We start from the raw sequence: 60948 nt of genomic DNA on the forward strand, positions 1-60948 counted from the left end.
GGTCCGGGATAGAATATTGATCTTCAGTAACCCATGCTTGTCGTAAGAGGCGACTAACGGGATCGGGTGGTCAGGCTCGCTGGCTTGGTTGGCCCATGCCATCGGTTCCCAATTGCGCAGATCGATGCTCATGCTGTTGATCACTGGATTGTCTGGTCCAGACTCGATTATTTACAGACCGACGCCATATAGCTGGTATATTGCTGAGTGCGGCGTAAAACTAAACTCACTCACTCATTTTAAATGGCATTATGTATTCACAGTTACCTGGGTGCCATGCGCAATTTATGTCAATGTTGATTATTGACTAATTAATGAATATGACATACTATTAGGGTTAACAAAGCCCATTCATCATTGACGGGATGTTAAATTGTGGTCGAATTATCTGATTTGTATTGTGCAGTTTTATGTCCGATACATGTTTCAATCTGTATCGAACAACTGCAAATTTGATCAAATCGACTGCCAGTCAAAGGGACGTAACTCCTCTCGCCTAAGGTCAGCAGTTCATCGTGGAAGTAAATTCTGAGCGCGTAAATGTATATCATATGATCTTCCAGAATTAAAATGGGATGTGAGCACACACACACATGCACGCACACGCACGCACCATGTCTGTCACAAGTCATATGCTTTCACAAGAGATGTTTGCCCATATGAATATTACGAGCTGTACACACAAGCGACCTCCCCAGCCTAAATGATTTCACAAGATAATTAATCATAGATGGATGTAACGAGAGTTCCTATGTAAGCGTCCCAGTAGAGTTCTTATATAAATGGCATGAGAGATTTTCGCTATTTATGCTATCATAACATAATTGAAATGTTGATTTGGTTGTCATGACAAGACTGATCATGTCACGACTCACAGTTGATGAGGTTGTCATGCTATAATTTATAGGGGGCGGTGGGGTAGCCTAATGGTTAAAGCGTTCGCTCGTCACGCCGAACACCCGGGTTCGATTCCCCTCATGGGTACAATGTTCGAAGCCCATTTCTGGTATCCCCCGCAGTAATATTGCTGGAATATTGCTAAAAGCGGCGTAAAACCAAACTCACTCGCTCACTCACACTATGATTTATATACCAGTAAATTCCCCAAATGATAGCATTACAAAATGGAATATCCTCTACTTTTTAAAAATAGAATATATTGATGAGACCTAGCTTGGTATGAGTAAGGCTCTATCGTTTTCACCATGCATGTTCGTGTGCAAGAGAAACCAAAATATATCCAAGTAACGGCTGGTGGATATGAAAACAATGTGTTGAGATACAAAAATGAACATGATGCAAGATGCAGCAATAATTTAGCACCATGCCAAGTAAATAGCACTGGTTCATTATATGTCCTTGAAACTGCATGTTAATATGGAAAGATAAGGAATTCAACGCAACGGAAATGATTGAATCATGCGAGCTCCTATGAATGTATATAACGAGCAAGACATTCGATCTGTTAGATCATTTAAACTGTAGTTCTTTAAAGAACGAATAAACTTTAGTTTTTTGTACTCTTTTAACCATTACATATGAAAGAAGTGTGGTTAGTCTTAAGCGGAACACCAAATTCATTCTTAAAAAAACCTTGTGGAGGGTAAGTGACATCACTGGTCTCAAGGAGAGAGCATCTACCCAGAGGAGTCACGGTTTGTGGTTCGATAACTTGTTGTTACCTTGGTATAAATAGAGATTGGTTAGCTCGGATTCAGCACAACATATGTATGATGTGTCCAGGTGGGGTGTCCATGTTAAACTGTTTCATGGCATCTCTGTGGATGTCCAATTTTAAACAGAGACACACATGCCTGCATATTGCTATTGAAGTAAATATCCTTGAGCATGACATTAAATTTTGCGTCGCCACACCCCGCCCGCCCCTCACCATCCCATCCTATCCCACCCACCCCTCACCTCACCTCACCTCACCTCACCTCTCACCTCACCTCACCTCACTCATTACTGTTGATAATTTGGTAAAACTCATTCACCCAGCCATTTGTGATATAAAATGTATGTCATTTCAGGAGAAGTTATACTGTATGTCATTTCAGGAGAAGTCTGAAAGGATGAACGACCCGAGTGTTGGTCTGTTTACTTACCCTATCCTGCAGACAGCAGACATAATCCTGTACAAGTAGGTTCTCAGATGCATCAATGCCATGCATTCACCAGAGCAGGGGACAGTAGGGTGGCCTTGTTGTTAAAGTGTTCAGTCAACATGTTGAAGGCCCAAGTTTGATTCCCTGCATGGGTACAATGTAAACTGCACATTTGTGACAACCCCACTGTGATATTGCTTAAACATATCGAAGAAAAGTCCCTCAAACATGCTACAATCTGTAATATTTCTATATATGATGTAAATATTTTGGCGAACCCCTGCTGAATCTCAGTGACAAATGATCAGTCCCCCATGTTACCTAGCCTTCCCATCCATTTCACACCTTTCTGTGAATCTTGGGGTGTTGGTGTAGCCTAGTGGTTAAAACACTCGCTTGTCACGCAAAAGACCCAGGCTCGATTCCCCACATGGGTACAACGTGTGAAGCCCATTTGTCGTGGCCCCCGCTGTGATATTGCTGGAACATTGCTAAAGCTGGTTGAAATTAAACTCACTCACTCTAAGAATCCCTGTCATCTTGAAGGAAGCATATCACTCCTCTGTCTGTCACATTTTATTATCTGCTCACTGTTTTTGTTGCCAGGGCGACTGATGTCCCAATATGAGAGGACCAAATACATCACATAGAACTGGCCAGAGATCTCGCTAAGGCTTTCAATCGAACATTCCAGGTCATATTCCCTCGACCTGAAGTTCTCTCATCAAAAGTGGATGCGTTTCATGACTCCACCCAGTATCTAAACGTGTCTAAGATGAACCACAAGAAATCAAGGTTATTGTCAGTGATGAAGAAACGTGATAAGGCAAGCTGCAAAGTGACTTCATTTGACATACCCCGATTGCCCCCAAAAGGGTTAACTTGGAATCTCCATGGGTAGGACCTTCTTGAGAGCTCAAAAATAAAACGGCGACACAATGAGCTTGGTCACAGCCCACCATATATATTCATAAATCCTCTTTTAAAGCAAAACTGGGTAAACCAGAATTCTCATATCAGTAGCTTCTGATAAAACGCTCAGACCTGTACAACCGCATCCTGTACAACCGCACCCTCCTATACAACACAATTGTCAGTTTTCCTTCTGTCTGGGCAGTGGTGTAGCATGATGGTGAATATCTCCACTCATCACAGTGAAGACCCAGGTTTGATTCCCCACATGGGTACAATGTGTGAAGCCCATTTCTGGTGTCCCCCGTCGTGATATTACTTGAATATTGCTAAAAGCAACGTAAAACCATACTCACTCACTCTGCATTATCGTCTATGTTTTCTTCTCTCCAGGTGAAGTACCAAGGATCAAGAGTCTCAGACATCCAGAAAACAAGATGAGCAAATCAGAACCGAATGCCAAAGGTCGCGTTGACCTGACACACAGTCCAGACGAGATCCGTGACATGGCAGTCACAGACTTGGCAGCAGAGTTGACCTATGACCCCAAGGAAAGGCCAGATGTGTCTAATCTGATTGACATGAACTCCTCGCTGACAGGCCTGTTGCAGGAGGAGATATGCGAGGATAACATGTTGTCGACCAAAAGTGATTACAAGGCCAAGTTGGCGGACATTGTCATTGAACAACTGGCCCCAATAAGGAGAATGTGCTGAAACTAAAGGGAGATAAGTCTCACCTTCAACAAGTGCTTAAAATGGGAATGAGAGAGCAAGGGAAATAACAGAGGAAGTGAAGAAGGCTGTAGGGTTGTCATGACAACAGCTAGGTCATATAACCACTGAACGCTATCCATGGACCAGTGATGGTTTTATCAGAGAGTGTGAAAATACGCACTTATATCACACGTATAATTCTGCTTCAGTCCAGATTTGCCAGTCAGAAGTTTTTCAAATGAACACCTCAGACTGAATGACCTCTGAAACCAATATTATTCAGCCATTGTCAGTGTACATATTAAAATAAGTGTAAATACTAGGGGTGACTATTGAGGGGGAAATAACTATTGCGATAACGATAGTCAGTTGCGACCAACTATTGCAATACTATTGCAATAGTTTTCTCTCACCTTGAATTGTCTCTGGTGAAGTAAATTCCCAAATAAATGTGGATTTGTCTGGGGACAACAGAGAGCTTGAAATTTGTTGCTTTTCTATGTACGACTGAGATGTAAAATAGGTTTGAGTGATATGGTGAAGATGTGAGGTGTGGAATAAAACCATGCAGAGCTTGCTTACCGTAGTCTGTTTGACGGTTCTCATCGTGCAAGCTACTGAATGTGCTGTGCTGCATTCATTCAATGACTGCCACATGTCCAAGTGAAGTTTTATAATGACAATGACAGTACTACCTTAAAGTACCTTAAAGAACGAATAAACGTTTGTTTTTTGTACTCTTCTAACCATTACATACGAAAGAAGCGTGGTTATGTACCTGCTTATGTATGTACACGAGTACATGCTTTACAATTTTCTGCGATTCTCCGTTGAGAAAATGTTGCGTATAGGATGTTAACTGTGTTGTAAATCGGAAAAAACGTCTGATGACATTTTGTACGTAAATATTTATGAATCCTTTATTTACAAAAGAGTGGTTTGGTTCATCGTGGCTCGCGTTGTTTGTTTGTGGTTTAACGCCGAACTCCAATATTCCAGCTATATGGCGTCAACCAAGTCGCCGAGCCTGACCACCCGATCCCGTTAGTCGATTCTAACAACAAGCATGGGTTGCTGAAGACCAATTCCAACCCAGATCTTCACGGACTGATTCACATTGTACGTGTAAGTAAATTATGTTCTTTTCAACAGGCAATCTCTAATGACATTAATATAGGGCATTCATCGTAACCCCTTTGACATATAATTGAACTTTCTCATGCCATTTATATAGGAATACTGCTGGAACGTTAACATGCATACATGTAAAGGTCATGCTTTCATGCTGCCACCTCTCGGTCATAGTGGTGTCAAGGTCACTCTGATGAACGCATGTCAAAATCGCTCATAAGCTACATTCCGGTAATAACACAACTGTTAAAAGTCTGCTGAAAAGGTCAAGGTCATCAAGAGGATATAAGCCCTACTGTACTCCGCTACAAAAAGCTAGCCACTAGGGGTAATAGAGATCAGGCGAGAGATTCTAAACAGTTAACCTCAAGCACTTCATATTTAGATCAACCAGTGTAGAACATATCCTGTCTATTTTGATAAACGCAGAAGGCCGATTCACCACTATAGCCTCTTTTTACCCTGTCTTCATCTGGAGTATCAATAACCCGGCATTGCTTGAATACTTGGAATCGCATATTGTTACTTCATAATTTCAAGCTTACTATAGTCTGATGGGCGAAAACGATTGCATTTCACGAGGCGTTTTTATTGCATGGGTGGTGAGATATTGCCTGAAGATTCCTCATTAAATTTTCAATTCCACATTTTCCACTTAGCGTAAATGCTTATGACGTCAAACGAAAATGATACCTTATGTGTTAAGGAGAGATGCAAATTTATTTAATGTGCCTAGTCTTTTATATACGTGTAATAAACAATAAACTTGAGATCAAGAGTCTCCAGCCAATCACCAACTGTGGGCAGGGTGTACATACCCATTATCCATCTAAGTGGCTTCCATGTCACCACTACCCCTCCCCCCCCCCACCACCCCAATAAAAAATAAAAAATAATAATAATAAACAAATAAATAAAAATAAAAATTTAAAGAATTTTATACACACCATTTTGTCACGCAGAAACTGAAATATACATAATCTTGTCTCGGCTTCAGTAGTTGGCAAGTCCAACTGAGTTTGAAGAGGGTCTGCTAGCTCATTTGTATTGAAACTTACTAAGACAAATTGAACAGTTTTGTTCATAAATTATTTTCATTTTAGAGACGAGATGATAGTCTAGTCAGCCTATAGTCACTCTTCCCACAGTCCCGATCACAAGGATTACTATTCTGGAAAGGTCCCGCATTTCTTCCAACTGCAACAGGAGTTCATCATATGGGCGGAGACGCTTTTGCTGAACACATACTCAGCATGTCACACATTTTTCCATGAAACACTCATGGCAATAATTAGTTAATGACATGTAATTTGGCTAATTGACCGTGCATACTGATGCACTACATGGCCACAGTCAACGAACAAAATGTCATAAGTCGCACTGCCGTAATATCGCGCTTGTGTTCATTACTGCGTGATTTCAATCTTTTCCAAAGCTTACAACATTGCATTTCGTAAAAGTGTCCCATAATCGCCTTTGATTATATTTCTTGAAGCATTCTAATGCACTCTAATCCATCCTCGAAATTTTCGAATGCACGATTTTGAGTATACTGATATTTTTAACACATGCATAAGCTCAAGCACATGAACCCACAGACACACACATTCACACGTGCACACACATTCATACATACACACATACGTACACACGTAGACATGTTTACTTGTACACACATGCACACACGCAGGGACACACGGACGCGCTGACGCACACGCACACGCACACGCACACTGCCAGTAACAACGTGAACCTGACGAGTGAAGAAATCACACTAATAAAACGACCCAACAGTTGTTAAGTGATCGCCAAGATCCCATCGTTGGTCGGTACCCACTTCAAGTATGTGTCTATTAACTACAGGAAGAGAACATGACGCCAAGGAATCAGACTAAACCGGTTGAAATATGGGTCACATCGCTGAGAGTCAAAACCACTTAAACAAGCACTTGCATTAATATAACAGAAGAAACTAGAAATAAAAGGAAAGTCGTTTTACATTGTCAATCTGGTGAGTATTGACACAGTATTTTCGCGTTGTATTTATGGATACAATTGTTTACATTTGTAAAGATACCAAACTGTCTCTTTTCTGAGAGCACGCCTCCCTTCTCCGTGGAAACTCTTTGACGGTGTTTATGGTCTTCGTAACATCTGAACGTCAGGCCAGGGGACGGTGGTAGCCTAGTGGTTTAAACGTTCGCTCATCACGCCAAAGACCCGGGTTCGATTCCACAGATTGGTACCATGTGTGAAGCCCATTTCTGGTGTCCCCGTGATATTCCTGGAATACTGCTAAAGGCGGCGAAAAGCTCACGTATCTCTGTGGTGTACATTGTAGAAGCGAGTATATCTGTCTTTGTGTTACCTCCTGTGCTTCAGCTGTCCGCTGATAACAATACGAAGGGTTTCAAGAACCAAACAAGTACACACGAATCCTCTGTGAATAAAAGGAAATCAGACTGATATTGAAATCGTTAACATCATCATCATCATCATCATCATCATCAGTCATGTAGCAATATCTTCTGTCTGATCTGTGAAGGTTCGGGTTAGAATTGGTCTCCAGTAACCCATCCTTGTCGTAAGAGACGACTAACGGGATCGGGTAGTCAGGCTCGCTGACTTGGTTGACACATGCCATCGTATCCAGATTGCGTAGATCGATGCTGGTGCTCGGTGTTGATCACTGAATGGTCTGGTCCAGACTCGAATATTTACAGACCACCTCCATATTGCTGGAGTGTGGCGTAAAACGAACATCAGCGCAGCTTTAAACTCAATGCTTTAAATGAGTGATGCATAGTCTGTATCGTCTATGGAAGAGGTCCACTGTCACATATACTACACAATAGATGCCTCTTTGTTATCATAGAAGACACTCGGGTGGTAGCCTAGTCGTGAAAGCGTTTGCTCGTTACGCCGAAGACCCGGGTTCGATTCTCCACATGGGTGCACTGTGTGAAGCCCATTTCTGGTGTCCCCCGCCGTGATATTGGTGGAATACTGCTAAAGCGGCGTAAAACTAAACTCACTCACTCACTCACTAAAGGAGACACTAAATAAAAACAATGCTGATTTGATATATACCAAACTTGCATATTTCTGTCTCATAGGTTGATTTGTTTGTACTAAATTATCATATATATCGTTAACAGCGACAGCTAATAAAACAAGAAGTGTTATGACCGTTAATCGTTCCTTTCTAAGTGCATTTACTTTAGATGAAGACAAACGTTTTGGATGAACAACTTTACTATTCAGGTGATGCGACGTTTCGATATAGATTCTTCTAGCGTTACCAAGCAGGTACAACGATACAAGTGAGTATGGTTTTACGCCGCTTTTAGCAATATTCCAGCAATATGACACCAGAAATGGGCTTTACACATTGTAATTATGTGGGGAATCAAACCCGGGTCTTCGGCATGACGAGCCACCGCTTTAACCACTAAGCTACCCCACCGCCCTTAAAGAATCTGTATCGAAAAGTCGCATCACTTGAATAAAGAAGTTGTTCACTCGTAAAGTTTGTCCTTCTCTGACTTTCCATGTACTAAAAGTGCCAGTCAAACAAGCATTTGATATACAGGTTACAATCTGCACTGCGGCTCCATGCAACCCAACACCGTGCACGCAACAGCTGTGGTGGTGTGGGTAGACAGCAGGAGTGTTGGAGAAGCTCCACCAACAGCATCTGAAATATCTCACAAACACGCACTTGAAAATAGCGGTAAGTAATCCACCCAAGACAGGCCTAATCCTCAGTGATGTTCCGCGTGTATTTAACCTGCTGCCACGAGTGCTTGGGGGAGCGATGAAGCAAGTTGATGAAGGTATGGCGGAGCTAGGCTGCCATCCAGACCCTGAAACAAATTTATCCAAGAAAGCCCATGCAAGTAGTCGAGAATGTGTGGCAAGTCTAGATTTCCACAGTTTCAGGGTGTCTGAAAATAAAGAAAGTCTCTGGGCTCCATTCTTCAATATTTTATGATTTAAGTTAACTGCTTTTTTCGGTTAAATATGTTCATTTCAGAGACTAGATGTTAGTCTGTGACGGAGCTTGTGATCGTGAATGGCTTGCGAACGTGCTTCAAGCAGGATATGCCGACATTTGTTGACGCTACCTTCTCAAATGGCATCACCTGTTCATAGATGGGGATGATGAGCATTATAAAAGGTTGAACTGTGGAACTGTGACAACAATCTGTCACAGACGGATGTCATCTCGCTGGTGGCCGGGTATCTGCACTTTCCTCGTGCATTGTAACCTGTATAGAGTCCCGTCCTTGCCACCGATATGTTGGAGTTTAACTCAGTTCTCGCTGAATTCTTCAATAAGTTTCTATCAAGGATTAAAGGACCCTATCACCTCCCTCTCTTCTTCGAGCGCTCTAATTTTTCTTAATCTCTGACCCTACATCCTAACCGTCCAAGCATCCCGCCCCCTCCATTTCTCCCCCTCCTTTTCAGCAACCGAAACATGTTTTGACCCTTTGTCCCCAAACTCCGACCCGCAGTTTTTCTCTATCAGTTACGCGTCTCTTTCGGTTTCACTTTTACTACAATTCACTTCCCATCTCCTGGATATCTGGCCAATGTAGTTATAGAATATTGTGACTGTGTCTACATGAAACGTTTGAGCGATAAAATATCTTGTATCTTGTATCTCTATTACACACACACACACAACCCCACCCCCACCGCTGCCTCCCATCCGTCCTCCTCTGGCATCCATCCGTCCCGCAGATGTATCCGATGTTAACATACCTTACGTTCAATAAAAGTGTTGCAGTATTGACTCATCTGTTGCCCAATCATACACATGCCACTGTGTAGCCTGTTTACCATAGAGAGGTTAGCGACCGTATCATGGGACTTATGAATCAAGATGCATACATCCCGAGTGACCACTCTATCAAATGGTCAATAGAGTAACACCGTGTTACCAAACAATACATCAGTCACATCCATACGTTGTCTGCTTGTAATGTAAATTGATCTACTCTACTCGGACTGTTTCAAGTACATTATACATACGTGACAGACAAGAGGTGGAACATTGTATGGCTGCATAATACACATATGTATGGATAACTCCAAGGGAATCATCACCGCACTCTTGATATCTAAAGCTCGTTATCAAAGGTCAGATCGCGGGAATGCGACCAACGACCAGCTATCACCATGCACTTGACAGCAGCATTGCTAGCTCTCATAACGCACTCACGTAATTGACAGTTGGTCGTTATTCTTGCCAGCGCCAACTGAGCCGTGGTGTGTACGCCGTAATGATCTGCATATCGCATTCACTATAGACACATACATACAGGGACCGACGTATGTAAACACTACGGGGATGTTTAGAATATTCGACCAACATTTCCTCATCGACGATCAGATAGAGAATGTTTAGAAAACCCAAGACATAGAGAAATCTCTCAGTGTATCTAATATATACTATGTCTCCACCTGCCTGATATACCGCAATTCAAGACATATTAGCAGTTATGGTTAAGATCATGAATACACTAAATGTCTTTATTTGCTTGCTGATTCGACGAATTCCCCAGTCGGCCTTCTCAGACTGTGACAGATGTTTGTTTATTTGTTTATTATTTAACGCTGCACTCAGCAATATTCCAGCTATATGGCGGCGGTCTGTAAATAATCAAGTCTGGACCAGACAATCCAGTGATCAATACTACAAACATCGATCAATGCAACTAGCATACGATGACATGTGTTAACCAAATCAGCGAGCCTGACCACCCGATCCCGTTAGTCGCCTCTTACGACAAGCATGGGCTACTGAAGACCCAATCTAGCCCGGATCTTCGCGGGTTAGACTGTGACAGAACATCTGTTAGCGCACGCACTGTCTGGACTGAGCTCCTGTCTGAGAGTGTACTTGTTTTTCACCATCCCAAGATGGAATCAAGTTCTGAAATCAACACTTATCTCTGACATGAACCGAGGCCTCCAGTTTGCGGGAGACACACAAAATAAACAAAACTACAAAACGATGTTACCGCTAACACTAACGTGCGTTACAACTTAGTACTAACATCGCTGTGTGGAAATGAATCGTGGTAAATAATGAATATTTGCGCATGACACCTTTATCTTATCAGAGTGATAGGCAGAGCTTGCGGGAAATCCATCCCTGTAGCAAGCTCCCATATCTAAACATGTGCTATCCCCTTACTATAAGTACCTGTTCCTGCCAACGGATTCGTAGTTATGATATGGTAGTCTGTCTCACAGTCCCCTTTCATTCCGCTCAACCCTCTCTCTTCAATGCTGAAGCCCTAACTGAAGCAAGCCTAGATTTCCCTGAGGTTGAATCTCGATTCTCATTGAGGATCATTTTCAATTTAAAAGGAATTATTTGTTTCTGTCAAAATTAAATATATTCAGAGACTAAGCGTTAGTCTTGGATATGAGAGCAATTGCGTCCACAGAGTACGTTTCCAGTTCAACCTCTTGATGATTCACGTTTGGACTGCTCTGTAGCAGTCGAGTACACATGCGTTTAGTGCAGATTGATAAGCGGAGGAACACTTTGCATAAGCTAGGTTTCTGGTTTGGCAAAAGAAAATACCAAACACCTATGGCAACTCGACGACAGTGTGTGTCATTTAAGTATGTGTTAACGGTCTTCCTAACATTGGAACACAGGCGGTGGTAACCTAGTGGTTAAAGCGTGGTTTGTCACGCCGAGGACCTGGGTCTGATTCCCCTACAAAGTTACGATGTGTGAAGCCCATGCCTGGAGTCCCCCGCCGTGATATTGCTCGAATATGGCTGAAAGCGGTGTAAAACTAAACTCACACGTAACACGTGGGCATGAGGCCAACTACAACTGGATGGATGTGAGTAGTCTGTCTCACAGTCCCTGAACCACATTATTTTCCCTACTGCCAAGCTCTCTCTGCAGTGCTAAAGCCCTAAATGAAGCAAGTCTGAATCTCTGGTCTCCCTAGGGCTCCTTTTCAATATAAATGGGCTTGTTTGTTACTATCAAAATTATATATATTCAGAGACTAAGCCTTAGTCTAGGATGTGAGCCGCTAACTGTCACATGACCTTCAGGTCAAGGTCTCAGATCCCAGATTCGTACAAAGTGGTCATGGCTTTACTTGGTATGCAACTAAAAAAGACGTTTGACATGCGATTCTTAACTATTACTAAAGTTAATTTGTTGTGGCAAGGCAGATTCATTGGCATGACAGCCTATGTATCTTTCGTATTACTAATAAAAATAGTGTAGGCTTATTGTAGTAATATGAAACAATAGGGTGTTCTTTAACTCCTGGGGCGGTGGGGTAGCCTAGTGGTTCAAGCGTTGGCTCGTCACGCCAAAGACCCGGGTTCGAATCCCAACATGGGCACAATGTGTTAAGTCCATTTCTGGTGCCCCCAGCCGTGATATTGCTGGAATATTGCTAAAAGCGGCGTAAAACTAAACTCAGTCAGTCAGTCTTTAACTTCTTTAGAAAAATATGTTTTGGCCGAAATTCAGGTGTCATTGCGTGACAAATATCAAATGCAAGTGGGTGGAAATACCCAATCAGGTTGAAGCGTAACGTATTTCGTGTTCTCGCTGAAGCGTAACGATGTGATCCATAGGTATAAGTAGGTGTTTAAGTAAACTGATAAGAGATTTATATGGGAAGATATCGTCCATATACTAGTACCTAGTGTGAATAGATCATTAACAGATTGAGCGTAAAGATGTGAAATCAAACTTCAGTTAAAACTATCATGTATAGGTGTATCGAAAATAAATTGTTTAAAACTTTCGTTAAAATGTATAGCTCATAGGTTTAGTGTAGATATATATTTCATAGTTTAAATCTTAAATGAAAATATGCCATTAACAGGGTTAATGTAAATATGTCATTAATAGCGTTCATGTAAATCTGTCATTAATGGAGTTAATGTAAATGTGTCATTTATAGGGTAAATGAAAATATGTCATTAATAGGGCTAATGTAAATCTGTCATTAATTTTGTTCATGCAAATATGTCACTAATACGTGTAAATATATCATTAATATGGCTAATGTAAATATGTCATTAATAAGGTTTATGTAAATATGTCACTAATACGTGTAAATATATCATTAATATGGCTAATGTAAATATTTCATTAATAGGGTTTATGTAAATATGTCACTAATACGCTAAATGTAAATATATCATTAATATGGCTAATGTAAATATTTCATTAATAGGGTTTATGTAAATATGTCACTAATACGCTAAATGTAAATATATCATTAATGTGGCTAGAGTAAATATGTCATTAATAGGGTTTATGTAAATATGTCACTAATACGTTAAATGTAAATATACCATTAATATAGCTAATGTAAATATGTCAGTAATAGGGTTCATGTAAATATGTCACTAGTAGGTTAAATGTAAATATGGCATTAATAGGGTTCATGTAAATATGTCACTAATACGTTTAATGTAAATATGTCAGTAATACGTTTAATGTAAATATGTCACTGATACGTTTAACTTAAATATGCCATTGGCAGGTTGAATGTAAATTTAACATTTACAGGTTTAATGTCAATATTTTATTTCTAGGTTTACTGTAAATATGTCATTGAATAAAATTCTGTCGCTCACAGGTCATGTGTAGTTTGGTCAAGTACAGCAATTATCACAAATCTCGGGAAGTTTATATGCCTTCCGGTTTGTTCTCAATGGTTCATCTACCACAGTGTACCAAACACTAGGCATAATAAGTCAAGTCCAAAGTCCAACAACTTCTTGAAAGGAAAAGTCACCAATAGCTAACCAGCCCAGTGGTATATCATGGATTCTCTTGGCATGCTGTGCTGGTGAAACGTTGTTGACATCCTTGAACAACAATTGTACTTCCTGCCTTTTAATATGTACTCGATGTTGAAGGGTCAGAGAGACGCGTCAGCAGAGGAAGACAAGAAAGGGGTGTTAGGACGTAAACCAAATACTTGGATTTTTAGGAATAACATGCCTAATCTCTATTAGGCCTAATCCGTATTATCAGTTAAGTCCAAGTAGGGGGTTTTAGTTGTTTCCAATAGAGGATATATTTACCGAATTTCTCATGTATGTGTAATACATGGGTTACAAACAGAAACTACAAATGAAATAATGGACACAACTATTCCATACCAAAATGTTTGTACTATTGTACAATTCCGTCCCTAGAAACAAGTATAAATTGTCACGGTCGGGGATTAAACACTCTCCGTTAGTAGTCAGATTTGACTAGACGTAATGGGAAACTAGCAGTGGTATTACATGAATTTCTTTCTGTAGAACAAGGCCACTAAAAGGTGGATGCGTACGGTCGTGAAAATAATTACCGCTTGTGTTTTCAATGCGGTGGTCAGGCTCGCTGACTTGGTTGATGAATGTCATATTATCCAATTGCTTATATCTCTTTTGGTGATGTATAGTCTAGTTCGGACACCATTATTTATAGACTGCTGTCATACAGCTGGAAAATTGATGAGTGCGGCGTCGAGATCAAACAAATCAAGCGTAATCAAATGCTGTATCATTCTTTGATCATGGAAATAGAAACAAATAATATATACAACGAAACGACGATCATTCTTTCACAACTGATTTAATCAACACAAACTGAAATTGGTTTACTCGATCATCTCAGTACTCCTTTTCGCATCCGATTCAAAGTAAATTTGAGCAATATTTCATACAACACATTTTCATTCTCTCCATTATATTAAAATATCAGCTTCATCAATTCAGTATCCACACAAACTTCACCAATGGCTAATGAATTGTCATTAAGCTCTGGCTCGTTTGTTTGTACTGACATTTCCAGACAAAAGTTTCCCTGAACTGTTTTTAATCATGTGTTATGAAATCGGATGCTAAAAGGTTCCTTGTTGATGTTCAATATTCGAAAGTAATTGTGAAACAAATGGTGATCATTTAGAAATTTCAAAATGTACATGAATATTTAGTCGTCTCCCTCTCATTTTATCTTGTCTCAAATATTTCAGCAGAAAATGTAATATTTGGAACCAACGATCTCAGTATTTGGTTACAAATGAGTCAACTACACAACTCTGAGTGGCTCATTTGCGTTTCATGCCGACAAACGCCATGATCCCTGTTCAGGTGTGTATGTGGGGGAATGGAATAAAGTTCCAGAAAAAAGAGGTATCTTAATAAAATGTATACTTAACTACAAAAAATATAAAATATAAAAAATATAATTCAAACCTGAGGCACACCAAGCTCGTGCTATCATTTTGGACATAAATAAAACTCCATCTTTTAAGTAGTCTTCATGTCTTGGAGACACACTTGTTGGTTATGAACCGACATCAAGAGTTTAAAATCTTAAAATGTCATGAAACAGATGGAGTTTAAGGTCGTACAGTGTTTGAACGTAAACATAACGAACGACCATCACTAGCAACAGGCTCCCCTGTTGTTCTCCATCTCGGTATAATTGTTTATGATGCATTGTCTAGAATGCTTCCTGAACTTCATAGTCTTCGCGACTGGTATACTTACAAATGGCACCGTTTGCCACTGACATTGATTGAGCAGGACACTTGAATTCACTGTTTGAATAATGGCGGTCGTTAACTGCAATCCCGTAATGCATCTACGACGCAGGCAATTTCCGTTTGTAAGATCTCGTTCCTCGCTTTCGGTGAATATGGACATAAAGGCCATTTTCATAGAGTAATTACGTACGTCATTTTACCATCGTAAGTGTCACGAAGTTACTGTACGGTGAAGACATATAAATTTAGTATGTTATGGCAGATAGTTCGTCACCGTGCCTCGATGGCGAGAATTTTGCTGATGTGTGCACCATTAGTTTATCTGCCACAGTTGGGTCGTTTCTGACTCACATTCAACATTCATTCTCTACACTCAGGAAAGAATAGTCTTACACATCCACTCGACAACCGACCGCCTCCGTGGTGTAGTGGTTAGAGCGTCCGCCCGGAGAGCGGAAGGTCGCGGGTTCGATCCCCGACCGCGTCATACCAAAATACGTTAAAATATGGTACTTGTTGGTCCCTGCCTGGCGCTCGGCATTAATGGGTACAACAAGGACTGGTCGGCTCGGAGTCAGTATAATGTGTCTGAGTAGGGTATTCATGCTTCACTGCGGCATGGTATCTCAGTGGGCTAGCACTATAAAACCAGCTTAAGTCTGGGCTACTACAAACAGCCGCACTTACACATACACACGCATGTACGTCGTCATATGAGCGAAATATTCTCCAGCACGAAGTTAAACCCAATTTCACCTCACCTCACTCGACAAACACGAGGATAAATAACATTTGACTACAGAATTTACAAAAATTATTTATGAGACCTACACACATGAACATAACCAAAATATATTTATAGAGAAAAGAAGCTGTCTTGGTATGCCTGCAGATATTTTGGACACTTTAGTGTTAGCGTAGTGGAAAGAAGTGTGAAGAAGCACTGTAAAGGAAAAGAGATACAGCAATGAAGGTGACCTTGAAGAACACAACAAAAGTTGACTAAGACTCCCGGTGGATGTAATTAGCGAGCGAAGAAGGATGCAAGGAGAGTCAGGAGGACACAGGCGACGGAAACTTGAACCATCCCAGCGGAGCCTGCAAGATAGAGGAGAAACATCCAAATGAGTACATACCTGATCATCATTCAAACATGCAAGCTGTAGAGACATACAATCTGCAGTTAAATATTACGAATGATATTTCACTAAGGTAGTTTGTTTTTATCAAATATTGAATACCCATCTAACAAAATTTCAAATATAAGGAAAACATGACACGTACTTTCCCAAAACAAATAGCCTATTTGAATAGATTAAAGGAGTCTTAATCCATCAGTGGATTTGAAAGACTAAGCAAGTCGACAACAAACGTAGCCAAGTCTAGCTTGGTTGATTCCACAGAGGAGGAAAATGACCTTCGAAAATATCAATCTTTACATTTTCTATTATTCAAAAGAAATGTCTTCATAGACATTTGCTATCTCGATTCGCAATAGCTTTGTGTTCCAGTAGTTTGACCATGATATTCTGTCTTGTTCTTTTGGCTGACCATTTTTTTCAAAATATTTTGGTTATTTTACACTGACAAATTCGTCGTATACAACGAGCAATGTAACAGACACAGATACGCCTTTAGATGCATTTTTTATCTAGTATTTATTTGCTTGTCATCAAAATGATATAACTGATAGCATCGTTCCGGATACCTACGAAAGAATATATATATTTACAGAGAGATCTTTACACATGTGACCCGTGAAGATCCGGGGTAGAATTGATCTTTAGTAACCCATGCTTGTCGTAAGAGGCGGCTAACGGGATCGGGTGGTCAGGGTCGCTGACTTGGTTGACACATGTCATCGTATTCCAATTGCGCAGATTGATGCTCATGATGTTGATCACTGGTTTGTCTGGTCCAGAGTCGATCAATTTACGGACCGCCTCCGTATAGCTGGAATATTGCTGAGTGTGGCGTTAAACAACAAACCAACCAACCTACACATGTGCATGTTTCAATAGGTTGACATAGTTACAAGGGACCTTGTTGAGACAGTTTGATACTTACAGGTGCTTAAATCAACTCCAACGTCCTTCACGGTTTCTTCCATACGTTTCAAGAATGTTGCAGTATCACAGTTTTTCTGTTCCGATAGACAACCTTTGTACTGACCGAACACTCTACAAGGAGAATATGAAAGTCAATGAAAGTAGCCTTTAAAGTGAACAATGTCTATTCACTTAATATAGTTCTTTATGCATGGCAAGATATCATATGTAAAATATATTTTCAAAAAGTAAACAATAATATTTTCTCCTCAAGAGACAAATGACAGGTTAATATTAAAGGTGTGTGTGTTCTTTTACTTCGTTTGAGTGGCATACCTATTGTCACCAAAATACATGTACATATGTCACAGAATTGGTTTTCAGCAACCCATGCTTGTCGTAAGACCTGGTCAGGTTCACTGACTTGTGCAAGTAATCATATCCACATATCACTACTCATGTCAATCACTGGACCGCCTGGTCCAGACGTGACTATTTACAGACCGCCGTCATTACAACTGGAAAAGTGCTGAGTGCGGCGTTAAATAACAAACAAAAAGTCAGTTAGGCCATCGTGAAGTCTCTACATAACTGACATCTTGCTACTCTAGCAAGCTTGGGTGTTCACATTGAGGGACAGGTCACGGGATGTTATAAGATGTAAATATCAACAATGGCGATCGGGTGGTTGCTGTACACTATAGGCAGGGCATTTAGTGAAGACTTGTATACAAGGATGCTGATAACAGTATCAGAGGACGTGCAGTGCATTAGTGAGGTCTTGTATACAAGGATGCTGATAACAGTATCAGAGGACGTGCAGTGCATTAGTGAGGTCTTGTATACAAGGATGCTGATAACAGTTTCAGAGGATGGTTAGAGCATTTAGTGAGGTCTTGTAGACAAGGATGCTGATAACAGTTTCAGAGGATGGGTAGAGCATTTAGTGAGGTCTTGTAGACAAGGATGCTGATAACAGTTTCAGAGGATGGACAGAGTATTAGTGAGGTCTTGTAGACAAGGATGCTGTTAACAGTATCAGAGGATGGGCAGAGTATTAGTGAGGTCTTGTAGACAAGGATGCTGTTGTCAGTATCAGAGGATGGGCAGAGTATTAGTGAGGTCTTGTAAATAAAGATGCTGTTAACAGCATCAGAGGACGTGCAGTGCATTAGTGAGCTCTTGTAGACAAGGATGCTGTTAACAGTATCAGAGGATGGGCAGAGAATTAGTGAGGTCTTGTAGACAAGGATGCTGTTAACAGTATCAGAGGATGGGCAGAGTATTAGTGAGGTCTTGTAAATATAGATGATGTTAACAGCATCAGAGGACGTGCAGTGCATTAGTGAGCTCTTGTAGACAAGGATGCTGTTAACAGTATCAGAGGATGGGCAGAGTATTAGTGAACTAATTCTGCCAAACTATATGTATAATCCGTAAGATGTGATGTGGCTGATATAGAGGTAATGGGCAAGAAGATTCTGTTGATTTATGCAAAATGTCTGGATGTTTTACCTGCACAGCGTGCCTTTGTCTTGTGAACTTCCTTCGTTTTTTTGCAGTATCTCAGAGCACTTCATGACACCCGTAAAGTCGCAAGTACTCGTGTCACCTGTAAGAATACATGTAGGCTATTATCCCGTGAATACATTCAACCCTAAGTACTCGTGTCACCTGTAAGAATACATGTAGGCTATTATCCCGTGAATACATTCAACCCTAAGTACTCGTGTCACCTGTAAGAATACATGTAGGCTATTATCCCGTGAATACATTCAACCCTAAGTACTCGTGTCACCTGTAAGAATACATGTAGGCTATTATCCCGTGAATACATTCAACCCTAAGTACTCGTGTCACCTGTACTCGTATCACCTGTAAGAATACATGTAGGCTATTATCCCGTGAATACATTCAACCCTAAGTACTCGTGTCACCTGTAAGAATACATGTAGGCTATTATCCCGTGAATACATTCAAACCTAACGTGAAACCCTGGAATCATACTATGAACCTTCATTAATATGCACACCGGACACCCTCCCACCCAGTTTCGCGTCTCTTTCGGGTTCACCTTAACTGCAAATCCCTTACCATCTCTTTATTTCTCTCCACACGCACGCACGCACACACACACACCCGGGGTGCACCTACTTTTTCCCCCAAAATATAATTAACAGAGGACTATTTTGCCCTAACCTGAGACTTCATGATTTATGTGCTGCCCCCTTCTCCAAAATCCTGGATCCGCCCTTGCACACATGCAGACACACACATACCCTACTACGCAACGGCCTGTGAGACACGTATTTGAAAAAACATAAATCGAAAATATGGCTTATATACCAAATTGATACAAAGCTTAATGCTGCGGAGAGTAGTTTTCATCAACGAAAATGGCGTTGCAACCGAGTGTTGTGATTTCACCAAGCGCTGGTATGAAGGGATGGTGATAGAATTAAATACTCACATGAATTTAGATCCATATTAGCTTGCTTCGCGATATCGTCCAAAGATTTTAGTTGAGCAGAAGTATCACAATTCTTTTGGGCCGATAAACAATCTTTGTAGTCGCTGACGACGCTGTGGGGTAAAGACATGGAGAGTATGTGAATTATACTTCATGCAGGCATGTGACCAACTAGCTTGAGTTTTATATACAGGAGGTGAGCATACATCACACAGTAGATGAGCGGGTACTGACAAGAGGGACAGTGGGTGGGTGTGTAATGACAAGAGGGACAGTGGGTGGGTGTGTAATGACAAGAGGGACAGTGGGTGGGTGTGTAATGACAAGAGGGACAGTGGATGAGTGTGTAATGACAAGAGGGACAGTGGGTGGGTGTGTAATGACAAGATGGACAGTGGATGAGTGTGTAATGACAAGAGGGACAGTGGGTGGATGTGTAATGACAAGATGGACAGTGGATGAGTGTGTAATGACAAGAGAGACAGTGGGTGGATGTGTAATGACAAAGGGATGGACAGTGGATGGGTTGGTGTGTAATGACAAGAGGGACAGTGGGGGTGGGTGTGTAATGACATGACAGTGGGTGGGTGTGTATTGACAAGATGGACAGTGGGTGGGTGTGTAATGACAAAGACAGACAGTGGGTGGGTGTGTAATGACAAGAGATGGACAGTGACAAGAGACATGGACAGTGGGTGTGTAATGACAAGATGGACAGTGGGTGAGTGTGTAATGACAAGAGGACAGTGGGTGGGTGTGTAATGACAAGAGGACAGTGGGTGGGTGTGTAATGACAAGAGAGACAGTGGGTGGATGTGTAATGACAAGAGAGACAGTGGGTGGATGTGTAATGACAAGAGAGACAGTGGGTGGATGTGTACTGACAAGAGAGACAGTGGGTGGATGTGTAATGACAAGATGGACAGTGGGTGGATGTGTACTGACAAGAGAGACAGTGGGTGGATGTGTAATGACAAGAGAGACAGTGGGTGGATGTGTAATGACAAGAGGGACAGTGGATGGCTGTGTAATGACAAGAGAGACAGTGGGTGGATGTGTAATGACAAGATGGACAGTGGATGGAGTGTGTAATGACAAAAAGGGACAGTGGGTGGCAATGTAATGACAAGATGGACAGTGGTGGATGAGTGTGTAATGACAAGAGAGACAGTGGGTGGATGTGTAATGACAAGATGGACAGTGGATGAGGTGTGTAATGACAAAGACAAGAGAGACAGTGGGTGACAAGGTGTGTAATGACAAGAGAGACAGTGGGTGGATGTGTAATGACAAGATGGACAGATGGACAATGACAGTGTAATGACAACAAGGAGACAGTAGGTGGATGTGTAATGACAAGAGAAAGAGAGAGACAGTGTGTGGATGTGTAATGACAAGAGAGAGACAGTGGGTGGATGTGTAATGGATGGACAGTGGATGGATGTGTACATAAGAAGAGACAGTGGGTGGATGTATAATGACAAGATGGAGGACAGTGGGTGGATGTGTGTATGACAAGATGGACAGTGGGTGGATGTGTACTGACAAGAAGACAGTGGGTGGATGTGTAATGACAAAGAGAGACAGTGGGTGGATGTGTAATGACAAAGATGGACAGTGGGTGGATAATGTACTGAGATGGAGAGTGGGACAGTGGGTAGGTGGTGTGTAATGACAAGAGAGACAGTGGGTGGATGTGTAATGACAAGAAGAGACAGTGACAAGTGGATGTGTAATGACAAGATGGACAGTGGGTGGATGTGTAATGACAAGAAGAGACAGTAGGTGGATGTGTAATAACAAGAGGGACAGTGGGTGGATGTGTAATGACAAGAGGGACAGTGGGTAGGTGTGTAATGACAAGAGAGACAGTGGGTGGATGTGTAATGACAAGAGAGACAGTGGGTGGATGTGTAATGACAAGAGAGACAGTGGATGGATGTGTGTAATGACAGAGACAGGACAGTGGGTAGGTGTGTAATGACAAGAGAGACAGTGGGTGGGTAGGTGTGTAATGACAAGAGAGAGACAGTGGGTGGATGTGTAATGACAAGATGGACAGTGGGTGGATGTGTGACAAATGACAAGAAGGACAGTGGACAGTAGGTGTGTAATGACAAGAGAGACAGTGAGTGGATGTGTAATGACAAGATGGACAGTGGGTGGATGTGTAATGACAAGAGAGACAGTGGGTGGATGTGTAATGACAAGAGAGACAGTGGGTGGATGTGTAATGACAAGAGAGACAGTGGGTGGATGTGTAATGACAAGATGGACAGTGGGTAGGTGTGTAATGACAAGAGAGACAGTGGGTGGGTGTAATGACAAGAGGGACAGTGGGTGGGTGTGTAATGACAAGAGAGACAGTGGGTGGATGTGTAATGACAAGAGAGACAGTGGGTGGATGTGTAATGACAAGATGGACAGTGGGTGGATGTGTAATGACAAGAGAGACAGTGGGTGGGTGTGTAATGACAAGAGAGAGAGTGGGTGGGTGTGTACTGACAAGAGAGACAGTGGGTGGATGTGTAATGACAAGAGAGAGACAGTGGGTGGGTGTGTAATGACAAGAGAGACAGTGGGTGGATGTGTAATGACAAGAGAGACAGTGGGTGGATGTGTAATGACAAGAGAGACAGTGGGTGGGTGTGTAATGACAAGAGAGACAGTGGGTGGATGTGTAATGACAAGAGGGACAGTGGGTAATGAAAGAGAGAAGAGTGTGTAATGACAGAGTGGGTGGAGATGAGAGAGGTGGATGTGTAATGACAAGAGAGACAGTGGGTGGATGTGTAATGACAGTGGGTGGATGTGACAAGAACAGTGGGTGGATGTGTAATGACAAGAGAGACAGTGGGTGTGGTGTGTAATGACAAGAGAGACAGTGGGTGGGTGTGTGTAAGACAGAGAGTGGGTGGATGTGTAATGACAAGAGACAGTGGGTGGATGTGTAATGACAAGAGAGACAGTGGGTGGATGTGTAATGACAAGAGAGACAGTGGGTGGATGTGTAATGACAAGAGAGACAGTGGGTGGATGTGTAATGACAAGAGAGACAGTGGGTGGATGTGTAATGACAATAGAGACAGTGGGTGGATGTGTAATGACAAGAGAGACAGTGGGTGGATGTGTAATGACAAGATGGACAGTGGGTGGGTGTGTAATGACAAGATGGACAGTGGGTGGGTGTGTAATGACAAGATGGACAGTGGGTGGGTGTGTAATGACAAGAGAGACAGTGGGTGGATGTGTAATGACAAGAGGGACAGTGGATGAGTGTGTAATGACAAGAGGGACAGTGGATGAGTGTGTAATGACAAGAGGGACAGTGGATGAGTGTGTGGATGAGTGTGTTTTGACAACAGGGACAGTTGATGAGTGGGTACTGTCAGTGGCGACTATGTGTTGAAGTGTTGACTGTGGGTCCACCGGGTGTGTTTGACTTAAACTATTTACCTGCATAACTTTGCCAAGTCCTGTGCCACGTCCCCGATTTTTGCGATTATATCTGTACAACCCACAAGGGCTTCCATGTCACAAGTACCACTAGCACCAGCAGCACCAGCTCCAGTGCCAGCACCAGCACCAGCACCAGCACCAGCAGCACCTTTTAGAACAAAGAATTTAGAAACTTATGCCTTCTTAGCTATAGGAAAAGCCATGGACTATTGTAATGAGGCAGGCTACCCTGTGTTGGACAGTTTATACAATTATACCCAACTACTGCACGTACAAGGTATTTAGCACGTACAAGTTATGTATCAAACCAAGGGTTAGGTTGTACCGATGAAATTATGACATGTTACTGTCATGCGTATGGTTTCATGTCCATTCTAACCCGACCTACTTATACCATACTTAATTACCTTCACTTAAGATCTGTCTACTGTTTTGTGGTCCGAGTCGTATCTCCCATCCCACCGTTAAATCTCTCATCAATCATGTCGGTGCTCCTTGTCACCCTTGACTTTTAACATAGCTTCAAGATTTACTTACTGTCCAACTACACTGTCCCCATGTCGTTCAGTTTCGGACATCTAATTAATATAAAGTAATTCGTGGCTACGTGCGCTCCCTGTTCATGAGCACAGTCATACGTTACAGTCACATTCATAATAGACTTACATCGCTTTAAAGTTAAAGTTAAGTTTAAACTGACGCTTAGTCTGAATATACAAAATTTTGATAGCAACAAATAAACCCATATAAATTGAAAAGGAGCCTCTATATAATGAGATGGAAAATTCAGCCTGACCCTGAGGAAATGACTTGTTTCATTTAGGGCAGTAGCACTGCAGGGAGCGCTTGGCAGTCGGGGAAATATTGTGGTTCAGGGACTGTGAGACAGACTAGCACAAGTTTAAACACGGGCGTGCAGCTCCTAGTTACAGTAGCCGTGTGGTTAAAGGTCTCGCAAGTTCAAAGGCCTGGACTCGATTCCCAACATAACTACCATGTATGAATCCCCTTTCCGGTGTCCCTGCCATGGTATTTCTTGAATAGTGCTAAACGCGACGTACAAAGTAGCTCACTTACTATGACACCAAATTATCATGTTCTCTCTGTTGAGTAGCAAAATATGTTCTTTGGAAGGGCAAACAAGTATACGAGCTATACCTAAGCAGTTTTCGTGAAGAATACGCACGCATGCTTACCTTGTTCAGAATCGGCGAACTCGATTTAATGCAAAATGCAGGAAGGAGGCAGGGTATGGACAAAAACATCCGTTTTTGCCCACTATGTAATTTAAATGCTATTGAACATGAAATTAATTTTATTCTTGTTTGTCCTGTTTATCATGATATACGTCTGAAATATTTTAAATATCAGTCACAGAGAGACTCTTGTAAGACTGCTACAGTCCTCTTACTGTTAATGTCTTACTGTTAAAAAAACTGGCAAATTTTGTGTAAGACGCTGTCAGTCTACGATCGTCATATCTTTAAAATTTAGGAAATGCAGCACCAATTGTATACTTAATATTTGCATGTAATATGTACGTGGGCCTGAGGCCTTATTACTGAAATGAATGAATGAATGAATGAATGAATAAATATAAAGGAGGCTTGTAATTGTTGAGGTTCTATCCTACTTCTTAAAGTCCTCCCATGTAAGAACTAAAACAATTTCAGTGAAAGACAATTCAAATGTCTGTGATGTGATCAGTAACAATGCTGATATTGATGACAACCATTTTAGCCCTAACTGCCACATATCTGCACGTGGACTTGCTAAACGAGCTGGTAAATCACCAATAGCACCTGTAAGAAGGGGCGGCACTTCGCGAGGCCTTACGTTGTTTAGTACTCAAGGTGACAAACAACGTTTCATACCTTTTCGATTGGTGTCGTGGTTGTCAGTTGCCAGTAAGGAACCGGCAGTCCTTGCAGGAATAACATGTCAAATTTCCGATCTAAACATTCCCAAATTAGTCAACTATTACGACTGTCAAGTACAGCTGTGACAGCCAAGCATGGCTGTAAACTTGGTCCGGTCTAGGGAGGTCGTATTTGGAACCAGAACTGGTTCTTGAATAGACTCAGTGATGACTTAGCATAAAATCACTGCCACAGGCTTATTTGCATATCACGTGACCGGCCTTTTCTCTTGTTTGTAAACAAACGCGCATATTCGCAAGTAAGAAGAGACTGGCCCAATGGGAGCGATTCGGGGCGGCCTTCATAATGTTTTACATTATTACATAATAATCTTCTACAACTGTGATAGTAAGGTTTATGACAATACATAGTTATATATCAAAGGGTCTTGTTCGTTTGCTCTCCATAAGGCTTAGATGACAGCATGTGGGGCCGTACAACCCATGTAAACAAAGGATCGCTACGCAAATCCAAATTGTGTTACACGTTTTTGGATATTTTCTCAGTGAAACTAAGCCATTCTAATAATGATGTGTAATTAGATGTGTAGACTCATTCAAAATAAACGGGCTAAGTAATATGTACATTATATTGAATGGGCTGTGCAAGATGTGACATGTGGCAGACCACAGGCAAATTGTAGCGCAACTACGGTTGCGCAACAAAGAGAAAATGACCAGTCTTCCCATATGCGAGCGAAGCGAGCAAAGGTTGGCAACGTGCTTCCCTCGCTTCGATTCAAAAAATATTTTTAATATTAAAATAAAATATCACCATCATCAAAGGTAGACACCCATTTCCTCACAGAGTTGTGCTCTCAGATTTCCAACCTCATATTTAATAATTACTCACGTACAATATATTTAATTAAACATTTTAAGCACAAATTGTGGCATGTCAAATCGTTCTTCGCCTCCATTACCCCTGCCAGCTGCCGGTTCAACGGAGTGAAGGAACAAGAATAAGCAGAAATTAAACACAATTATCATATTGTATAATTTTACCGTTAAACTGTTGGGGATGATTTTTCTTATCAGACAGACAGACAGACAGATTTATTTCTGTAGTTCTAGGCCAGAGGCCCATAATACAAAATGCAGACAAATAGGTACATCGCATTATACATGCTTGAGTATATTAGATACAATGTATATAATGGATAAAACATTGTGATATCAGATTTCCTTTTTACTCACTTTATGTGGCAAGGGAGACGTCCAAGACGAATTATTATGATTATGTTGTTGCATTACGTTGAATTTCACATTTTAATATCAGATTTACTAGTTACTTTCTTTATACGTACAAGGCAATTTAATGTATTTATGTTGGTACAAAAACTTAGCATAGTAAACTTCTCAAGACAATAGTTAATATGGATTAGCCTGACAAAATTATCAAGACTACAGTAACAGGTGTACAGGAAAGAAAGCATTCTTGTCAAAAAATTTACATGTCTCTCATATGTCAACATATTGATACAAGTACAGGCAAAGAGGTAACATCGTGTTGTAAATGCTTAACTATTGGTACTGTGAATAAAATAAATAAAACATTTTAATATCAGATTTACTTGTTGCTTTCTTTCTATGACAGAAGAAACGTATGAGGCAAGTTAATATGTTTATGTTATTACAAGAAATTAGCATTCTAAAATTGTCAAGACTGGTTAAAATTGTATGTGTCCAATATCTTCATATCTCTCATGTATTGAGATATTAATACAGAAATGCAAGTACAATGGTAACATCATATTGTACATGGTATTAGTACTGTGACTATAATGAGTTACAGATTGTAATATCAGGTTTGCTTCTTACTTTCTTTATATGATGGAGGAAACGTCCAAGACAAGATAAAGTGTGTGTGTTGTTACAAGAGATTATCCCAATAAAGGTATCAAAACTGCGATTAGCAAGTGTACATGAAGGGAGGCATTCTTGTCTAAAATCTTCATATCTCTCACATATTAAGAGAACATGAAATTCATCCTCCACTAAGTGTAAGCCTTTAGTACAACAATAAGTACAAATCCTGTCAGCATAATTGATGTTTTTGTGCCTACCTAACTCAACCACTAAACGGAAATTATTACACCTAAATTGGGAAATGACATGCTTGTAATAATATGGGATATCTACGCTTAAGTATCTTTCTACATTCAGCAATGACTTAAATTTACTATATACATTACACTGTGATGAATTGGATATTAAAGAATGCCAGTCTTGACATAGACTGTCATACAACCTTTGTTTGAAAGTAAACATAAATAAATTTACATTACCTACATCTTGGGATAACCACACAATACCAAAACCAAACTGATACAGAATGTTTTTAACAGATGTGGCCCAAGTATTTCTACCAGCTTTATCCAGTAACATAAGCATTTGATAACACTGATATGGCAACCTGTGAGTATTTAACTGAAGCAATCTACACCAATATTTAACACATCTAGACATGTACTGATATTGTAGGGGAACTCTGCCACATTCACCCAGCACCATAACATTGCTGGTATATTTACTAACTTTCAAAAACCTTCTACAGAAGTATATTTGCAAACTTTCTATCTGTCTACAGTATGATGTGCCCCAGATCTCTGCTCCATAAGAAAGGATAGGACAAATAGCTGCATCAAAACTTTTGAATATATCTAAACTTGAAATTGCTCCAAATTTATTTTGATAGTTATACAATGACATACAAGCTTTTTGTGCTTGAGCAGAAAGACAGCACTGAGCCTTAGTCCATGAGAGAGATGGTGTAAACACAACACCTAGGTATCTATATACATTTACTACTTCTATTTTCCTGCCCTTAAAAAACCATTTCTCATAGTGGCGTAGGGGACCACCTTTACGAAAAATACATAATTTTTGTTTTACTCAAGTTTATACTCATGCCTGTATCATTACAAAATTGCTCGAGCACATTTATCTTCCTCTGCAACTGTACAGCTGTGTCAGATAAACACGATATCTGCCGTCGTTATTGTTCGAATTTCGTAACATTTATTCTACAGAAACACTTATGGCGTAACGGGTAAATGAAAGCATATTTAAATTTAACTCCCCTGTTCCTTCCCTCCGTTGAACCGGAAGCTGTCAGGGGTAATGGAGGCGAAGAACGATTTGACATGCCACGAAAAAATGTTGATTAAATATATTGTACGTGAGTAATTATTAAATATGAGGTTGGAAATCTGAGAGCACAACTCTGTGAGGACATGGGTGTCTACCTTTGATGATGGTGATATTTTATTTTGACATTAAAAATATTTTTTGAACCGAAGCGAGGGAAGCACGTTGCCAACCTTTGCTCTCTTCGCTCGCATATGGGAAGACTGGTCATTTTGTCTTTGATGCGCAACCCTATTTTAGCTACAATTTGCCGTACGTGGGCAGACGTACTATGCTGGCTGGCCGCATGGAACTCTGGGTAGGAGAGTGCGCAAATCTCGTACCGGAAGTATGCTGGGCCCCGTCTCGCACATCGCAAGCTAGTGCGCGCAAAGGGAGCCGGGAACCAGCTTAGTACCGGAATTAGCCCCTCGCGAGACTTAAGTCAGAGACCATATAATATTACGGTCTCTGCTTAAGTCAATATTCCTATGATAGTGAAATACATGGGTTCTTGGTCTTCGCTAAAATCCTCAGGGACATCGGTTCTCTGTATCTAACAACCTGACTAAATGATATTAAAAAGATTCCACGTTTTGCTCTCTTAAATTTGGCAATCTGATCGTAACTGACAGACATCCATCGCAATGCCAACATAACCATGGCGACATACGAACAGGTGGCGCCTTTAGCGACGAAGCAAAGGGAAGTACCTTCGACACTACTTCAGGAACAGACCGCTCGTAATGACGATGCAAGGAAAAGTGGTACAATTGATTTTGTTTGTATGAGAGTTAACAGATAAAACGTTTCTCAGTGTGGGGAATTGTGATTTAATTTATATTCCGCATTGAATGGAAGAAGTTGGCCTCCTGTACACTAGTGAATACATTTGACCACGAACCCAAGTCATGTCTAGAATGATTTAACAAGCCCATAAAGGCATTTTGTGAGCTTCTTTTCGAATGTTTTTTGTGGATATATATTTGTGGTATTGTTTATGTCCTCAGACACCAGAATGTCGGAGTGCAAACTTGCTCATCAGCTGTGTATTTATGTCCTGAAATCCGAACAAGCGCCGCACGAGGACTGTTCCAATTGGTTTGAGGTATACATTTTACGGATACGTTTCTGTGAAAACGTTTTGTCAAAGGATATATTCTCTATGACCTGTTAACATATATCATAATTTAAAAAAAATGTATTCATTATTATTACAGGAAAAACGGTACACCGTTGTACAATATAAACAACCAGGATTTGTGTCTGAACAAACCATATTCGCAATAAAGATCACATATTTATATTCACAGTTTTTAGATGCACAACGAAACAACCTTTAAGTGATATTACCTTTTACGGCTTCCTTCTAAGGCTATCACTAAGCTCATAAATAACCCTTTATTGTGCATTCAGGTATCCGTGACTCCACTCATTGCACTCATCTCTCTCTCTCTCTCTCTCTCTCTCTCTCTCTCTCTCTCTCTCTCTCTCTCTCCTCCCTACCTCTCTCTCTCTCCCTCTCTCCTCTCCTCTCTCTCTCTCTCTCTCCTCTCTCTCTCTCTCTCTCTCTCTCTCTCTCTCTCTCTCTCTCTCTCTCTCTCTCTCCTCTCTCTCTCTCTCTCTCTCTCTCTCTCTCTCTCCTCTCTCTCTCTCTCCCTCTCTCTCTCTCTCTCTCTCTCTCTCTCTCTCTCTCTCTCTCTCTCTCTCTCTCTCTCTCTCTCTCTGTATTTGTGTCCGGGTTTTTTGTTGTTGTGTGTTTGTGTTTTTTGTTTAGTGTATGCTATTGTTTGTGTTCGTGCGTGCGTGCGTGCGTGTGTGCTTGCGCGCGTGTGTGCGTCATGAATTAGTTTATAGTAGTTGTATACAACTGGATTTGTGTTCCTGTATACGAGGATGTTTGGTGTGTGTATTAATATATTTATCGCATTTTAATAAAGCGATTTGCTAATTGGAACGACCGGTTAACACATATTGCATGTTGCTGTGTTGCTATCGAGTCTGCGAGAGACACTCTGTGGTGTAACATCGCCAGTATCAACCCAATAGTGCTGAGTGTCAGTCTCCACACAAGATCTGATGCAGACATAGTATCCTGCTTCCTGTCCTGTCAGCCCCCAGTCACCCTGCAGGAAGATGACCTCCAGCTGTACTAGTCTGTGCTGATCGAGGGGTTCTACAGCCTCTGCCACTATATTGACTCTTAAATTACACGCATAACAAACTATCCATGATTTAATCTAATTGTTTTTCCCTGCTGTTATTGTAATCTCCTATGGAGGAATAAAAGAGTATATATATGCGCTACTTGGGTTCCTGTTTTTCAAAGGTTAGCTAAGTGTTATCATTCACCTCTCACTCTCTCACCTACTTTCTCTCTCCCTCTATTTGAATATATGTGTCGCTCGTCATATGCCAGCGTTTAGGTGTCATCGTCTCTCTTTCATCTTTCTACCCGTGAAGATCCGGGTTAGAATTGATCTTCAGAAATCCATGCTTGTCCTAAGAGGCGTCCAACGGGATCGGGTTGTCAGACACGCTGACTTGGTTGACACATGTCACCGGTTCCCAATTGCGCAGATCGATGCTCATGGTGTTGGTCTGGTCCAGACTCGATCATTTACAGACCGCCTCCATATAGCTGGAATATTGCTGTATGCGGCGTAAAGCTAAACTCACATTTTTTTCTCGGAAATCTAGACTTGCTCTATTTAGAGCTTCAGCACTGCAGACTGGGCTTGGCAGTAGGGAAAATATTGTGGTTCAGGGACTGTGAGACAGACTGCAGTTTATCTCATATTTATGCACATTGCTCGAATTGACCGTATTTCTGCGACAGTCGTAAGTCCATGTTAGGTATCTATGATCAACGTACCTACGATGGCTCTGTGTTTATGAAACGCTATCAAACAAAAACCTTGGACCGAGGTTGGAACTATTTCGCATTTAACTGCATTTACCAATCAACATGCCAATAATAATAATGTGCTAGCCAATTAGAGATGATTAGAATAACATACTAAATTGATGACACATTGGTTCTGTTCACGTTATTTCAAGAGCATTATAATTCCGGTAAAAATATCGTTCGCTAATCGCATGATGTTGTTTGTAAGGCAACAAAATGCATACAATTGTATGTTGTTTAACCTATTTAAACTTGGCGTCGTTACTTGTTTTACCCAGTCAGACATAGGACACCTTCATGGTACTTAAGCACAAAGAATTCTCAAATCGAAACAGTATTTATGTCCATCTTATTCCTTAAGTGTATCATAATTTTTTTTTAACCAACCACATTGAGCAACATACATTGCTTACCCTGCAGTATTAGACATTTATCAACAAATCAAAGCCCTGTTAACAATTTCAAAAGCAAAGTCAATATGTAATACTATTTTAAAAAGATTTGTGTTTTCCGTTTTGTCGATTGGTGTGTGTGTTTGCTCAAGACGATATCACGTGGATTGAGACTGAGTCCGAGGTTTTTGTTATATCGGTAAGGTAGAATAACAGTTTGGATACCATCAATTCTGTGTGTAGGTCAGAATGCAACGCAGATTGTAAATGGAACTTGTGTGCCGGTTTGACTGACACCTTTCACATACAGTGAGTGAGTATGGTTTTACGCCGCTTTTAGCAATATTCAAGCAATATCACGGCAGGGGACACCAGAAATGGGCTTCACACATTGAACCCTTGTGGGGAATGGAACCCGGGTCCTCGGCGAGACGAGCGAACGCTTTAACCACGAGGCTACCCCACAGCTCCCTTTCACATGCAATAGTCTGACATAATCGGTTATGACGAAGTCATAATGTAGAAACAAGAGAAAAAAATGAAATAAACTTATAAAAACATTTTATTATAGTGTATGATGACAGACACTTCGAAGACGTTACTTTGTTGAGTAGAAAAACGTTTATCTGGCCGCTGAATTTACTGACTAAAGCAGACATGTTGACTAATTATTGTAGTTATAAAAGTGACATGGTAGAACAAGACAGAAGTGGACTAAGACACTCGGTGGATGTAATTATCTCGTAAACATGGACGCAAACAGGGCCAGGAGGACACAGGCTATGGACACTTGAACCATCGTCCCAGCGGAGCCTGGAATATAGAGGAGAAACGTCTAGATTCCCGATCATCATTAATATATGCAACATGTAGACAGTCGGCAGCGGATCCCGAAATTTGCAAAAGTCATCTATGTTTGATTTTAAGTGAGTTACTTTGGTTTAACGCCGCTTTTAGCAATATTCCAGCAATATCACGGCGGGGGACACCAGAAATGGGCGTCACACATTGTACCCATGTGGGGAATCGAACCCGGGTCTGCGGAACGCTTTAACCACTAGGCTACCCCGGCCCCACCCCATTGATTTTACGGTTGACAGTTTAGTCATTTAATTTGACATCTCCACATAAACATAAACACAAGTGTGAAATTGCATGTGGAAATGATCACTAATCTTTGCGAAAGCAGGAAGTTCCTAATAGTTTGTAATTTATAAAAAAACTACGTTATGCGGAACTGATGGAATCCAGTAACCAAAACTGTTTTATTTGTATATTTACGAAATGATTAAATTCTCTTTTGTATTTTCTAGCAGTCCTTGGAACAACAATGTAAAGACGCCATGTTTAAATCGAACAAGTATACTTGGAATTAAAGTAGATCTGGTTCCATAATTCCCTTGCGAACTCAATAACTACTCTTTTTGCGAAAATGCACATGGTTATATTATTATTAAACATAATTATAAGACCATTAAGCCATCAACGACTGCAAGTGGACATAAAATACAAGTTACAATGATTAAATACATTAAAATTGCCTCTCTATGGAAAAATCAATATACTGGCTAGAGGTCGTCAGAGAGACTTTGGTTAAGGGTTAACCTGAAGCAATGGAAATAAGTATTGCGAGATTACCAGTACAAAGATTGGCGCTCATAATTGATACATAATGAATACAATTGCTTGAACTCATTGTTGTCACGTGACCAGTACAATAACTGCTACTCTTGACTGTCAGATGGCCACCGCAATGTCTGCAGCTCATTGTTTCTAGATGATCAGTACAGTATTTGGAAATCATGATTACCTGATGATCTTCACAATGACTGGAGTTCATGATTGCCAGATGGCCAGTGCAATGACTGGAGTTCATGATTGCCAGATGACCAGTGCAATGACTGGAGTTCATGATTGCCAGATGGCCAGTGCAATGACTGGAGTTCATGATTGCCAGATGGCCAGTGCAATGACTGGAGTTCATGATTGCCAGATGGCCAGTGCAATGACTGGAGTTCATGATTGCCAGATGGCCATGGCCTGGAGTTCATGATTGCAATGCAATGACTGGAGATTGCCAGATCATGATTGCCATGATTGATGGCCAGGGCCAATGACTGGAGTTCATGATTGCAATGACTGGAGTTCATGATTGCCAGATATGGCCAGTGCAATGACTGGAGTTCATGATTGCCAGATGGCCAGTGCAATGACTGGAGTTCATGATTGCCAGATGGCCAGGGTAATGACTGGAGTTCATGATTGCCAGATGGCCAGTGCAATGACTGGAGTTCATGATTGCCAGATGGCCAGTGCAATGACTGGAGTTCATGATTGCCAGATGGCCATGCAATGACTGGAGTTGCCAGATGGATTGACTGGAGTTCATGATTGCCAGATGGCCAGGGCAATGACTGGAGTTCATGATTGCCAGATGATGGCCCAGTGCAATGACTGGAGTTCATGATTGCCAGTGCAATGACTGGAGTTCATGATTGCCAGATGGCCAGTGCAATGACTGGAGTTCATGATTGCCAGATGGCCAGTGCAATGACTGGAGTTCATGATTGCCAGATGGCCAGTGCAATGACTGGAGTTCATGATTGCCAGATGGCCAGTGCAATGACTGGAGTTCATGATTGCCAGATGGCCAGTGCAATGACTGGAGTTCATGATTGCCAGATGGCCATGCACTGACTGATTGCCAGTTCATGATTGCCAGATGGCCATGCAATGACTGGAGTTCATGATTGTCATATGGCCAGTGCAATGACTGGAGTTCATGATTGCCAGATGGCCATGCACTGACTGGAGTTCATGATTGTCAGATGGCCAGTGCAATGACTGGAGTTCATGATTGCTGGAGTTCATGATTGCCAGATTGCAATGACTGGAGTTCATGATTGCCAGATGGCCAGTGCAATGACTGGAGTTCATGATTGTCAGATGGCCAGTGCAATGACTGGAGTTCATGATTGCCAGATGGCCAGTGCAATGACTGGAGTTCATGATTGCCAGATGGCCAGTGCAATGACTGGAGTTCATGATTGCCAGATGGCCAGGGCAATGACTGGATATCATGATTGTCAGTGGGCTAGAACAATGACTGGAGCTGACGGTTGCCACGTGGCTAGTACAATGCCAGGAATTTGCCTGATACCCAGAACAATAGCTGGAATTCGTAAGTGCCTGATGACCTTTACAATATTCCAACTCACGGTTGTCAATTGACCAGTGAAATGACTGGAGTTCATTATATTCAACACTTGTAAGATGGTCAATGTGATTGATGAATAATGACATGTCGTCCATTTTGCTGCATGTGATCTCATACATAACACATATTGTACTCAACGTTTAGCAATGATCCTGCAATATCTCGGAAATGGGTTTCACAGATTGTCCCTGAAGACCTTACAAGGATTATACAATACTTACATGTGCCTAAGTCAACACCGCTTGACTGCTTCAGACTACTTTCCATAGTTTTCAGTGTATCAGAAAGATCACAGTCTTTCATAGATCCCAAGCAGCTTTTGAACTCGCCGTAAATTCTGTTGGCAAACGAACAGAACTTGTCAAAGTTTTATTCAGGATATGGTGAGTATGTTCATATGTAACCTTTTTATATTTTTTTCATATTTAGCAATCTTATACATTTCCCGTCATTGGGTGAACAGTTACCAGCAGAAAGAGTGTGCAAGTGGTGAAAACAGGGGCATTGGGTGAACAGTAAGCAAGAACAGTTACCATCTGAAAGAGTGTGAATGTACTGAAAACAAGGATATTGGGTGAACAGTTACCATCTGAAAGAGTGTGCAAGTACTGAAAACAGGGGCATTAGGTGAACAGTTACCATAAGAACACCATCAGAGTGTCCAAGTAGTGAAAACAGGGATATTGGGTGAACAGTTACCATAAGAAGAGTGTGCAAGTAGTGAAACAGGGGCAGGTGAGTTACCATCTGAAAGTGTGCAAGTACTGAAAACAAGGGGTGAACAGTTACATCATAAGAATGAGTGTGCAAGTAGTGAAGTGAAAACAGGGGCATTAGGTGAACAGTTACCATCTGAAAGAGTGTGCAAGTACTGCAAACAGGGATATTGGGTGAACAGTTACCATAAGAATGAATGTGCAAGTAGTGAAAACAGGGGCATTAGGTGAACAGTTACCATCTGAAAGAGTGTGCAAGTACTGAAAACAAGGACAATGGGTGAACAGTTACCATCTGAAAGAGTGTGAATGTACTGAAAACAGGGATATTGGGTGAACAGTTACCATAAGAATGAGTGTGCAAGTAGTGAAAACAGGGGCATTAGGTGAACAGTTACCATCTGAAAGAGTGTGCAAGTACTGCAAACAGGGATATTGGGTGAACAGTTACCATAAGAATGAGTGTGCAAGTAGTGAAAACAGGGGCAGTAGGTGAACAACCATCTGAAAGGGGCATTGGGTGAACAGTTACCATAAGAATGAGTGTGCAAGTACTGAAAACAGGGGCATTAGGTGAACAGTTACCATCTGAAAGAGTGTGCAAGTACTGAAAACAAGGACAATGGGTAGTACAGGAACAGGGACATTGGGTGAACGGTTACCAAGAACAGTTACCATCTGAAAGAGTGTGCAAGTATTGACAAGAGGTACAATTTACGAAGAGGAATAGAAACAGGAGCATTGAGTGAACAGTTACCAAGAACAATTACCATCTGAAAGAGTGTGCAAGTACTGACAACAGGTACAATTTACGGGTAGTACAGGAACAGGGACATTGGGTGAACGGTTACCAAGAACAGTTACCATCTGAAAGAGTGTGCAAGTATTGACAAGAGGTACAATTTACGAAGAGGAATAGAAACAGGAGCATTGAGTGAACAGTTACCAAGAACAATTACCATCTGAAAGAGTGTGCAAGTACTGACAACAGGTACAATTTACGGGTAGCACAGGAACAGGGACATATGGTGAACGGTTACCATCTGAAAGAGTGTGCAAACAATGGCTGTATGTACTGAGAACAAGCATCCGCATCGGAGGTTGTATATTGAAATTAAAGAGTGAATTATAACATAATTTGCTCAGACAATGTTGTTACGGGGACCTAAATGTCAATGATGCAACCAATGTGTAACTTCAAATCATTTTCATCTAAAGTTAATTTTTCAAAACAAGTAGACAGCGAACGAGTATGCATTAAAAAAAATACACAGTAATTTGATAGCAAAAGCAAATGTGCAGGGACAAGACAAGTGAATGTGAAGGTATAGCTAACAAAGACAGCGTTACAAAATGCATAGATAGATGCTGGACCAGGGCAATTGCCACCCGGACAATTGCCACACAGGACAATTGCTACCCGGACAATTGCCACCCGGACAATTAGGGCAATTGCCACACAGGACAATTGCCACCCAGTTATTTTTGCTATAATAGTTAGGACAATTGCCACCCAGAATTTTTAAGCAATTTTATTTGAGAAAAATGAATGCAGGTTGTCAATAAACACAACTTGAGAAGATGAAGAGTCACTGTTTTCTTGGTATATTCATATTCTGACTTTGATCAGCTTTTAACCTTGAATTTTGACTTTGATGAAAACTTAAGACATATTTACTAAAATAACTGAGACAATGAAAGCTTTGTATAGGTACCTGCAGAGGCTTGACTTGTCTTGTTGGCCACCAGATTTTTTTCCCAATTCATCTGAGCATTTCCCTATGGCACCAAAGTCGCAGGCAGCAAAACAGCTGCTAACCAGACCTGTCGGAGAAAAGTCATACACTTAATTTTGGTGGAGGTAACTCTAAAACTAGAAAGCACTAACGTTGGTTGCCAAACGAAAAGTAGGTCGTAACTAATGGGCGATCTTTTTAAAGTTATCTGCCCTTCACTAGCCCGCAAGATACGCCGATCCGGACGGTCAACTGACAGGGCATGTCGTATGTGCGACGCGAGCTGTACGTGTTACTAAATATTACGCCTACAGACAGTTTACCAGTATGGCCTTCAACTTCACCGATAACGTTTACGATGGTGCATGGACAGTTTATGTTTTCCCCGAAACGATTATCTATCAAGCGTTATTTCCTGAAATATTTGTCCCATGGTTCCTAGATCAATCATTATTATCAGACGATTATCAATTGATTATTTACAGACCGCCGCCATATACCTGGAATATTACTGAGTGCGGCGTAAAACTACCCCCCTCACTCACTCCCCGTTCGAAGCGAGGCGGTGGAATCAGCTGATCGTTCATTTAGGTTTTGTCGTTTTACAATCGGTAATTTAAGTTTTGCACAAGATGTCTAAATATCACAATGTTAAACCTGGGGTGTATTTTCATTGTATACAAGTTCAAATCTCTTTCATATAAGGTTATATGCATGCAATTCAGTACGGCGGGTAGTCGATACATTACATGAAATGTGAAGGTCTTGTATGCAACGTACATATATGGATTTTTGACAGCAACACAAATATTTCGCAGGTATATAACGGAGAGAAGGGAGAAACAATAATATAGCAAAGCTCATATTTCATATTTAGACCTAGCTTTTTATGTTTCCTTTGTAAATATATTTTCTCACACACAAGTAGTAATTAACGTCATCATTTTTTCTCTCACACACACACAAAAAGGCAATAATATCAATGTTTTTAGTTTTTTACGTCATTAGATATCTGCATTAAGGACTTTTCACTGATATTTTGTACGATATTATTACTTTAATATTACATTACACGTTTACCAGTCATTATACATAAGTATAATATGTTACATGTGATGTCAAATATAAATAAATGCATAACCATAATAATATCTAAATGGAATGATTATGGCTTAAATTCGAATTTATGTTATCATAACAATATTTGATTAAAAACATATTTACTTTGCCATATTGATTCCTAACAAAGAGATAATGCAACAGATGCCTCCGTGAACTGTTGAATGGAAATCAGGATATAAAGGTAAAGCTAAATAATAGATGCATGTAAGGGAAAATATATTGTCAACATATTATTACGTAAAGAAGAAGATTCATATGTCCTATAATTCTATTAATGTATCATATACATCCTCTTTGGTAGTCAGTATGATTTGTTGAGACAAATCTCTGTAATTGGCTGCTTGTTTTAAGAGCTATATAAATGGTATCAAACTTTGGAAATGAATCAATAAATTAACATGTATGGTGACTCAAAGCACTGGCTGAGGGACATATTTAATAAGGGATAGAATATTATAGGTAAATGTTTTCTGTCAATCTATGACGACTGGTATCTCTGCTGCAACCGACTAGCTGCTTGGATAACAGATGTATAGTACATTTAGGTTACTTTGAAAATATAGTGTCAGAATTTAAAAACAAAATGAAAAATCACTTGTGTGACGAACTGCTTATCAAAACGTAACATTTATAACACCTGTTGAATTCTGCACGTTATTTCTTCAGTTGTCACTAAAGTCATGGATGTATGATGTATATACTACATGTATCTGGAACCAGTTACTCCTTGTATCTACAAACAAACAGTTACAACATATATGAATCTGTCAGTTTATTCACTCTATCTACAGCCTGACAGATAGTCAATGTATCGTGAAACTCCTCCAGTAAGTCATCTGTACCTGGAACATGTCAGCAGTACCATCTACCTACAACCTGACAGCTAATCCCTGTATTTACAACCTGTCAATTGCTACTCCCTGTAATTTGAACCTGTCAGTTACTCCATATATCTTGCACCTGTCAGTTATTCCCATGTAGCTGGAACCTGTCAGTTACTCCATGCATCTTGAACCTGTCAGTTACTCCATGCATCTTGAACCTGTCAGATACTCCATGCATCTTGAACCTGCCAGTTACTCCATGCATCTTGAACCTGTCAGTTACTCCATATATCTTGAACCTGTCAGTTACTCCATGTAGCTGGAACCTGCCAGTTACTCCATGCATCTTGAACCTGTCAGTTACTCCATATATCTTGAACCTGTCAGTTACTCCATGTAGCTGGAACCTGCCAGTTACTCCATGCATCTTGAACCTGTCAGATAATCCATGAAGCTGGAACATGTCAGTTACTCCATGCATCTGGAACCTGCCAGTTACTCCATGCATCTTGAACCTGTATGTTACTCCATATATCTTGAACCTGTCAGTTACTCCATATATCTTGAACCTGTCAGTTTCTCCATGCATCTTGTGCCTGTCAGATACTCCATGCATCGTGAACCTGTCAGTTACTCCATATATCTTGCACCTGTCATTTACTCCATGTAACTGGAACTTGCAAGTTACTCCATGCATCTTGTGCCTGTCAGATACGCCATGCATCTTGAACCTGCCAGTTACTCCACGTAACCTGAACCTGTCATTTACTCCATGTAGCTGGAACCTGTCAGTGACTCCATGTAGCTGGAACCTGTCAGTTACTCCATGCATCTTGAACCTCCCAGTTACTCCATGTAGCTGGAACCTGTCAGTTACTCCATATATCTTGAACATGCCAGTTACTCCATGCATCTTGTGCCTGTAAGATACTCCATGCATCTTGAACCTGTCAGTTACTCCATGTAGCTGGAACCTGCCAGTTACTCCACATAACCTGAACCTGTCATTTACTTCATGTAGCTGGAACCTGTCAGTTACTCCATGCATCTTGAACCTGTCAGTTACTCCATGTAGCTGGAACATGTCAGTTACTCCATATATCTTGCACCTGTCAGTTACTCCATGTAACCTGAACCTGTCAGTTACTCCATATATCTTGAACCTGTCAGTTACTCCATGCATCTTGAACCTGTCAGTTATTCCATGTAGCTGGAACCTGTCAGTTACTCCATATATCTTGCACCTGTCAGTTGCTCCATGTAACCTGAACCTGTCAGTTACTCCACATAACCTGAACCTGTCAGTTACTCCATGCATCTTGAACCTGTCAGTTACTCCATGCATCTTGAACCTGTCAGATACTCCATGCAACTTGAACCTGTCCGATACTCCATGCATCTTGAACCTGTCAGATACTCCATGCATCTTGAACCTGTCAGTTACTCCATGTAGCTGGAAACCGCCAGTTACTGCATGTATCTTGAACCTGCCAGTCACCCCCTGTATCTTGAACCTGCCAGTCACCCCATGTATCTTGAACCTGCCAGTTACTCCATGTATCTATGAGCATTTTTCTGTAACATATGTTCATTTCAGAGACTAGTTGTTAGTCTATTCCTCTATCTACAACCTGTCAGCCACTTCCTGTATCTTGAACCTGTCGGTTATGCCATGAATCTTGAACCTGACAGTTATCTTGAACTTGACCTATCAATTTAACCCTGTAACTACAACCAGACAGCTACTCCATGCATGCTACAATCCGTATTTACTACAACCTGTCTATCCAACCAGATAGTTATACACCCAGGCAGTATCTAGAACCTGCCAGCTCCTCCCTGCATCTGCAACACGATAGTTACTCTCTGTATCTACAGCCTGTCAGTTACTCCTAGACTAACAACTAGTCTCTGAAATGAACATTTTTACAGAAAAAGGGCTCATAGTGAAAGAAAACCAAAATATGATAAAAAGGAGCCCTGAGACTTTCTTCATTTTCAGGAAGGTGTGGAAATCTAGACTTGCCACATTTTCTAGACTTGCGTGGGGTTTCGTCAGGGTCTGTATAACAGACTAAGTTACTCCATGTAGCTACGACATGTCAGCCTTTCCTTGCATCTTTAAGCAGACAGTTGATCCATGCATAGTGAACCTGTTAGTTACTCCATGTAGTTGGAGCTATTGAGCTATTCCTTATGTCCACAACCAGAGGGCTACTCTCTGCACCTACAACCAGACAGTTACTCCCTTTATCTTCAAGCTTGCAGTTACTCCATGTAGCTGGAACATTTGAGCTATTCCCTGTATCTACACCTAGAGACCTACTCTCTGTATCTAAAGCCAGACAGTTGGTCCCTGTATCTACAACCTGTCCGCTACTCCATGCATATGTGGCTGGAACATTTGAGCTATTCCCCATGTCTACAACCTGACAGTTACTCCCTTTATCTTCAAGCTTGCAGTTACTCATGTAGCTGAAACCTTTGAGCTATTCCCTGCATCTACACCTAGAGACCTACTCTCTGTATCTACAGCCAGACAGTTGGTCCCTGTATCTTCACCTAGAGACCTACTCTCTGTATCTACAGCCAGACAGTTGGTCCCTGTATCTTCACCTAGAGAGCTACTCTCTGTATCTACAGCCGGACAGTTGGTCCCTGTATCTTCACCTAGAGAGCTACTCTCTGTATCTACAGCCAGACAGTTGGTCCCTGTATCTTCAACCTGTCCGTTACTCCATGCATACGTGGCTGGAACATTTGAGCTATTCCCCGCATCTACACCTAGAGAGCTACTCTCTGTATCTACAGCCAGACAGTTGGTCCCTGTATCTACACCTAGAGAGCTACACTCTGTATCTACAGCCAGATAGTTGGTCCCTGTATCTACAACCAGACAGCTAATCCCTGTATCTACAGCCAGACAGCTGATCCCTATATCTACAGCCAGACAGCTGATCCCTGTATCTACAGCCGGACAGCTGATCCCTGTATCTACAGCCAGACAGCTGATCCCTATATCTACAGCCAGACAGCCGATCCCTGTATCTACAGCCGGACAGTTGGTCCCTGTATCTACAACGAGACAGCTGATCCCTGTATCTACAACCAGACAGCTGATCCCTGTATCTACAACCAGACAGCTGATCCCTGTATCTACACCTAGAGAGCTACTCTCTGTATCTACAACCAAACCGTTATTCTGTGCATCTACAACCTGACAGTTACCCCCTTTATATATTTGGGCTTTATCAAGAAATCTGTAAAAATCTATTCAGTATTATATTCCTTAAACTACTGCTTCCATTTTTCGTGTATGGAAAATATTTGTGTATCGTGGTATAAGGTATTTAACATAGTTTCGTTGTTTTTCGGCTACTAGAAATTAGGGGCGAATTATTCAGCAGTGATACACAGTGAATGGTGTCAAACCGCCACTAAAAATGTGTTTACGCCAAACCCCCTCAGGCCGTGCGCCACAGGTGGGGCAAGGAGGTTGGGCAAAGTTCAAGGTCAGGTTTGTCGGCTGTCTGGTAGCAGCAGAACCGCATTCCACACTACACAGGCTCTGGGTTAGACAGACTAGCTCTGGCTCCCAGAGACTCAGAACTAAGTATTCTACAGCCAAATCCTTCCAACATTTACATTTATGTGCGCTCTGTCATCCAGTTTGAGAATATGGTAAGATGTGTACAGTTGCAATGTTTGTTGACATATATTGTTTATCATCAGCGCATACATGTGCTGAATCGGCGTAAAGTAGAAAGGAACAGAATGTTTGTGATACATATAAGATTAGTTTTGTTGACCAGACCGCAACTGTCATAGGGTTTTTTTTCATAAATAATTTTGTTGTACCACAAAAATCTGGAAACACATGGAAATGGAAAAGGTATTGTGTGACGAGGCAGTCAAGATTATATGCATCATACCGATGTTGGTGTGGCTTTGTGTAAAGTATGGAGTGAGTTTTGGAATGGAGTCTGGATTGGTAACTTACAGTCGTTGCTGAAGAGACTAGTGGTACCGTATAATATTTGTGAACATAGACATTGCTGGGGGCTTTTGGATAATGATATACATGACAAATATCAAAATTAATCCGAATATATATGTTTTGTTCTTCTCATGGTGTTCTGTTGTGCCTCATAAGAATATAAATAATCCGTTCCTGGTCTAGGTATGTCTCATCGTTCCCCGGCACCTGTGCATGCCACAATGCAGGAGTGCGGACAGTCTTTTTCACAGTCTCTGAACCACATTATTGTCTCGACTGCCTAACCCTCCCTGCAATGGTAAGCTCTAAAGGAAACAAGTCTAGATCTTCTCAGGATCATCTCCAATCTCACCGGGGCTCCTTTTCAATTTAAATGGGATTATTTGGTAATGTAACATTTATATATATTCAGAGACTAAGCGTTAGTCTAATGTGCCTCTAGCCTTGTCCTTCTTAGTGTGTGGATGTATACTGATTCTATGCCCATAATAAGCAAGTCTTGATACAGGGACAGTATATGACACCATATATCATAGAGGCAACTTGTTCTTACTATCCATAACCTAGACAATATGCTTCAAAGTAAACCTTTATCCCCCAGGGGCATGTGTCTTTGAGCGAGTGATGGAGTGGTCATCAACAGAGCTTAGCTCAAATGTGACATACATCAGTGACAGCTGGTTATTAATGTCTCCGCAAGTTAGAGTGGAGGCGTGTCTATAAATTTATCTCATTTTAATTTATCTTCCAGTATTCCAATACAAAGTACATTCCAAAATCCATTTCATTCTTTACACTGTGTCTGTTGGTGTAACTTTATGAAGCTGTTTAACGAAATAGATGCAAGAATGTTTCAAAGTCGTGTTATAACCAGAACGTCAGATATCCCCAACTCGGCCGTGTATTAATATGTATATTTATATGTATGTTCCACAAATGAACTGCATGTTCTCGTATATTTTAGTCTGTGTGGAACAGTTCGAATATATTTCTTCGAATATTAAACCAGATATTTTGATAAATCAGGATTGGTGAAATATCCAATGGACTTATAATTCTACAGGATTGTAATAACGATCTATCTGAACTTATGACCGTACGTCGACAAAATTGTCTGTAAGTGATACTTGATTCAGTATATATTATTAAACGTAAGCTTCCAAAACACCTTATATCCAAACAAGCAAGATTTGCTTGTCTGGTGTGACCATCACCAATGGTCAAGGAAATACCACTTCTAGTGTGTAAATGACGCAAATTTATTGCAACTGATCAACAAATCCCATATAGAAGTGATAAGATGTAAAAAATGCCGATGAACTAGTTTCTGTCTCCTACGGCAGCCTTGATGTTGGATCAAGACCTCAAGGCAACGCACCGCACAACTGGCTGGCGAAACTGAACTCACTCAGTGCTTGAAATAGGCGGTATGACCTGCTTAGAATCAGGTCGTATCTAACAGCGCTGGGTGTGCCTCGTTCTCCGATAGACACGGGATAATAAGAGACCATGTTCCGATATGGTCTTAAACAGAATATATGTTAAAAGAGTTTTATTTATATACTTGCATGTTACCGTTTATGTGTGCCTGTTTTTTTGTGTTTTTGTTTGTTTTTTTTTTGGGGGTTTTTTTTTTATTGTATGTGTGTGTGTGTGTGTGTGTGTGTGTGCTTGCTTATCAATGATGTTTCAATGAACTAGTTGGGTAGTAGTTGTATACAGCTGGCTTTGTGTTCCTGCATACGAGGATGTTTGGTGTGTGTATTAATACATTTGTCGCAATTTTCATAAAGTGACTTGCTAATTGGCTGTGCCTTCTTGGGTTCCTGTCTTTCAAAACTAAACCAAGTGTTATCGTTCATATAAGCGCAGAGGAAACCGTTCTGTGACGTATTACAGCCGGATGAACGAAACAAACTCTTTGGTTGCTGCACACGCTACTTCAGAAGGAAACGGCGTCTGATGAAAGGATTGCCATAGTACCTCGTGATGTGGCTAAACAGTGGGGCGCATCTCCATCTGGGGCCATTACCACAGAGAGGGGTCTCACGAAAAACATTGATCTAGTACATGGCAATTGTCGGAACCATTAGTGTTGAATATGAAAGTCCTCCTGTCTGCCTGTTGTATCTGTCTGTAAGACTGTCTGCCTGCCAGGATTTACTGGTCCTTCGGCCTGGGTGTATTCTAAGTATGCAATGTATCTGTTTGTAAAGCTGATGGAGTCGTTGTCGGCACGGGTACTACATATATGTACATGTATATTTGTAGTTTATAGCATAAAGATAAAGATAAAGATATTTATTGCATAGCATTCCATGAAGAAACAGTGGCAATATTCTATAAGCTACAAATATTTACACAGTAGGTACAAGAAATATAGATACATTTCACACATAAATGATGTATATTATAACAATTTTTAGAAATCATGTGGTATAATGACATGGAAATAATATATGAGGAGACTTTGGTAAGATATAAAATTCATTTAAAGTTGTAAAGATGGTGACATATTTTGGAAATTAATTCAGGACTTCTGTTCGTGAAAATTATTAGGAATTGTTCTTTTTTTGAGAGTGTAGTAAATTCTTGCTCATAATAAAGCATTGTGTGTATAAGTGATTCCCTTTCTTCGTTATACTTGGTACATGATATTATATGGTGTTGCTCATCGTCTAAGACACTGCACATTTCACAGAGACGTTGTTCTAATGGGGTTGCAGGTTTTGTATATCTTCCAGTTTCAATTTTGAGTTTATGATTACTTAAACGTAGTTTTGAAAAATGTGATCGATGAGCTTTGTTTTTACAATGAAATAGGTAATTTTCGAGTTTTATAGATGACTTGACCAATCTGTATGTTCTTAATTTGTGCATATTGCCACTGTTTCGTCATAGAATGCTATGCAATAAATATCACATCTTATCTTATCTGTACCCTAGTCAAAATCTGAATACAGAAACGTACCCTGGGACGGCTCCATTCTGCAACATATCGTTTTATTGATCGGAACTGTCGTATCAATTGAATTAGATGCAATTGATTGCGTTATATTAGAAACGAGCATGACAAATATTTCAACATGCAACAAGTAGACAGGAGCAAAACATCAATCCGTCATATCCGTCATGTACGTCATATCCATCATATTGTAGATGTATATAAATCTATCTACATAAATATATTTATCTGTCTCCACATTTGAAAAATTGAACTTTTACCAGTGGACAGTCGATTGATAAACAGAAACGAGAGAAACCGGAACTGTACCTATAGTACCATCACCAGCGCCCCCTGGAAAACAAGATGGCTGCCCGTCCACGGGACCCCATGCGTTAGGTTTATCGGATCCCATGCCTTGAATAATTATATACACACATCCGAATCGTTAGCAGCTATGTTTATGTTTGCTCCATATTATTGTCTTGAACTTTATCACATAACTGCTCAGCGCATCTTTTGTGACTATCGGAATCGATTATGTTGGGGTATCAAGGTAAATGCCGTCACTGGTAGTGCCTTAACACTATATTCTTTAATATATAATCAGTGGCGGTATATACCTAGACTAACCCTTAGTCTCTGAACACACATAGATATATTTAATAGTTACAATAAATCCATTTAAGTTGTAAAGGAACCCCTGTGAGATTCAGAACCTGAAGAAATCTAGACCTGCTTCATTTAGGGCTTTAGCATTTCAGGGTGGGCTAGGCAGTAGGGAAAATAATGTGATTCAGGGACTGTGAGACAGACTAGTGTTTACGTTGAAGCCAGTGTTTTTGCGTCACAAGGTCATGTGGTCCAATATGACTATGTCAAAACAATTCAGATTTGGCCCTTAGACTATGCAAGGGGTTGAAATTATGTTTTTTGTAATTATTTTACTGACAGTTAGCGGAAACCTAGACAAACAGATCCCATTTCGTAAATTGAACATGAATTGCCTATCAGGAACACTAAAGACATCACAGTGACTCATTTCGGAAAGGTCTACTTGGGTATTGCATTATTACCAACAACTACATCTTAATACACGACAAACTGCTGTTTGGTGTGGTGTCTGGGCTAAGTTGTGACCATTCTGAATGCAGTGGAGTATGTCATAATGAAGACCAGTGACCACCATGTGGATGGTTTCAGTGCAACGTACCCTATGGCTAGTATATCCCCATTGTCCTTTATCCGCGCTACAGACTTTCCAACAGCAGTAGTTTTGAAACGGAAAACCAACTTTCAGCAGCCTTCTACTAAGATTCCCAAATTTATATATATATTCCCGTAGCAAGAATTATACATTGTCAGTTGAAGGAAAACCTTATCTCGACTATCTTTTAATCATATGAATGGGCCACTGAAAAGTGATGGAGTAACAATCTTCAGAGAAAATGTGTAATTGTTCCGCAGAGATTCGACAGTATTTTGTATTATCTTCCTTTCAATGTCCAAATCATTCACGAGCTACAATACAGAAAAATCCCAGACTAAAATAACATAAGCTGAGATTTATTGGGGAAAATTTGAGCAGTAAGTTACTTTAGTCCGAGACAAGAACAGACCTCCTTCATATGGCTAGAATATTGCGGTGTGAAACAACGAACAAACAAAAGGGAGGTCTCAAATTGCGTCTTAATGCCCATGAACTGGATCTGGAGACAGTGCTATATTTACACCAAGCGAGAGGGCTACGAGTGTACGTACAGCTGTACAACTCATTGAGGATTGAGATCAACTCCACTTCCTCCTGTACCGCCCTCTCTACATTATTGTAAGGCTATCAGTTCTGGCCGCGTGGTTTCAAGACCAATATCATCACTGCATTAAAATTCCTACTCAATCCACATTGGTTGTCCCTCCCTCATAGCATGTTAAATTACGCGTGTTTCAAATCAAAGATCTCCTGGGAAGATTCCACCACAGCGGTTTTTCAGTATATTCTGGCATGGTGTTGCATCGTTTATCATATCTCTTTAATATGTTTTCCTGTCATAACGGAAATGTGTACAAGTGGTTTTTATAATAGATCCCTTGCGTACAAGTACACTGAAACTAATCACATTTCATTTGTAAGTATACATCTCTAATATATATGTCAATACATGTGTATTTGTCTGTGAATTTCTGTTCAAGTGGATCTCTGGGTCTGTCGGACGTATATCATATAATTATATTTGTAAGTATATATCTCTAATATATATGCCTATACATGCTTATTTATTGGCTGTGAATTTCTGTTCAAGTGGATCCCTGGGTCTGTCGTCTTATATGGTTGACCATATATCTACCTGTCTGTGCATCTGTGTATGTATAGCTATATCTGTCCGTCTGTCTCACTACACTTCTACCTACTTATTCAGTCTCTCCGTCATATACCATGGCCCCATCAAGTAGCCCAAGGCAAGTGTAAAGCTATGCGAGCAATGTTTAGCCGAAATTAGTCACGATGAAGCTTTCACACAGATCTGTCTTGCCACAAGCTAACAACCAGAATATGAAATATACTCCTCTGATCCAGTAGATTATTTTGTAGTATATTATATCAGTCCTTCATCAATGACACAAACATCAAATTTTGTAATAAAGAATTACTTATGTTTTTCAAAATGTCTCTAACAAAATGTTGCATGACTAGGATACATCATCGTTAGACCAATCATGTATATGTTCATGAATGAAACACTTCCAAAGATCCGGTAGAAGACGCTACAAGAATGTGTCTACAACGTTCACGCGGTACAACTTTTCAGGCCGACTGTTTGAAACCAGCACACTTCAGACTTTAGGAAACAAAATAGCATGAAACAAATATAACAGTTAGAAATGTCCTTTTCGGTTGAAATCCATATGACATTAACAGCTGTTATTAATCACAGCAAAGCAAATCCTACCTGCAACAACAACGACGGCGAAAATGACCTTGTTCATGTTGGCTATTCCTCTTTGATAGATGTTACCGGGTGAACGTCCGAAGCGAAATGCTGCAAAGCGGCAACTGGGACGCTAATATAAGTGAACCGCCCACCGCGGAAGCGAAAGGCCCGACCTCGCAACCAGCAGCGCCTCCTAGGATCACCGAATATTTGTTTGCTTATCTGCCGCTTTGGTATGTTCCAGTCCTAGGCCAAATGTTAGAAAAGTTTTAGGATCTTTTAGGATCTCTCAGCAGCAGTGAAAGCGTTATCCAGTAATTGGTATGACAACTCCCACCCTCCAGAGATTCTTGTCAATGTGGAACTAGACACAGAATGTATCAGGGTTGCTGAAAACAAACAAGGATTACCCCGCTGTTGAAACAGTGTCCACATGTTCATAGACCAACTGCATGAGTATTAACCGCATGGTTTAATGGACGGTGACAAGCAGTGATGTTCAATATGATCAGGATATGCAGTATGGTGGATAAGTCCTGGTGTATCATATTACCTGATAATGATGTTACCTCTACATTTCGCCTAGAAGTAGTTCGACAATTACTGGTTGTCATGGCAACCGATCTGCACGGTTTTGATTTCGCATGGTACTTTATTTGAGAGGGAGATGGGTGCATCAATGGATGGACATTTGCGTGCAACGGGAACACTCTATAGAGAAGCCTGCTCCGTGAGCAATGATGGGGATTGCATATCCGGTATCGGAATCAGTGTAGCCAAAGTTGAATTTGTTGGAAATTGGTATTCTTGTTATGCTGTTGAAAGATGAAAATGTTTGCAAATTCCTTGACGGGAAAAGAGACCACATATCGATACGGCATCTCATGGAAACATTATTTAGGCTACATCAAGATGTGACTAACCCAGTTTAAGAGGTATGATAAAATCAGCGGTGAGAAAATTGGCCAAGAATTTATTCATAAAACATGCATGATCAAGTCCGCGAAGAAATGAAGTAAAAGATATCATTTCCGAGGTCTCTGCCTCCGCAAAGTTTATAGGGAGTATATTATCGCCCTTTCAGATACTCGGTTAATTACTTACCCATTGAAAATATCGTTCATCCATGATTCAATTTACTGTGCTTTCACATTGATCTCTTCAAAACTCGTTCCTCAATGTGAAATACTAGCAGTAGCCTTGCTCCAAGGCTGTACTGAATGCTAAGCCCATGTCTGTATAGTAATTCTATCCTTTAAAGAGGCAAGTCTAGATAAGAAGAAGGACGCCAGTTTATTAGAGTGATATTTATGTTTTTTAGAAATTATCATCTAAACTAATAATTATTATAATAGAGACTCGTGCAAGTCTGTACTGGTAGGTGAGTGAGTTCAGGTTTGAACAGTATTGGTGAAATGTCACAGCGTGTTAGACTAGAGTTATACACACCTTAAGCGTGTAACACTCTGGTAAAACCTTACAACTCTACAGTTTAGTAGCTACACTAACGCTTAGTCCCTGAATATATATAATTTTGATAGGAATAAATAAACCCATTTGAATTGGGAAAAAAAACCCAACAACAACAAACAAACAAAACCCCCCAAAACCAGAATATTTTTCTTTTTATAAATTTAACTTTGTATTTTCTTACTAACCATCTTCCGGAGATCAGTGTCCGCTTAATCTTAGAATCTTAGCTTCATCAAAGTTCAAGGTCGTATGCAGATGAAAACTAAGCCTCAGAAACAAAATGATCTTATTTAAAAAGTTATCTCCAAAACTGAATTAAAATTCAAATGGAGCCGAGAAAAGCGTTGACCATAACGTGACAGATAGACTCGATCGAGTTGGATTTTTAAAAATATATTCTCTAGGTTTTGGGCGAAAAACCATGTTGTATGAGACTGACGAATATGGTAACGACGTTTCCATATAATGTTTTGATCATGAATGCTCAGTTCATTAATGCTTGTAGTTCCACCACTATGATACCGTACTGATGTTCGCGTACTCGTTGTATTTGGACCCGTGAAAATCCAGGCCGGATTGGTCTTAAGGGATGGTGGGGTAGCCTTGTGGTTAAAGCGTTCGCTCGTCACGCCGAAGACCCGGGATCGATTCCCCACATGGGTACAATGAGTGAAGCCCATATCTGGTGTCCCCGTCGCAATATTGCTGGAATATTGCTCAAAGTGGCGTCACACCATACTCACTCATTGGAATTGGTCCTGAGGATGCGAAAGGAATAAAGGTTCGGGGATTGGTTATAGTATGAGGTCATGATCGTATCGAAATTGCGTAGATGGATGCTCATGGTGTCAATATCTTGAGTGTCTGGTCAAGATTATTCACTCACTGTCACCATTTATCAGTTACACAACAAACATAGTACGAAACAATCTCTCATTTTCAATCTCCTCTGTTCGCGATTTATCCTGTCTCCTGCAAAACCTCATTGACTTGTTGTAATTAGACAGTACTGTTAACTGTTTGAGACGCATGCGTATAGTTTAGAGGTATTTCTGGTGCTCCGTTGAAATAATCAGACTAGGCTATACAAGCAACGTCCTAGTTCAAGTGACCAGCTGATGACATCCGCTCTGAAGTTATTGCACAATGGGGAGTAATGCCAAGCTGGTCTATCAAACATTGCTATAAATAGGAATGAGTAATGACATATAGTGGTGAAATACATATCTGGGAACGGCAGTCAGCTGACAGCGGGGAGTGGGGGATGGGGGCTTTGCATGGTGGCAGTGTTAGAAATAGATTCAAACTGTCACTAGTCAGTGGGGCAAATGGCCCAAATATGTCACTAACCCTTCAAACACCTTACTGGCCCGAATAATTCATGATAATTTATAGACATTAAAACAGCGCATATGAGAATAGTTAGAGAATTCATTTCACAAAATAATTGTTTCAGACTATTTACTCTGAGCCTCTTACGTTGATGGGACACACTCTAAGAATACCAATATAGTTTCAGATTATCTTCATATTAAATTATCTTACGGACTTCAGTCCGAAACTGCACAATTCAGAGAGGATAGTGAAAGAAACCAAAATCACTTCAGTCAACAAAAACAAGTGTATTTTCCAAAACTACAACTTGTAAATGAACAGTCGGTACTTTGTCAGCACTCAGTGAACATTATAAACTTGCAGCACTAGTTTGAAGTAAGGTACCCGTAAGCGCCCAAGTAATTTACGTTCATGGGTAACTAGTAGTATCAACATAAACCGCGAGAAAATGAAGTCTTTTGTTCTTGTTTTGATTCAAACATCGAATAAAGAAACCATTAATACATCTGAAAAGCATAAAGAATGTGTACTCAGTAAAGCGTATTTCACACTGTTGACGCTACATAATACCTGTTCAAGATCCAGAATTAACTGAACCACGCATAGCACATTTACACTGTATCAAAGATTAAAATCAGAAGCCTGAAAATAAAACGTTCTCTTTCACGAAAACGCCATGGAATCATACCAAATGGAAATGAATATATTTTGGCTTTAACTGTTAAACACCTTGACCATCTTACAGTTCTACTACGTGACGTATATTACGTTGTTACTTACGTTCTTGTTAAATTCAAAGACTGAATTTTGATCAAACGCCATAGATGACAAAAACAGAAAAAATCTTTGCTCCACATATGTAACATTTTTCTGAAAACATGGCCGAGACAACCGTGCAACATTGAGATATCTACAAGCAACAATTACACAATGAGACATTGGAATAAAACATTTGTTTACTTTTGGATCTATCCTTATTTAGAGTAAATTAAAGAACAATCTGTATAGTTGAGAAAACGTACTCTTCAATTTCATCAACATGTTAAAACGTTTTATCATCTTAAGTAATGATTCCGACAGAAATATTCGTATGAAATGTACCTTACACCTTTAGTAATTTACGTTAGGGTCAAAAAGTGGCATGATCGACAATGGAATCCATAGAATGAGCATTGCTCTGCTCGCATGCAGAAATTCAAACGGTTACCAACACGTGATGGTTGGTGTTTTGGGGTTTCCCACGTAACGTCATGGACCATTCTAACTGTCAATTAAACGTAAATTACAAAACGAATTACATTTTGTTTATCTAAAGTGATCATCCGGGTTCTGAGGCTGTCTATCTGCGTCGATGCTGTATTAAACTATAGAAAGAAATGTTGGTTCATAACGCTTCCCACAACGTTACAAGATCATCACCGTCACGTATGATTACGCTCTTAAAACATCGGTCTTTAAAATGAACATTACTGGTCTGTGTTCAACTAACCTGTATCTCTCGTAGACATAACCTGCTTGTTGTCTAAACTATATCATTAATTTTTTGGTATTGTAACACTGTAAAATTATTGTCCTCCTGAGAGGGTACGTAAGTCCCCAAACATTCAAAGTAAATTTAAACTCTCCACTTGTTTAATGTATGGCTAGTTACATCTAAATTGCTAACAGCTGAAGGGATGATGTAAATCCAGCTAGGGCCCATGCAGGAAGCAAATGTACTGCAAGTCCCCATGGCCCTAGTATGGTGGTCTACCTTCTGTTGCTGTGATCTATAGCCAGCTTTTATATTGTATTGTACTATATAGTATATGATTGTTTAAGTTCAATGCTAGTTTTAAATCTCTAACTGTGATATGCTAGTTGTTTACTGTCCTTTGGCGACAGATTTGATATAAAAACATTATAAACTAGTTACATATTAACTGTTTTAGTCACGATATGGCTGAAATATATGCCAAAGTGACTATATTTTAACTCAAACACTCACTCAATTTGATATTGTAACAGTTTCTAGTTTTAAGTTGTCGGTAATACAATCTGACATAACGTAAATTACACGCCTGCTGTCGATAATTGTTTGTTGCTTTCATTACAATTCTGTATGTCTGCACATGCGTTTTTTCATAAACAGTTCCTGATTGCTTTCAAAACTTAACTACATTTGAATTGTGGTAGCGGTGGTCATCTTAGAGGCAGCTTTTATTGACGGGTCCGTCTCTCACCGACACCAGAAAACCGTCCCCCCTACCCATGTATGTCAATCCATACTAGGCATTTGTTTCAATGACGTGTTAGTTTTCTATACTTTACTTGTTATCATTAATGTATTTAAATATCTAAAAGTGCTTTTGGCCTCATGAATCGCATCTTGCAAACTCAACGACTGCAATTGCCCACTCTCATTGGGAATGATAGTCTGTCATACAGACCCTGAAGCAAATATATCTAAGAAAGTCTAGAAGATGTGACAAGTCTAGATTTCCACAGTTCTGAAAAGTCCCTGGGCTCCTTTTTATTGTATTTCACCCTACACCAAGATACATGCACGGACAGCTGGTGCACTCGGCTTCACAGACACCCTACACCTAGATACCAAGATACACCCTACACCTAGATACATGCACGAACACTCGCCTTCACAGACACCCTACACCAAGATACATGCACGGACAGCTGGTAAACTCGGCTTCACAGACACCTTACACCTAGATACAGGCACGGACAGCCGGTGCATTCGCCTTCACACACTCCCTCCTACACTAGTCCGTCTCACAGTCCCTGAACCACATTATTCTCCCCAATGCTTGGCCCTCCCTGCAGTGCTGAAGCCCTAAATGAAGCAAGTCTAGATTTCCTCAGGTTCCCTGAATCTCTGGTCTCACTGGGGCTCCTTTTCAATTTAAATGGGTTTATTTGCTACTATCAAAATTATATGTATTCAGGGACTAAACGTTAGTCTATCCCTACACCTACATACATGCATGTAAAGCTGGTACACTTGCCTTCACTCTACACTAAGATACATGCACGGACAGCTGCAAACTCGCTTCTCAGACACCCTACACCAGTATACATCATGCACAGCTGACAAAGTCGATTCACGGACACCCTACTGCAACATACATGCTAGTCTGTCTCACAGTCCCTGAACCACATTATTTTCCCTACTGCCAAGCCCTCTCTGCAGTGCTAAAGCCCTAAATAAAGCAAGCTTAGATTTCATCTCTGGTCTCCCTAGGGCTCCTTTTCAATATAAATGGGCTTGTTTGTTACTATCAAGATTATATATATTCAGAAACTAAGCCTTAGTCTACATACATGCATGCACAGGTGGTAGCTTTCACAGAACCCCTGGCACTGGCTGACTGACCAGCTCCGAGCCACGACCCCACGCTGAGAATCATTGGATAATTTCCTCATGAGAGGGCAATGGTTATCTGGTCCGGTATTTGTTGCAATGGCTCTGCACGTACCACCATCCACAGAGGCCAGATTCCCCTGTTCAGTCTTCCCAGAGTGAAATACATCTGGCACCAAGTGAGAGGCTCTTCATGAGCTTCTTTCGGACAAACAACTTTAGCCATACAGGTTTTACTGGAACTAAAACAGCTCGTAAAAAGAGACGTGCTTTGAGTACATTTCAAAGTGGTGTCACACACATGAACGTTAAAGGAACAAAACACGGAGATATATTGTAGATTAACAGCCGCCGGGGACAGAGGGCGTGGCATGAACAAGACCAGTCGTAAAGGAAACTTATCAACTTTTGATAGACATGAGACAGAAATATTGCTTTTAAATGTTCTGAAATGAATATATATTATGCAGATGTTCTTTGCATGAACATTTTGAAAATGAAGAGGAGATATTTTTCTAAAGGCGCTCTTTGTTCAAATAGTATTAGGAGTTAGATGGAATAGTAGTTGGCTGTAAATAGTATTAGTAGTTTGCTGTAAATAGTTTTTGTAGGTAAGTAGTATTCTGATAGATTGCGTGGCTAATGCTAGATGGATACTAGTTCTAGCTGCAGACTTTTGTAAGAAGGACGTCTATAAATATGAAACTATAAGGTCTTTTTTCGTATATTTCAGTCAGGAACAAATAAGTGTTATAAAATTATATATTGTCAGAAAAATACATTTGAGAAGCTTTGCTTGTTAACAATTAGCAGAGACCATATAATAGATATCTATTATATTGCCTCTGCAGTTAGATGTTCATTTTCAGTGGAAAATGTCATCCATATGTCACTTTCACTATAATGACCAAAGCTCAAATTGAAGCTTTGGACAATTTTCGTCACTTTTGACCACACAGATATTACGAGCCATTTCAAGAAAACGCTGCACTCCACAGATGTCTCATACCAAAATGTTTCACTAATAGGTTGACCTACAGGATAATTTTAATGATATTTGCTTCCTCAAGGTGGAACGTTGACCCCCACGGACTAAACACCTTGAGTCGAGCATAAAACTAACACGGGTCTAGTAACACATGCAGCGGTTTGGTAAGTCGTTTGTTTGTGACTGGTTCAACTAAAACGTCATCTGTTTGTTCAACACTAGCGTCTGTGGCTCACTGACGTTTACGTAACTGAGTCGAGTTGTTGTGCAATGTCGGGAAGACGCAATTAGCTTGATAACAGCCCAACGTATGTGTGGCGGTCCGCATCAACAAGGGGTATGTGCACCAGGTGGTGTTACGTGAGGAGGGACATCGTAAACACTTCCACGCACAACCACCTCATTATGGGGCACAGGTGGTTTAGTCACGTACACAGACTCGTGGGCAGCCTATGACCAAGACTAACTAGTCTCTGAAATTAACATATTTTACAGAAAGAAAGGTTCATAGTGAAAAATATAAAACATAATGAAAAGGAGCCCTGAGACCTTTTCTTCATTCAAGAAGCTGTGGGAATCTAGACTTGCCACATTTTCTAGACTTGCGTGAAATTCTTTTAGGATATATTTGCTTCAGGGTCTGTATGACAGACTACCTGTGACCCGCCCATGTCAAGAAGGAAATGTTTTCATGTCAGGATGAAGATCCACCTGTGTGGAGAAGAAGATCCTTTCATGTCAGGGAGAAGATCTTCCCATGTTAGGAACTTACTCGCCCTGCATTGTCCCGAGAGTGAGTGAGTGAGTTAGTGTTTGAGTGAGTTAGTGGGTGGGCGGGTGAGAGAGGGAGGGAGTGAGCGGGTGATTAGGTAAGTTTTTGGGTGAATATTGAGTGAGGATTTACGCCGTTTTTAGCGATATTCCAGTAATATTAGGGCGGGTCACGTGATAAATATACACCAAAAACTTAATCAAGCGACCCTGTGTTTTTGCAAAGATAGGTTTTCAACACGTACATAAAACTTCTCGTGGTGACCACGATGGAAAAACAGGAATTTGAACTCATAAACACGACAAAATGGTTGGAATCCATGTTGATTTTACAATGATAATTGCTCAGTTTGAATAAAAACCCACTGATTTTCAAACAAAACCATGTCTGTACAAGTATGGCCCTGGAATGTTTAATGTTGAATTTATTGGTAAATGTGAACATTCAAAATGTCATTTTGCGTGTCTTACACGATTCGATGTCAATCCCGAGTGGAACCTCCATATGACTGTATGACAGCCAGCACTCTCCTCCTCATACACCCTGTCAGCCTCCTCATCCTCTGAAGGGGCAGTCTACGCCCTTCCTCGTGTGAAACAGCTTCCAATTGGGCCAGGTTCTGTACAGGAGGATGCCCTTGTTGCAAAGATATGCTCCAAAGGATTAAGATCGGGGCTCATTCAATTGTGAGATATGTCAGGGGGTACTTCGATTCGAGCTTAGGTATCTGACGTGACGAAGGAACGCTTAACCCTTTAGGTTATTAATCGGACACGTTAAACAGTTTCTGGCAACTTAAGAACATTCTGCAGTTTTCGTCGGACATAAAGCAAGATGGATAACAACATTCCAGCTATTATGCCACAAAATTATGCCACAAAGGATAATGCCACAGTGACGCATGGACCAGCCTTGATATGCATCACTCAACTGTGACAAAGCACGATCCATTCAGCGTACAGAGATGAAATATTTCTAAGGTACTTGAAGGGCTATGCTTCCTGTGACCTGGATCACTGTACATATATCACGACAGATGCATGACAGTATGTCGGATGTAACGCTCTGTTGGAGATTTAAGGCTAACAGTAATAACTCACTTAGAATATCTAAAAGTCTCTTCCTTTCTTTAGGAAGGAGCAGCCAGACGATGTATATTGTTGAGGACTGTACAGTATTCAGGTTCCTCGTCGTCTGGTTGACCCGTGAAAATCCGGGTTAGAATATTGACCTTCGCTAGCTTGGTTGACACATGTCATCGGTTCCTAATTGCTCAGATCGATGCTCATGCTGTTGATCATTGGACTGTCTGGTTCAGACTCGATTAGTTACAGACCGCTGCCATATAGCTGGAATGTTGCTGAGTGCGGCGTAAAACTAAACTCACTCGTCGTCTGGTTTATGTGGCATGTGGTACATAATTATATTTATCAGATCTTGGCAACCGATCACTTCCACAACTGAGGGGTAGCTTGATGGTTGACGCACACGCCTAAGATTCGGACTTGAATCCTAAAAGTGTACCACATATAAAGATAATACCTGGTGACCCATTCGTGCTTCATCCCATTTATCCCGAGCGCCATGTTGGGTTACAACAAGTACATATACAATGTTTTATCCTCGTTTGGTTTAACGGGACCGGGATCGAACCACCAGGCAGACGCTCTATCCACTGCACCAAGGAGGCGGTAGAAACAGTTTTAATGTGTCTTATCGTATAACGAATAATATTGACCGTTGCTTATGCAGCAGGTTGCTGGCCGAGTCCGGTATGTTACAGATTTTTGTTAAATTAATCCTGAAGTCTTTGAAAACATACACAATTCATCACATAGCAATTTTGACAAAAGGCAGCTCAATTTTAATTGAAAGGAAGTCCCATTTAGTTGGGAGCAGACTAACATCTAGTATCTGATGTGTTAAAACAATCATCATAAAATGCAATGAAAATGAGCCCCAAAGGACTTACTTCATTTTCAGAAATTGTGGAAATTTAGACTTGCCACATATTCCAAACTTGCATGGGTTTTCTTGGATATATTTGTTTCAGGGTCTGTATGACAGACTAAATTGAAAGATGAATCGGTGAAACTGTAGACTTGCAGTTTTCTGTGACAGAGCATCACAGTCAGGGATGGGCTGAAAGTACTCGGATTCAGGACGTGTGAGACAGGTCAGATTTCGTTGTAAATGTAATTCGTTGTGTGGAAATGTGATGCGAGATATAACAAGACGACACTAATAAACATGATCGTTAGTGCAACATGTGTTATATTTGGGATTACACTTTCTTAGTAAAGTACAAATTCTAGTACTTTTTGAGTTGAGTCCCATCCGGGATTCGAACTCACACCCTCAGAGTCAGGCACCCAATCGCCAGCACACAAAGTCAGCCGCCTAACCCACTCCAGCTACCGCGACTTCCACAAAAATGGAAGTCGGACAACTGGTAGTCTAGACTGCGGGCTTTGTGTACCCCTCTGATAAGTGTTGATTGGCACGGCTCCCACGGCCGAAAGCTATGATTACACAATGCCATTTAGAAAGTGGTCAAATGCAACATGTGTTATATTTGGGATTACACTTTCTTAGTAAAGTACAAATTCTAGTACTTTTTGAGTTGAGTCCCATCCGGGATTCGAACTCACACCCTCAGAGTCAGGCACCCAATCGCCAGCACACAAAGTCAGCCGCCTAACCCACTCATACCGCGACTTCCACAAAATGGAAGTCGGACAACTGGTAGTCTAGACTGCGGGCTCTCAGAACACCCCTGTGACTTATTTTGTGGAAGTCGCGGTAGCTGAGTGGGTTAGGGCGGCTGACTTTGTCTGATTAAGTGCCTGGACTCTGAGGGTGCGTGAGTTCGAATCCCGGATGGGACTCCAACTGAAAAAGTACTAGAATTTGAACTAAGAAAGTGTAATCCCACACATGTTGCATTTGACCACTTTCTAAATGGCATTGTGTAATCATAGCTTTCGGCCGTGGGAGCCGTGCCAATCAACACTTATCAGAGGGGTACACAAAGCCCGCAGTCTAGACTACCAGTTGTCCGACTTCCATTTTTGTGGAAGTCGCGGTAGCTGAGTGGGTTAGGCGGCTGACTTTGTGTGCTGGCGATTGGGTGCCTGACTCTGAGGGTGTGAGTTCGAATCCCGGATGGGACTCAACTCAAAAAGTACTAGAATTTGTACTTTACTAAGAAAGTGTAATCCCAAATATAACACATGTTGCATTTGACCACTTTCTAAATGGCATTGTGTAATCATGATCGTTAGTGTTTTCAAAGTAACGTTAGAGGCGTCGTGCAAACTTGAAATGACTAAACTGTTTACATGCATGGCGCTGACAAAAACTGTTCCTTGTAACCCTTGATTCCCACTAATATAACCTTATATCTGAATATTAGACTAAAGCATCTTTATTGAATGAACTTTCATTTTTATCCTAATTTCACTGTCTTTAGGGTTTTGCATACGGGCGATCGGACAAACAGTCGGAGAATATATATAATTTACTTGAACACATTCATATAACAAAATTGGACAATGGTTAACCTGTGACGTTAAAGTCCGAATTCCGAATGTTTTAATTGTTTACATTACGTAAATACACGTGCACGTATAATGCATTTTCCTATGTATTAACACATTGTAACACAACTGGGAACTATCCAACAGTTACAGAGCAGCTAAATCGTCAAAAGCATTAAACAATATGTCCACAAATCAGATGAATATGTACGAGGGGGCGTTCAAAATGTAGTCAGCCTAACTTTATTCTCGA

The 60948-nt window shown here is 40.7% G+C and overlaps 3 protein-coding genes across 3 annotated transcripts; 1 reads left to right on the forward strand and 2 right to left on the reverse strand.

The window, feature by feature from the left end:
- The first annotated feature begins 2065 nt into the window (after positions 1–2065).
- On the forward strand, positions 2066–4182 carry LOC124264669 (tryptophan--tRNA ligase, mitochondrial-like). The gene is given in 5 exon segments (XM_046699403.1): positions 2066–2143; positions 2715–2926; positions 3414–3722; positions 3725–3775; positions 3778–4182. Coding segments are annotated over 5 exon segments (702 nt in total). The 5' UTR covers positions 2066–2075; the 3' UTR covers positions 3840–4182.
- Positions 4183–16221: 12039 nt separating this feature from the next.
- On the reverse strand, positions 16222–23560 carry LOC124264674. The gene is made up of 5 exons (XM_046699431.1): positions 23395–23560; positions 19939–20051; positions 18984–19080; positions 17488–17600; positions 16222–16518 (listed from the first exon to the last, which is right to left on the reverse strand). The coding sequence occupies exons 1-5, from the start codon at positions 23469–23471 to the stop codon at positions 16445–16447; spliced, it is 474 nt and encodes a 157-aa protein (XP_046555387.1). The 5' UTR covers positions 23472–23560; the 3' UTR covers positions 16222–16444.
- An 8728-nt stretch (positions 23561–32288) lies between these two features.
- LOC124264675 lies at positions 32289–49404 on the reverse strand. Its single transcript, XM_046699432.1, has 4 exons — positions 49249–49404; positions 37393–37501; positions 35183–35298; positions 32289–32557 (listed from the first exon to the last, which is right to left on the reverse strand). Exons 1-4 carry the CDS (start codon positions 49283–49285, stop codon positions 32481–32483), a joined length of 339 nt encoding a protein of 112 aa, XP_046555388.1. The 5' UTR covers positions 49286–49404; the 3' UTR covers positions 32289–32480.
- Between the last annotated feature and the right edge of the window lie 11544 nt (positions 49405–60948).

This window comes from Haliotis rubra, unplaced genomic scaffold (assembly GCF_003918875.1).
Source record: "Haliotis rubra isolate DU_JTF1 unplaced genomic scaffold, ASM391887v1 Scf936, whole genome shotgun sequence".
In the NCBI taxonomy this organism is placed as follows: Eukaryota; Metazoa; Mollusca; class Gastropoda; order Lepetellida; family Haliotidae; genus Haliotis; species Haliotis rubra.

Coding starts and splice junctions, on each gene's coding strand:
- LOC124264675 (XM_046699432.1), bottom strand. CDS start 49,285: ATGAACAAGGTCATTTTCGCCGTCGTTGTTGTTGCAG. Junction 37,502..49,248: donor CGCCGTCGTTGTTGTTGCAG/GTAGGATTTGCT, acceptor TTTCTCCGACAG/GTCTGGTTAGCAGCTGTTTT. Junction 32,558..35,182: donor CGGTGTTGACTTAGGCACAT/GTAAGTATTGTA, acceptor TCTATATTCCAG/GCTCCGCTGGGACGATGGTT.
- LOC124264674 (XM_046699431.1), bottom strand. CDS start 23,471: ATGGAAGCCCTTGTGGGTTGTACAGATATAATCGCAAAAATCGGGGAC. Junction 19,081..19,938: donor TAATATGGATCTAAATTCAT/GTGAGTATTTAA, acceptor GTATTCTTACAG/GTGACACGAGTACTTGCGAC. Junction 17,601..18,983: donor GACAAAGGCACGCTGTGCAG/GTAAAACATCCA, acceptor TTCTCCTTGTAG/AGTGTTCGGTCAGTACAAAG.